General features: G+C 37.2%; 1 protein-coding gene, 1 long non-coding RNA gene and 1 pseudogene across 2 annotated transcripts; 1 reads left to right on the top strand and 2 right to left on the bottom strand.

Annotated features, from left to right (window-relative positions):
- Positions 1–35,188: 35,188 nt before the first annotated feature.
- Positions 35,189–42,100, bottom strand: Ing2 (inhibitor of growth family member 2). Its single transcript, XM_005329233.5, has 2 exons — positions 41,742–42,100; positions 35,189–37,191 (listed from the first exon to the last, which is right to left on the bottom strand). Exons 1-2 carry the CDS (start codon positions 41,911–41,913, stop codon positions 36,521–36,523), a joined length of 843 nt encoding a protein of 280 aa, XP_005329290.1. The 5' UTR covers positions 41,914–42,100; the 3' UTR covers positions 35,189–36,520.
- A 273-nt stretch (positions 42,101–42,373) lies between these two features.
- Positions 42,374–54,846, top strand: LOC144370329 (uncharacterized). Its single transcript, XR_013430307.1, has 3 exons — positions 42,374–42,978; positions 47,007–50,609; positions 51,944–54,846. It is a non-coding gene; the product is annotated as an uncharacterized LOC144370329 (long non-coding RNA).
- Positions 54,847–71,482: 16,636 nt separating this feature from the next.
- Positions 71,483–72,089, bottom strand: part of LOC101960013 (aspartate aminotransferase, mitochondrial pseudogene) — a 2,434-nt pseudogene continuing 1,827 nt past the window's right edge.

Raw genomic sequence — 72,089 nt, 5'->3', positions numbered from 1 at the left:
ATAAAGCCCAGAATGCCTAAGAAATACACAGCTCATAAGTGGCAGACCTGGCTGTCTGGCTACAGGTCCATTGTTTTTCTACTCTGTCTCTAAATTGAGAGTTAAGAGATCTGCCAGGAACTCGAAGAGCAGATGTATGATTGAAAACTGATGAATGCTATAAACATACCCCAAGAAAAGGTCAGTGAGGAGTAGGACTGTTCCACAGTGGATCACAGAAAAAGGGAGTTCTAGGAAGCAGAAATGGGCATGGATTTAATCCAGGCGGCAGAAAGATCAATGGCTCTGACTGACACACATAGTCAAGCAGCTTCCGTTAATCACACTTGGTGCCCCAGCTTTACAAGACTGAGATGCTGTTTCCTTATCCTACCACATTTACCCAGAGATTTGATCATCAGCTTCCCAGAGACCTTGTTAGAGTGGAGTACATACTTGCAATACTAGACAGGAACTGGAAAGGAGATTGTACCTCATTAGTTAAAACACTGATGATGTTATTTATACCAGACCCCTTTTGAATGGTATTTACGTAAGACATTTACCCCATGTAAATGTCTAATCAATCTGTCACATTATGGAGAGGAAGTTTCTGGATGTGCACAATAAAGCAAGACTATCATAAAGAAAGTACTTCCATGAACCCATGAGACGGCTAGCCAGATAATCTCTTTCTGGTGGCACTACTATTTAAAAAATTCAACAAAGTCCATATTACTTAGTAGTTTAGGATCCCTCACTGTGTCCCCAGGTTCACTTTTTGCTCAAATTGTCCTTATTAAAATTCTGCCTAAGAGCTGTGGCTGTGGCTCAGTGATAGAGCGCTCGCCTAGCATGTGTGAAGCACTGGGTTCGATCCTCAGCACCACATAAAAATAAAATAAAGGTATTGTGTCCTCCTACAACAAAATATATATATAGTCTGCCTAGAAGTGGCATGTATCTATCTATTCCATTTACATTTTACTTGTCAAAGCAAGTCACATGCAATATTTGATATAAATGATGTACAATAATTCTCTTATAGAGGGGCAGCAAATAATTGGGAGTACAATCTCTACGTGACGTATATTTGCTTACTTATTTAATGGAATATTCTATTTCTTCCAAAGTCAAAGAGAATATTTTTCTCTCTTAAATAAATTCCCTGTTACTTTTACCAGAATTTGGCTTAAGGTCTCATATTGAAGAATATTTTTTTCAAAGTAAAAACTTTGATTAACTTCTGTATGTAGTTTGCCTTGCTATAATAACAATAACTACAACAATACACAACCCACAAACCTCCAAAATATCTCAGTTGTTCACAGCTGGAAATATTTTTCATGCCTGCTCATGTTATATGCAGGTCTACAGAAAGCATCAAGCTAAGAGTCTGCTCTCAGGTTATGGATCTGTTTTCAGGCTGTGGGTTCGAGGCAAGTATGAGCTGGTATCTTCACAATCTGGGACCTTGGCTAAAGGAACAACCCTGATCCATGATATTCTATGGAAAAGAGCAGAGCAAGAGTCCAAGCTGAAGCAGGTGAACTAATCAGGGTTCTTCAGAGAAACAGAACTAATAGGATATATTAAGATATATGCAAGGTTAACTATAGGAATTGGCTAACAGTTACAGAAGCTGAGAAGTTCATGATCTGCCATCTATCTGCAACCTGGAGAATCAAGAAATCCAGTGATGTAATTTCATCTGATTCGAAGGGTCTGGGAATTGAGAGCAGGAAAAGGAGTTCAATAGTGTAAGTTGCTGAGTCTGAAAGTCTGAGATCTAGACTTCCCTGTTCAATGGACAAGGGCAGAAGGTGGATGTCCCAGCTCAGTCAGACAGAATGAATTCCTACTTCTTCCTCCCTTTTGTTCTGTGAGCACGCTCAACAGATTAGATGATGCTTACCTGTATGAGTTGAGAGCACATCTTTACTTCAACTGCTAATCTCTTCTGGAAACACCCTCACAAACACACCAAGAAAGATAGTTAACCAGCTATCTAGGCATTCCTTAATCCAGTCACCTCAAATTAACACCTAAAATTAAAATTTCACATCAAAAATTAAGCATTACAACAGGCAATCACATTCAGAGTTTCTGCTTGATCAGGAGATAAGTCACATCTGCCCACATTCCACTGGCCCAACCGGATCACAGGTATGGAAATGCACTTTGCTCCTGCTTATGGGGAGTTGCCATGAAGTCCCCTGTGATGAATGAGGATGCCTAATTCTCTTTGTTTTCTTTTTTAATATTTTTGAATTATAGATGGACACAATGTCTTTATTTTGTTTATTTATTTTTATGTGGTGCTGAGAATCAAACCCAGTGCCTCACATGTGCAAGGCAAGCGCTCTGCCACTGAGCTACAACCCCAGCCCCTAATTCTCTTTTATTGAAAGGACTGGTAAACAATTGCAAACAATAAGACTCTACCATAAAATTTTTCAAGAGTTTTCTACTGAATTTTGCCAGCAATTTGAAAGACTGCTGACATGACTTAATACACTACTTCTGTCTATGTATTACATAGATTTTCAAACTATTTCCAACCTGAGTATTACGCACAGCCTCAATTTCAATAATATTATGTCCTAGGACCAAGAGACAAACAACAAATACCAGGTTGGATTATCTTCTGCAGTTAAGAACATACATTCTTAATATGAAATGTGGTTATTTTGTTGAGTTATTTGTTTTTCTTCTCCTGTTTTTTGCAAAATTGATTTGATACAAGAACTGTGCACTCTGTAATTTTTAAATTTCCCTCTCTCCCTTGTCATTTTTCTTTCTCTTGTTCTTCTCCTTTTTCTTTCTTGTCAACTTTCCAGTGACTAGGGGAAAAGACAAAAAGCTAAACATTATTTATTTAGCAGTTATTGAATGGCTATTATCAGTGCATGGAAAGCACTGTGGATATAATAACTAAGAGAATAAGTTATTATAAGCATCTATGAATAAGCATCTATGTGGTGGAAGAAACTAATATGAGCACACACACACTCATACACAATCAAATGTGAGTATATTATAAGAATGTTTATAAAAATAGAAGGCTGTATACTACAAAAATCTAGCAAGTCATTTTCAGGAGGAAATGTCATATATTAAATACAGAAGAAAATAGTGGGTCATCAAAGGTCTCTCTAAAGAAGAATAATTTAGTTCCATTTGTTTTTACAATGATAACTTTGGTGACAGCAGAATGGACAAGATGGGAGGGTTAGAAAATCAGCTAATAGTTGTAAGCATCCAAGTAACAGGGTAGGGCCTGGCCTGGTCCAGGATGTGGCAGTGAGAGCAGGAAGAAGAAGGCTACTTGAAAACAGAAATTTTTAAAACTTGGCAATTATTTATATGTGAGGAATGAAGGTGAAATCATTCCCTGGAATACCCTCTGGGCAAGGTAGAAAGAGCTGACCTTTAATACATATGCAAATAAGAGATCTGAAGCTCTCCATCTCTGTGTGCAGTGTCTCTTACTTACAGAAGTGAGGATTCACTGAAAGACCCACCTCTAACTCTCCCTACTTAGGTGAAGTTGAACAACTCAGACGCCAGCTGGGCAACTTGGTCTAGTGGACTAAGAATTCTTTCTTCTATAACAAGCCCTGATCCTCAGCGCTGGAGCAGGCTGGGTTCCCGATTCAAGAGCAGCCAATCGGAGTGCGGGCTTCTCTGCCCAGCTATGTGATTGGTCCAAGGAGTAGTCACATGACCAAAAGCAAGCTGAGCTCTTCCCTGTGATGTTTTCAAACTGGAAACAGGATCCCTTTCCTTTCTGGTTGCTGGTGCCAGAGCTGAAAAGGGGTGGGATCAGAGCTGCCAGGATAATGGTTCCTAAGTCAAGGGTAAAACATTCAGAGAAGGAAGAAAGCCACAGAGTCTTTGTGTTGTTCAAGTCTCTGATTCCAGTAGGCCTCAAGGCCTGTTTCACTCTTATCCTTGCTGAAGACTGGCTTTTGAGTCAAGAAATGACCTTTTTCCTCCCAAGCAAGTTTGTATCACAGTGTTTCCCCTTACCCATGGAGGATACAAGACCCCCAGCGGATGCCTGAAACCTCAGATAGTACTAAGCCTCGTGTATTCTGTTTTTTCCTGTGCCTACATACTTATGATAAATTTTAATTTATAAATGAGGCCCAGGCTGGAGATGTGGCTCAAGCGGTAGTGTGCTCGCCTGCCACGCGCAGAGCGCTGGGTTCGATCCTCAACAGCACATAAAAATAAAGATATTTTATCCACCTAAAACTAAAAAAAAAAATAAATATTTTTAAAAAGAATTCAACAACAATAACTAATAATAAAATAGAACAATTATAAAAATAAACTGTAATAAAAGATATGTGAATGTGGTCTTCGTCTCTATTGAAATACCATACTGTACTATACTCGTCCTTCTTCTTTTGGATTGTGGTTGACCACAGGTAACTGAAACTGAGGAAAATGAAACTACAGAGAAGTGGGGCGGGGGGGGGGTGGGGGGGGGTGGCTACAGTACTTGGCACCAGAGTCCTAACTAATATATTCAGTTCAGTTCTCTCTTCTCTTAAAGGGGGATAAGTGTGCATACTGGAGGATTATTATAAGGGTTAGAGTTAATTTATACAAAGCACTGACTAGGGTACTATGTCAGATACCTCTTACTGCCTTCAGGTCTCTTGGCTCCCTTGTCTTCAGGGTCTCAGATTTGGCTTATGGTGGCATGAGCTCTGCATGGGTTCCTGCCAACTTCCCACCAGCACAAACTCAGTAGGTAAATAGCCCCCTCCTTTAATGGTGTCCCAAGAAGCTATTCTTTGCTTGACATCTCAGAAGTTGGTCCTTTCTGTGGTCACTACATAGTAACCAGGTGGTAACTCACCTTAATAATGATTGTCCCCCCACCCCCCACTTCTCTGAACCACTCTCTAATCTCTCAGCTCCCTAGGATTGTGCTCCTGATACACTAATACTGGATTGTGCTCCTGATATACTAATACATTAATACATAAGCTAAAACAGGTATCTAGTATACAGTAAACATTTGGTAATTTCAATGTTATTTCTTCTTTATATTTCAGGTTTCACCTCCATCCATTCCTCTTGAGTGCCTCCAACTCTGAAGTAGCCAACACTTCTGGTTTTCATTTTTAATCTCCTCCTCCAACTCTCTCCCTCCACTCTCTCTTTCTCCTGCTTTCTGTCTTTCTGTTACTGTGTTGCCTGATATTTTGCACTTTTTAACTGAATCTTTTCTTATTTATGAAGTCTTCAACATTATGGGTCAAGCAGGGACCCAGTAGGAGAAAAGAAGATGCACTCAAGTTAGGGTAAGTTGAGGGTTACATGAAGAAGATGTTTACAAAGTATGGCTAAGACATAAGGAAAGAGTCACTGCAGCACAATTTTGGGACTTATTAGTCAAGTAGAAGAGCATTTTCCAGAACTGAAAGGAGTGGGCTATATGAAGAGAGTTACTTTGACTTGGGACTAAAGGATGAAGAGACCAGGGTGGGATGGTGCACAACACCTTTCTTTTCCAGTCCACCCATCACCAAATCACTAACACCATTACTTCAATATATAATAAAGTATAAATTGCGTTTTTTATAATTTTCAGAAATTACCAACTTATAACCTTATGAAAAGAAATATGTGACGAAGACTTCACCTTTATGATATATTCACCCAGAACACAAAAATAAGGTACTTGGAAGCCTTTCCATCAGAAAACAGGAAGACATTTCAGCTCTGAGCCCTCTAATCAAGACAGTTAACAAAGGCAAAATTTCCTACTAGGGAATCCCCTCTCTTCACTTCTCTTTGCTTATGAATTTTGATGAGAAGATCTAGCTCTGGAGACTAGTTCTGATAAGGCTGTTTATTCCACGAGACAAATATGATATTACTAACAACAAAGCAAATTGAATAAGCCATAATCCATTTGAATCCATTTTCAAGCTTTCTGAAAATGACCCATCATAATAATCTCATAAAAATTCACAAAAATAACATTCAAATTGAATAAAGTGATTCATGGTTTTGAGTAAAACTTATATGACTATTGTTATGGTTTGGATATGAGGTGTTCCCCATATGAAATGATTAGCTTAGGAAAGCTGTAACCTAACTTGAATGGGCTGCCTGGGTGGTAACCATAATTAGGTAGGATGTGGCTGAAAAAGGGGATCCCTAAGGGCATGTCCTGAAGAGTTTATTTTTCCTGCTGCTCCTTCGCTCTCCCTGTTTCCTGGCCACCATGAACAGAGCAGCTTCCCTCTACCAAGTACTTCTGCCATGATGTCTGTCTCACCTAGGGCCCAGAGCAATGGAGTAGACCAACCATAGAATAATCTCTGAAACCATGAGCCAAGATAAACTTTTCCTCCTCTAAGTTGTTCTTGTATGGTATTTTGGCCACAAAAAAATGACTAACACACTGTTTTTTTTTAAATTTATATATGAGAATGGAATGCATTATAATTCTTATTACACAAATAGAGCACAATTTTTTATATCTCTGGTTGTATACAAAATATGTTCACACCAATTCATGTCTTCATACATGTTCTTTGGATAATAATGATCATCACATTCCACCATCATTTATAACCCGATGCCTCCTCCCTTCCCCTCCCACTCCTCTGCCATATCTAGAGTTGTCTATTCCTCCCATGCTCCCTCTCCCTATCCCACTATGATTCAGCCTCCTTATATCAGATAAAACATTTAGTGTTTGTTTTTTTGGGATTGGCTAACTTCACTCAGCATTATCTTCTCTAATTCCATTCATTTACTAGCAAATGCCATGATTTTATTCTCTTTTAATGCTGAGTAATATTCCATTGTGTATATATGCAACATTTTTTTTATCCATTCATCTATTGAAGGGCATCTAGGTTGGTTCCATAGTTTAGCTATTGTGAATTGTGCTGCTATAAACATTGATGTGGCTGTGTCCCTGTTGTATGTGGTTTTTAAGTCCTCTGGGTATAGACCAAGGAGAAGGATAGCTGGGTCAAATGGTGGTTCCATTCCCAGATTTCTAAGGAATCTCCATACTGCTTTCCATATTGGCTGCACCAATTTGCAGTTCCACCAGCAATGTATGAGTGTACCTTTTCTCCCACATCTTTGCCAACACTTATTGTGGTTTGTCTTCATAATAACTGCCCTTCTGACTAGAGAAACACACTGTTTCGTTGGATGTTTACACATAAATAATGCTTAAATGTGGTAACTGATAAACTCAAGTTTGGTATAATTATAGTTTTATTTAATTATGATTTATGATAATAAATTGAGAAAATGTCTTTATTGTTGATTGATAGCTTAAATTTTCTGATTTAAAAGTAGTGTAACCCAAGAAACAAATTTGTCCCTTTTTAGCACAAGTATACTTATAAAAATCCTTAAAGGCTACACTCAAGGAGTGGAAAACATCCATCTGATAAGGAGTAAATATAGAATATACATGAGAAACTCAACTCAGTAGCAAGAAAATAAATACCAATTATAGCAGGGCAAAGGAGCTGAATAGACATTTCTCTGAAGAAAATCTATAAATGACCAGTGGGTATATTCACTGATCATCAAGCAAGTGCAAATCAAACACTTGCACTCTGTATGAGTGCACTCTGTGATGTGCGCACAATCACCTAATGATGCCTCTCCCAGAACATATGCCTGTTACTAAGTAACACATGACTGTATACCCAAAGGAAAGGAAATCACTATGTTGAAGAAATATCTACACACCCATGTTCATCACAGCATTATTCACAATGACCAAGGTATGGAATCAACCTAAGTGTCTGTGGATGGATGAATTGGTGAAGAAAATGTGGTACATATGTGAAAAGAAAGTCTATGATTTGTGACAACGTGGATGAAAATGAAGGTCATTGTGTTCAGTGAAATAAGTCAGGCACAGAAAAACAAATTCTGTATGATCTCACTACTATGTAGAGATTTTAAAAGTTGAACTAGCCAGGAGTGGTGGCATATGGTGTTAATTCCAGCAATTCAGGAGTCTGCGGCTGGAGGATCACAAGTTCAAGGCCAGCTTGGACAACTTACTGTGACCCTGTTCAAAAATTTTCTAAAAAATAATAAAAGGGGCTGTGGATATGTCTCAGCAGTAAGGCACTTGCTTAGCAAGCATGAGGCCCTGGGTTCAATCCCCCAGTACCAAATAAATAAATATTGAGCTGACCAAAGTATAGAATGATGGTTACCTGGAATGAGGTGAGAATATGGAGAGAAGTTGATTGACGAGTATAAAATTAGTTAAGATGAATAAGTTCTAGAGATCTGTTGTACAACAGGGCAGTTATAGTCAATAATAATGTATTGCATACCTGAAAATTGTCAAAAGAGTAGATCACCCACAAAACAATAAGTACATGAGGTGACATACGTGTTAGTTAGCTTGATTTGATCCATTTCACAATGCTTACCTACATCAAAACATCTCATTGTGTACTTTAAATGTATTTACTTTTCATTTGTCAGTTAAGAATGAATTAATTTTTTAAAAGAGAACAAAAGACTGATACTCATTTTACAGATAAGAAAAGTGAGGTGTGCCAGTCACTTGCCAGGTTTATCCTCTATCATCTAGAACATAGACTTCGTGTTCTGCTCATATCTGTATGTGAAAGAAAAGCTAACTAATAGGTGAGAGAGAGTTCTTGGCAAATCATTGTGTTTTTCCATGTCTGGATTTAAAGAGCTCTTAAAATTGGGGGTAATAAAAAAAAAAGGAATTCATAAGCCTTGAAAAACAATAAAATATCTCCTTCCGCTGGAATTAACAAACTCTGTTGGAAATTGTTCAGCCCCCAAGAGCCATATTCTTTTTGAAAGCTTTCTTGACCAGAGATCATTATGATTGTTTCAACTTTTATACAGAAATGTTAACAATAAATACTATTTGTTGCATCTCTAATTATGAGCCCTTTATTAGCCTCTAATGCTTCCAGCATTCCATTTAATAATCTATTGTGGAAGGCTCAGGAAGGTCAAGGATATTTCCCAAATTTATATTGCTAATTAACAATGCAAATGATTAACTTAGATTGGAATTGTGATGTGTCGATTTTCCTGCCAACCATGGAGTGCATTTTATACAATGGAGCTATTTATTCTAGTATCCTTGGTCTTTCTTCCTTTGTTATGAGCAAGCAAGACTTGATATATTCTATTTTATTTTAGCAAGTAGAGATTGCATTAGTAAGTCAGATAGGTTGAAAAAATCTGTAATTGGTCAATTCTTTCAACTTTCCACCTACTAAGCTATTTTATGAAGAAAGGCTGCAAGTTTTATTGGATTTAGATCTCTCTTTTAAAAAAAATATTTACTTATTTTTAGTTGTAGTTGGACACAACACCTTTATTTATTTATTTTTATATGATGCTGAGGATTGAACCTAGGGCCTCGCACGTGCCAGGTAAGCACTCCACCCCTGAGTCACAACCCCAGCCCCCTGGATTAGATCTCTTTATTGTTCCTGTTGAGATTTTACCAAATTTTATAATAAACCAAATTCACCCACAGGGGAAACTAGAAGATGCAAAGTCTTTGTGCAACCCACACATTAATCACTCAACTCACATGGGTTTGAAAGAGGCATTTATGCAGCTGAAGTCTGTATGCGCTAGAAAGAAATGCTTATCTATTTCTGAAAACTGGAATGTTTACAATGAATAAAAATTTTTAAAATGCTGTAAATAAATTATTCAAAATTTTTAAAAAAAGAAAAAGAATGTACAATCTAACTGAAAAACATTGTTCAAATGCCTTCTTGAATCTCGCAGCAGAATAAAAGAGAGCCGAACTCCATTTATCCCTCCATTCAGCAAAGTGTGTATTGAGTGTCTACCACAGGCCAACTCTGCTCAGGAATTTTGAGGATACTGTCAGGAACAACATAATGTTTTCTGACCCCAGAAAGTTTTCTTTCTAGATGAGAAGGAAATTCTCTATGGAAATACTCTATGGAAAAAAGTAAACATGAAAAAATATATAGATACACACTCTGCTCATAGCATTATTCATAATAGAAAAAAAAGGTTGAAGCGACACAAGTGTCCATTACCAAATTAGTAGATAAGCAAAATGTGATTTATACACACACCAGAATATGATTCTGCCTTGAAAAGAGATTCTGGCACAGGCTACAATGTGGAAGAACCTTCAGAATGTTATGCTAAGTGAAATAAAATCACAAAAGGACAGATACTATGCTATTCTACTTATGTGAAGTAGACAGATTAGTCAAATTCGGTGGTTACATCCTCCCCACAAAGGACAGAATCCTCTGTCACCCGGAGCAGGAGAAGAAAATCCCAGGTCAACACAAGGAATCTGAGAAGAGGTCATTTTGTTCCAATTCAAAATGAAGACCTCTCCCTGCTGCTTTTCCTGAGTTCTCCATTTGCTTAAGTTAGAAACTAAAAAACACTCTGGATTCCTGTCTCTCCTTCTCCCCACATCCCAATAGTCACTAGTTCTTCTGTGACTCAACTTTCTGAGTAGTTCTCAGGTTAGTCCATTTCTCTCCCTCCACAATTCCACTACCTCATTTCCTTCCTTTATAACCTCTAAGCCAAAGTATAACAGCAGCTGTCAAGGTAGTCTTTCGGTCTCCAGTATCTCCTTCCAGTCCACCATCAATGCCATCCATAGTGAGATCCCCAAATTCAAATCTATTCACATCAATTCCCCAGTCAAAAATGTTCCCTGGAGCAGGACATGGTGTTGCATGCTTGTAATCCCAGCAGCTAAGGAGGCTGAGGCAGGAAGATCGAAAGTTCAAGGCAAGCCTCAGCAGAAAGCAACTTAGTGAGACCTTGTCTCCAAAAATAAATAAATAAATAAATAAAATAAAAAGTAAAAATAAAAAGAGCTGAGGTTGTAGCTCTGTGGTTAACAGCCCCTGGGTTCAGTCTTGGTACCAAAAAAATGATGAACGTTGATGCAAAAATTCTCAATAAAATTCTGGAAAATTGTATACAAAAACATATTAAAAAAAAATAGTGCACCATGATCAAGTGGGGTTCTTTCCAGGGATGCAAGGTTGGTTCAACATACAAAAATCAATAAATATAATTAATCACATCAATAGACTTAAAGAGAAGAATCATGATTATATCTATTGATGCGGAAAAAGCATTTGACAAAATACAACACCATTTCATGTTCAAAACACTAGAAAAACTAGGAACAGTAGGAACTTGCCTCAACATTGTAAATGCTATCTATGCTAAACCCAAGTCCAACATTATTCTAAATGGCAAAAGACTGGAAGCATTCCCTCTAAAAACTGGAACAAGACAGGGATGCCCTCTTGTACCACCTCTATTCAACATAGTCCTTGAAACTCTAGCCAGAGCAATTAAACAGATGAAAGAAAGGGATATAACTAGGAAAATATAACTCAAACTATCATTACTTGCTAACAACTGATTCTATACTTAGAAAATAAAAAAAAACTCCACTAGAAAACTTCTAGAATTAATAAATTCAGCAAAGTAACAGGATATAATATAAATACCCATAAATCAAATGCATTTCAATACATCAGTGATGAATCCTCTGAAAGAGAAATTAGGAAAACTATCCATTCACAATGGTCTTTAAAAAAAAAAAATACCTGGGAATCAACTTAACAAAAAAAGGAAAAAAACCTCTACAATGAAAACTACAGAACACTAAAGAAAAAAATTGAAGAAGATCTTCTAAAGATGGAAAAATCTCCGATGCTCTTGGATAGGCAAAATTAATATTGTCAAAATGGCCATACTAACCAAAGTACTATACAGATTCAATGTGATTCCAATTAAAATCCCAATGTCATTCCTTATAGAAATAGAAAAAGTAATCATGAAATTTACTTGGAAAAATAAGAGACCAAAAATAGCCAAAGCAATCTTTAACAAGAAGAGTAGACAGTAGGCATCACAATTCCAGACCTTAAACTACACTACAAAGCTATAATAACAAAAACGGCATAATATTGGCACCAAAATAGACATGTAGACCAATCGTACAGAATGAAGACACAGAGACAGACCTACATAAATACAGTTTATCTCATACTAGACAAAGGTACCAAAAACATACATTGGAGAAAAGATAGCCCCTTCAATAAATGGTGCTGGGAGAACTGGAAATCCATTTGCAGCAAAATGAAAATAAACCCTATTTCTCACCATGCACAAAACTCAACTCAAAGTGGATCAAGGACCTAGGAACTAGTCCAGAGACCCTAAGCCTAACATAGGAAAGAGTAGACCCAAATCTTCATCATATCAGATTAGGTCCTAACTTCCTTAACAAGACTCTTAGTAGCAAGAAATAAAATCAAGAATTAATAAATGGGATGGTCTCAAAGTAAAAAGCTCCTCTTAGCAAAAGAAACAATCAATGAGATGAATAGAGAACCTACATTTTGAGAGCAAATTTTTGCCAAACACGTCAGATAGAGCACTAATCTCCAGGATATATAAAGAACTCAAAAATCTAAACACCAGAAAAACAAACAACCCAATCAATAAATGGGCTAAGGAGCTGAACAGACACTTCTCAGAAGAAGATATATATTTGATCAACAAATATATGAAAAATGTTCAATATCTCTAGTAATTAGAGAAATGCAAATCAAAACTAAGATTTCATCTCACACCAGTCAGAAAGACAGTTATCAAGAATACAGACAACAATAAATGTTGGAGAGGATGGGGGTAGGGGTAAAGGCACACTGATACATTGCTGGTAGGACTGCAAAATTGTGCACCAATCTGGAAAGCAGTATGGAGATTCCTTAGGAAACTTGGAATGTTACCACCATTTGACCCAGCTATCCTACTCCTCAGTCTATACCCAGAGGACTTAAAATCAGCATACTATAGTAATGCAGCCACATCAAGTTTATAGGCGCTCAATTCACAATAGCTAAACTGTGGAAGCAACCTAGATGCCTTTCAATAGATGAATGAACAAAGAAATCTTGGTATATATACACAATGGAATATTACTCAACATTAAAAGAGAATAAAATCATGGCATTTGCAGGTAAATGGATGGAGTTGAGAATATCATACTAAGTGAAGTGAGCCAATGCCCCAAACCCAAAGGCCGAATGTTCTCTCTGATAAGTGGATGCTGATCCAAAACGAGGAGGAGGAGGCATGGGAAAAATAAAAGAACTTTGATTGGGCAAAGGGGAGGTACGGTGAGGAGGGTGCATGGGGGCAGGAAAGATGGTGGAATGAGATGAACATTATTACTCTAGATACATGTAAGACTGCACACAGGGTGAGGCGCTACACTGTGTACGGCCAGAGAAATGAGTCTGTGCTGCAATTGTGTACAATGAATCAAAAGCCATTTTGCTGTCATGTACAACTAATTAAAATAAAGTTTTTTAAAAAGAAAGGAAAAGAAAAGAAAAATCCCTGGAACCTACTGCCCAGAACAGCATAGGTCCCCAGAAAACAGACTTTCACAGCTCTCAGAATGTGTCCCAATTGTTCCTCTGCCCAGAATGCCTGCATGCTTCTTTCTCACAAATTCTATGTTCCTTCAAAAACCATCAAGTGCTTTTGTGTGTTTTTAAATGTAAAATTTCCCTACCTCCCCTGGATAGTTAGAAGGTTCCTTCTTTGATCCCAAATCATACAGAAAGGAATTCTAATGTCTTCTTTTGGGCTGGGGGTGGTGTGGATCAATGGTAGAGCATTTGCCCTAGCATATGCAAGAACTTGGGTTCTAACCCCAGTACTGGGGGAAGGTGGGGAGAAATTATTTGGTTCCAATTCGGCCATTTCTCTTCTTCCCCAGATTATAAGCTTCTGAAGGGAGAAGACTGTCTTTATATCTTCATTTCTTAGCAGAAGACGTAATCATAGCCAATGTTCAAGAAATCATTTGTTAACTTGTCAAGTAAGGAGTCATTTAGTGTTTGCTGCTTGCAAATCGTGAGCTGGGTGCTGGAGTATCACAGTGAAAGAGAGAATCTCTGCCCTCTGGGGATTTCAATGGTGAATGAATTTACTAAATATCTTTCACCATTCTTCTTAAACTTATTTCAGCTTTGCCCAAAGAATGAGAGTTAATTGTGACACTTGTGCTATGATCTCTTTCTTAAACACTGCCAGTAACAGTGTTAATTAGGACAAGTAACTGTTACTGCATTGGGAGTTCAAAGAAATTTAAGTCCAGTCTCTGCCTTCCAAAGGCATATATAGTCTGGATAGAGAGTAAAAACCAACACATGGAACAATTAGGAAACATAATTAAGCGCTCATTGTTTGGGAAAGACTGCATATTTTCAGAAGGGGGATAATGAAGCCTGCCATATAATTAGTACATAATTTATAATGCATGCTGTGAATTTAGCACCATCAATGAATTTAGCACAACAGAAAAATAACTCTTGATACAGAAAACAAGGCTTTGCTCTCCAGCCTGATATAAGACTCAGGTCTATGGAAAAACTGACTTGTTTATCTGCTTGAAAGAAAAAAAGGGGCTGTTCTCAGTGATGTATGCAAAAAGAAAACAAAATCCCACTCAGTTCTCCAGATTTCTGGAGTCCCCAGGGATGGGAAGAATTGGAGCTGGGCCTGGTAGTGCACACCTGTAACCATAGCTACTCAGGAGGATGATGTGGATTGCAATGAGGATTGCAAGTTCAAAGCCAACTTCAAGATTTTAGTTAGACCTTATCTCAAAATAAAAAAATAAAAAAAGGCTGGGGCTATAGCTCAGTGGTAGAGCACCCCTGGATTGTTGTTATTTGCAAGGAGAGGGATTGGAGAATAGTTAGGAGGACAAGGTCATTCAGAGTCCCAATGTCCTCATTGTTCCCAAGAAGTTCTTGTCTAGGGCAGTAAGAAAGCACCAGCTATCATCTAGGTATTTGTGCTCATAGGAATATATATTATGTCCTATGAATATACCTCTCCCAGACACCCTTACTCTCTACCCCAATTCCTCATAAGCCAAATGCCTCATCTACGACTTTGACAAGACCAAGCACAGCTTTGAGCTACTCTCTCTGTGCCCACCCTCCCCAAGGGGCCATCTTGGTTCTTCTGTTGGCACTGGGGCTACAGGCCATGCAGGACCACTGTAGCTAATCCAGTTTCTTGGAAATCCTTTAAACTGGGATATCTCAGCTGCGATAGCCATATCTACAGCTAGAATAAGTCCTCTCTGCCCTTTCCCTTCATATCAAACTTCCCACTCAGAAAGTCTCAGTCGGACAAACTGCCCCTGCATAGCAAAGAAAAACATGAGATGAGTCTTTGCCTAGATAAATTATTCTACTTGCAACAAGCAACAGAAAAATTAGAAATGATCTTATATGCATAAAGATTCTACACCATCCCAGCGACTTGGGAGGCTGAGGCAGGAGGACCCCCAAGTTCAAGGCCAGCTTCACAACTTAGCAAGGTCCTAATCAGCTTGGCAAGACCCTGCCTCAAAATAAGAAATAAAAAGGGCTGGAGGTGGTTAAACACCCCTGGGTTCAATCTCCAGTACCAAAAAAAGATTCTATACTAAATGCCTTTAAAAGTCTCTGGACAGACACCCCTCTTACCACAAACTCACTCACCCTCCCATCCCCTCCACATTCCTGTAATACACTTAAGAACAAATGAGAGGACCTGAAGATGGAAGGAGGCTACAGTGACCATGAGAGCTGCCCTTCTTGGTTTTAGAGAGTTTGTGTTTACATTTCTAATTTGATTTAGCCTTAGCAGGGTTGGTCTGGAAAGTTCTGGAAGGGTCAGAGGGGAACAGTCCAAGACTCTGTTCTGGTCCAGCAGGCTCTGCAGGGATGAAAGGACACACCGATAGCACTAAACTGGAAGTTCTTCAGTCTGTTTCAAGGAGATAGCGCGCTCCATTTGTCAGAACCAACAGCTTAGAGCTGTCAAAGGAACAAGGCTGCCTTGACTTTTATTCTTTCCTTAAATAAACACTAATTTTTTTTCTTTACTTTTAATAACACGACTCTATGCGACACTTGAAAATATGGGTTCCCCCCCCTTTTATAGCACAGTACCTAGAATCTTCTTTAAAAATCTGTTTCCAAAAAAAAAAAATCATTTGAAGGAAGCATTAATATTTTCCATATGTGTGGCTCCTGAGGGTGGAATTAATATTCAGATTCAGATTCAACCCATGTGGATTAGCAAGTGTAGGCCTGTAGCTCACGGGCAAGCTGCGGAAGTGTGAGTCCTAGCTGCTCAGCAAATCCATCAACCTCAGGGTGTGAAAGCCTGGCAGTGCTCAATGGGCTGGGCTCTAAAATGAAGCATACAGCCTGTCCTTGAGAGGCAATTTCATGGGATATATATATATATATATATCGAAATGTCCTCTCTGACATAAAGTTTGAACGATATTCTTTCACTTTGCAAAATGAATGGGAACAGATGTTTGTGGGATATTCGAGCTGAAAGGGGCTACACAGATCGCCCTGTGTGATCCCACATTTGACCAATGAAAGAAATGGAACCACAGCAGTGTCAGGATCTGCCCAAGTCTGGACAGCTCCAAGAACACTGAGGAGTGAGGATGTGCCAAATGGGAATATTGATTACCTCAAGCTGAAATCACTTGAGCAACTATAACTTCAGAGAGGGCCATTTGGCCTGACTTCTCTTTATATTCTACTAGCTTCTGCACCCCACCCCCATAAGTAACATCCCTAAAATATACTACCCTAGCCCAGATATTCATTTATTCTCTCATTCCTTTACAATTTGTTCTTTGTCCAAAAAGCCTAAAAGCACCATGCTTTGGTTATTTCTTTAGATTTCACTCTCATACGATGTTATGCAAAGTTTATGAAAATACCACCCCATTTTATAAAATGGACTAGAGCGTCTGAGGATTTTGGTATTTGTGGGAGGGCTGTATCAAATCCCTGTGGGCACCAAAGGATGTGACTGTACTTTTTTCCAGGAATGTTCCACCTGGCAGACTCCAGCTCACAGACCAAAAGAAAAACCAGCAACAAACCAAAAAGCTTCTGGAAAAAGAAAAATAATAATAATAATAATAATGGAAAGGAGGAAACCACAAGTTGTAAATGGAACTTAGAACTATTTTTTAACTGGAATCAGGTGAGTGAACTAAAATAGCAGCCGCCACAGGAAGGGAGAGATGTGACTGACACCAAAGTATTGGATTCAAAGAAATTAGGAGCATGACCCCAGTCCTCCCTACTTGAGGCAAGTTGCTCCTTGACTCCTACTCATCTCTTGCTCCTCGTATTCTATAACAATACCATATCAGTTGTCTCTTCAGGAAACATTTGGGGAGGACAGCATGGTATAAGAATTACACTGTAAGCAGAAAACACTAATTAGCTCTCTTCTATGGCTGATAGCCTGCTTTCCCCGGAGTTATTGTCAAGTCTCTAGTGGTTGCAGCCTATTTGAAGCAGAGCCAAACAAGGCAAACACAAATCAGAAGCTTTCTGTGACATTCTCCTTCTTATCACTCCCATCCTCTGGGGGTGGCGGGGGTGGGGTGGGATGGGGTGCTGTTACTGACACTAGAGGCAAAAACTCATCTGCCTTCAGAGAAAAGTATCTTCTACAAGGATTAGGACATCTGGCTTTTTTTTTTTTTCCCCTAACTGAATGAATAATCACTAGCCTTTCTGATTCCAGAGAGTTCCTTTATTGAGTACCGCTGCAAAGGATTCCTGGTTTCCGGGAGTATTAGGATCAGCATCTACGGAATCCAAACAGAGTCCATGGAGTAAGTTCTCTAGGCCCAGCCAAGGAGAATACCACATGTCCAAAACCAGATTCCTCCTTGTAATCAAAAGGGTAAGCTTTTGTCCTGGCTGAAGCGATCACCTGGTAATTTCAAGTATCTTCTCCTTACCTTCACAAAGCAAGAGTCTTCTGAGCCAGAAAACTGAAACAAAGATTTGCAAATGGTAAGTTGGATTCCAGAATGGAGATTGTTTCAGTCCTCATAATAATGCAATAATACATCACTATTTTGAAAGGTTTGAAACTACCTTTCAACATCTCCAAAAGTGATGAACTCACCAATCACATTTCTATATAACAAAGAGCATTACATAGATCATAACTATATCCTAGTTCTTATTACCCCTGCCTTACTTGAGAGAACTCCTTTGGTCCCATAGAATGAATATATTGGCACAGAAAGTTCTCAGAATCCTCTCATTGTTGTGTGCACAGTACTAGGCACACTGTGGGCCCTTAGTGCCTGTGGTCCACCATAGATAAGATCTCACACACAAACAGATTTTCAAGATTTGACTATGCTGTGAGAGTAAAAAGTAGTATCTTTCTGGAAGTTCATCCCAGCCAAATGAAGGCATCTTTTTGGTTTTATTTGTAAACTTTTCCTCTCCATTCTTAAAATATTTTGTATGTATATTTCATACATACGAAATTGGAAGAATAATCTAATGAATATCTTCTAAAATGATCTCTACATAGACCTAATAATGGTCATATTTTGTTTGGATGTGTATATTTGATTTATTTTTGTTACTACTGTTTTTGAACTTATTTGTAATTAAGTCACAGATAAGATGTCTGCTCTTAAGAACGCCAACATGGGTTTCCCAAGTGTGAGGACATTCTCCTGTGTAATCACAGTGCCATTAACACATTTAAGAACATTAACAACAAATTCATGATATCATTTAATATTCAGCCATGGTCAAATTTTCCCCATCTGTTCCAAATATATACACATATATATGGATAATATATATATATATATATATATGTATATAGGAGGATATACATGTGTATTATCTTTTTATTTTGCAATGCCAGAGATTGAACTGAAAACTAAAGACCTCTCATGTATAAGCACTCTACCACTGTTCACCTCCTGTCCTCCCAAATATCTTTGTGTGTTTGTGTGTGTGTGTGTGTGTGTATGTGTGTGTGTGTATGTGTGTATGTGTTGCTAGGGATTGAACCAAGGCTTTGTGCATGCAAGGCAAGCACTCTACCAACTAAGTTATATTCCCAGCCCCCAAAATACATTTTATAGCTCTTTTTGTTCAAGCCAGAATGCAATCAGTTTGTAATTGCATTTAGATTTATCTTTTCATTTTTATTATTCATTCATTCATTCATTCATTCATTCATTCATTCATTACCAGGGGTTGACCCAGGGTTGCTTAACCACTGAGCCACATCCCCAACCCTTTTTTATATTTTATTTAGAGACAGGGTCTCACTAAGTTATTACGGGCCTTGCTCAGTTGCTGAGGCTGGCTTTGAACTCACGATCCTCCAGCCTCAGCCTCCCTAGCTTCTGGGATTATAGTTGTGTGCCACCATGCCCAGCTGAATATGTCTTTTTAAATTCATAATTACCCCTATCTTCCTCTTTTCCCCCCAAACATTGATTTTTGAAAGTCTATACCAGTGACTCCATGTTCTGGATTTTTCTGATTATTTCCTTGTTGTATTTAATGTGTTCTATCCCTTTTAGATGTTGGATCTAGAGAAGTTTGATAAGTGTAACATTTTTGGTGAAATATTCATACATAATGTAGGATACTTCAGATTGCATCATCACACAAGGTACATAACAATAAGCTATCTCTCCCTATTAGTAATGATTGGTTTGGTTCATGCTGACAGAGAAATCACTCTACTGACCTGGTACATTTTATCTTTGAAGTAAGTCAATAATGTCTGAAGTGATACTTTGGCACCATGTAAATAACTAAAATTCCCAAATCCTCTGGGAATTCCTTTCATCAGGTAGGTAAACATTCCAAACCCTTTTCTGTCATTGAGTAGAGATCCACAGAAAGCCAGGGTCCTATTATTGAAGGTCCTAATATGTGTTCTTGATGCAATTGATAGCATTTTAGAGATAAAGGCATTAGAATCAGAGTTTCTGTATCAATACCTGTGGTCTGCTGTGGACCTGGTTCTAGAAACTCAGGACTTAGTGGAGAGGCCTCTTGGAATAGATGGCCCTCTTTAAAGTCATTCTCTTTCACCTCCCTTGAGTCCTCTGTATAGTTTAAATATTTTTGGAGTCCTTGAGATAAAAAAAAAATTGAAAAAAGATAGGAAATGATCTAAAATAGAAACCAGAGGGTTGGGAATGTAGCCTACTGACAGAGTGCTTGCCTAACATGCGTGAGGCCCTGAGTTCGATCCCCAGCAACAAAATGGGAAATTTTAAATAACTACTCAGCAAAAGATTGGTGTTTATTGTTCTCTCCTTAGAATAGATGAGAAGGCGAGGAACATTTTTTCAAAAACGAAATCGGATTTTGAAAGGTGGTTCGTGAATGGATGGTAGCTATCCTGAGTCATTTTCAGCTCGATGAGGTAAAATACTCTAACTGAATTAGGCCAAGAACATTGTTGCGTTCCTTAAGGAAAGCACTACCCTACTTTATCTCACCCTTCTAGAGCCCCTGACTTCTGGGACCAGGATGTATAGGGGAAATCTGGTGAGCAAGCCAACTTGCTTCTCCCTACCAGAGCCCATTTCAGCCAGGCTCTAGCCTGCCAATGGCTTTTAGAACTGCATCATAAATGGGCCCTATCCCCAGTCAAGCCAGATGTGATGAGGCTAGGTGAATTTACACAATGGAAAGGTTCTTTAGTTGCCCAACAACTATTTGTTGAAGACTAATTATTAACTTAAGTGTGGAAGTTTTAAGGGGTGAATAAATAACATTTATTTCCCCACCCAAGCTTGAGCCAATAGAGAAATAAGAAGCAGGATATAAGTAAATGCAGATCAAGATACCTGCTTTATTATTTTTAAGCTGAGGGAGAGCGTGACTTCATATATATGTAGCCAAGTGACCCTGCTACTTGAACTGGACTTTTTACCTACCCAGTCCAGGCAGTTCTGCAGGTCAGGTCCCCATCCTGAGGTAGAGGGCAAAGAAGAAGGCACCCTCCCTGCTGGTAGTTGGGACTGACCAGAGAAGCTAGAAGGAGCTGAGCCACACATGAGCCATTCCTTTTTCAAATCCTAACTATTCAACTATTTCTCACCTTCCAGCAACTTTCTCTCCATCCACTCTATAGCACTACCACTACTGCATAGCTACCCACTATGATCTGCAGAGTATGCTCCAGATGGTCCTAACTAAGTTCCTTTGGCCCAATCAAAACTCCTTCTTTCCATATTCATAGGTTAGACTATTAAGCCTTGCTAATCATGTGAGATTAATTCGAATGGATCTCAAAGTTTATTGAACTCTTTTGTAACAAAGAGAAGATTCAAATAGAAAAGTAGAAAAGGCACATCAAAAAGAAGAAAAATAAATAGTTTGGGACAAGGTGATCAGCACACGGGTGTGATGTTCTACTTTGGAGCCTGCTGAAGAGACTGTCCTCTGTTACCGTAGTTTCCTATCCATAGCTTCTCCCCTTCTTTTAGTAGAAAATCCATTTTTTCTAGAACTCTAAGCACACAAGATGATGATGACGATTAACTCCTTGGAACTGGCAGCACAGCTTGTAGAGGGTAAGGAAGTGAAAATGATGTAGGACCAGTTTCACTGGCATGAAAATTGGGAGGGAACTGGGCCAGTCAGAGAGAAGAGGCATTGATGTGAGCTGAGACTGGGCCATCCAAATGGAATGAGCTAGTGCAAGTTGAATTGAGAACTTGGACATCTAAGGACTGATGATGTGGTTGAAGTTCTAAAGATTGAGATTTCCAAAGAGTGTATGGAGAGCAATAGATGGCCATGGCTGAACATCAGGTGACACTCCCAGGAAAGAAGCCAGAGAAGAAAGAGAGACTAATGCAAACAAGGGAACAGAGAAATAAAAGCCAAATGAAGAAAGTGTGGTTCCAATGAAGGTAGTATCAAACAGTTTAGAGCAATGACAACACTGTCAAGTATAACAAAATCAAGGGGAATGGGAGGCATGTTAGTAGTTAACGGAAAAGCAAAACTTATTAAGAATGACTTACCACTACAACCAGAAGGTCTTAAGTATACCAATCCTTTTTTTAAAAGTGTTTTTATTAGTTCATTGCAGCTATACATAATAATGGGGTTCATTTTGACATAATCATACATGCATTATTTGGTGAATTTCATTCTGCTGTTCTTCCCTTTCCCACTCCTCTCTACCCAAACCACCTTCTCCATTCCACTGAGCTCCCTTTCATTTTCATTAAGAATACCAACTCTTAAAGAGAGTAAAATAATGACTAGAGATAACTCATGTATTTCCCTCCCATTGTAATTTGTCGTTTGTGAGTCCATGTTATATGTTTAACATGGCATCTTATCCAGAAGTGCTGGTCTCCATTTTCCAATTCAAGGTAGCCCCCAAATTTTAAGGTACTTCATTAATATCAAGAAAGGAAAAAAAATCCAGCTTTGGAATCCAGCAAGGAGAAAGGTAAATTCTCTTTTTGTAAATCCTATTTAACCCATTCTGTGATGAGTAGACCAATTATAACTTGATTTATGTTTTGCAAAATTATCTTCATAGAATATGAAGATATAGGTATTCTTTCTGATTATCAGAAAGAAGAATCCCTGCCTAAAGTTCCATTAGAACTTCAATAGTAAATGGGTTTGATCTTAAATGTTAATGCCAATCAATTGATAATGGTGTCTTAAATCATGTACTAAGAACTTTTGAGGCCACTGAAGTTCAGAAGTGAAGAATTAGGTATGTTTGGCATGAGTATCTAACTAGCAGTATTTTTGTCAGATATTTGTTGTTCTTATACTTTTCTTTCCTGAATCATGCAAGACTATAGCAAATCAATGGGATGTAGCATTTTGAGAATTTCTTTTTTACCTTCCTGGGACCTTGCACATTTTCCATTTGTCTTCAGTTCTTTTGGTGAAAAAAACACTTTGGATGAGGAAGAATTTGTACACTGACAGAGGCAGCCCCTGGAAAAGATCCTCTCTCTTTAATGTAGTACAGTTTAAATGTCTGGATTACAGGGAATAGTTGTCTACAATTTGTCACTGAACATCAAGAGTAACAATCTGACCCTTGGTCCTTTCCCCTGTATAAGTGACAACCTCTAGGCAGATGAATTGGCCATTACCAAATCTGACAAATTTGTTTCTGAGGTCATAGCAGGGTTCAAGCAAAACTTCAGAAAGCCCCACATTCCTTTATTCAGACCACACTGCCCAATACAGAATTAGGGTTTTGTGATGATTGTCTATTTAAGCCTCTGTGACAGGTTTGTGCTATGCACTATTTCCTTGAAAAATCAAGCATTACTAAAATTCATTTCTCAACTATGATTGGGCAAAAGGGAGGAAGTATGGGGGCAGGAAAGATGGCAGAATGAGATGACATCATTACCTTAGGTACATGTGTGACTACACATATGGTACAACACTACATCTGTACACCAGAGAAATGAAAAGTTGTGCTGCAATTGTGTACAATGAATCAAAATGCATTCTGCTGTCATATGTACCTAATTATAATAAATAAATTTTTAAATAAATAATTTGTAATATTATACATAAAAAGTTAATTTCTTATTTTCCTCACTTAACGCCAAACTTCAGTTCTTGCTTTGGAATAAAGAGGTTTGAGTTTTTCTTTTTTTCTTGAACTGAATGATCAACTTTTAAAGCACTATGGCTAAATTCTCCCATGATATCCTGACATGTAGATCCCCTATCAGAATTATCAGTAATATGTACAAGAATTTAGAACACTTAATATCATTATTCTAAGAAAATAGACCTAGTGAGACCAAAAGACCAAAGACAAGTAGACTGTGAATTTTAAAAATACTATATTCATTTTATTAAGAATACATTGTGTGTCAGCACTGTTCTAGTTACTGAAAATACAGCTGTGAAAAACACATATAGTTCCTGCCCTCAAGGAGCTTACATTTTAGTGAAAGGAGACAAATACTCAGAAGCTATGAAAAACAAACAAACAAAAAAAAAGGTAGAAGAATAGATAACATGTCATTGGAACACTTCATCTGGGCTCTTGCTTTCCTATTTATGTCTTTGTATACTAGCTTAAATTTTTTTCAAGATTTGTTTGGATTAATATCATGTTAGCTAGCTAGCAATATTGAAATTCTCAGAGAAGGTTAAGCTCATATAACCATCCTTTGGTTTGAGTTTCATAGATTATGGTCTTCCTTTCAACCTAGACAAAAGTAAATAAGAGTTTTGGTGGTGAGGGGAAGACCTGGCATTCTAGTACATAAAATAAGTGTTTGTAGAATAGCTACACAATAGAGGGGGTGAGTGAAATGGAAATTTAAGAGAGGAGAGTGGCAAGAAGAGTGTAAAGGCCCTTGGCTGGAGAGCGCTTGGTATGCTCAGGAACAGCGAAGTGGCCAGTGTGGCTGGAACAGAGTGAGCAAGGACAGTAGAGCCTGATTACATGGCATCTTTTAGGCCATTGTAAGGCCTTTGGGTATTCCTGTGAGAAGTCATTATTCTGTCAGCATAGGAAAGACTGATTTACCCTGAATATCCTTAACCAATTTGTTGGCAATAAACATAAAGGGCAAAAATGGATGCAGGAAGATTGATTAGGAGGCTATTACAATCATCCTGGCAGAGGCATGGTGGTCTAGAAGGCAAGGAAAAGCAGAGGTAGACTGCTGAATGTATCTTGAAGGCCAAACTGACAGAACTTACAAATTAGTTTGGGAGTGTAAGAGTAAAAAGGAGTCAAAGATCACTTCAAGATTCTTAGCCTGAGAAACTAATAGATGGAATTACCATCTACCATGAAAAAGAAGACAGACAGGAGGGAGCCCAAGAATCAGGAGCTAACACGTTAGGTGTAAGATGTGCATTAGCCATGAGGGAAATGTTGAGGGCAGTGGAGGGTGTGTCAGCATGTGAGGGCTGGGGTGCTGACCGACCTAAGTCATCAGAGTACAAAAGGTGTTTAAAGACACCAAGACAGGGTGATTCCCCAGGCAATGGCTTGTAGATGGCAAAGATTTCTGCAGTCTTAGCCTAGGACACTCAAGTATTTGGGAGACAGGGGGAAGGCAAGATTCAGCAAAGTAGAACAAGAAAAAAACAGTCTCAGAAATTGGGGTAGACTCTAGAGCAAGTATAATACTGTACCCTGGAGTCTAAATAAAAATGCATTTTTAGGAGTGATCAGTTATGTCAAATGTTAGCAAGAAAAGATAATGAAAGAGAGTTGGCAATCATATTAGAAAATGGGAAGGCAGTTCCTTTTTTTTGAGTGGGGAGGCAGTTCATTGAATGCTGAAGACAAAGCTATTCTGGAAAGAATGGAAGAAAAGTAGAGACAAGGACAATGCTTTTGAGGAGTTTCTCCATAAAGGTGAACACATACATAAAAATAGACACTGGTTAGCAGGGATGGTGGGGTTATTATCATTCTTTTTTTCTTGTTTTAAGATTGGAGATATAACATTACTTACCAACAGAAAAGACCAGTGGAAGGGGAAACCTGGGTTATTTAGAGAGAGGGGATAATTGCAGGGAAGAAGTCCCTGCGCATAAGTGGAGAGGTTGGCTCTAAGAGCAGATAAGAGGGGATGGAAGGCTGGTGAGGTAGTACTGGTTAAGAAAAAAAAAAAGCAGGTGGAGAACTCTGATGAACTTTGTTTTTGCCTCAGTGAAACAGAATTGAGTTAATCACCTTGTGAATGTGGAGGAAGGAGCAGCACTGGAGGTTTGAGGGGAAAAAATATATATATACATATATAAATATATATGAGTGTGTGTGTGTGTGTGTATAGATAGATATAGATATAGACAGTGGCCTTAGAGAGTAGATTAAGTTGATGAGAAAATGTAGTAGGACTGTGAGGCAATTTTAAGGGCCTGCTTAAAGTTTGTCATGAACTGAAGAATAGTCAGTCATTTGTGTATTACTTTAGTCACTTTGTAGCTACCTAGCTGCAGCTGCTGAGGAGGCTGAGAGTTGAATTTAAACAGGGTTGAAGGAGGGGAAGGAGTAAGAGAGTTGAGAATGTGTGCAATTAGCATGCTGGGCCATGGAGTCTCACAGAGACAAAGATAACCTGAAGCTAGTTGCAGGGGGCACTCTCATAATTCCAACTTCTTGGAGGCTGAAGGAGGAGGATCTCAAATTTTTAAGACCAGACTGGGCAACTTTGTGAGACCCTGCCTCAATATAAAAATACAAAATGTTGGGAGTATTGCTTAGAGGTAGAGCACTTGCCTGGCAGGCAAGAGGCCCTGAGTTCAATCCCCAGTACTAAAGAAAGAAAAAATGTCAACCTGAGAAGGTGAAAGTGAGGTAAAGTTTGATGGAAATATTTTGGAGGTCTTGATGGTGTTAGAGAACTGTTCAAAGTGGAGGAGGGAATGAGCTAGAACAATAGGAGGGGTTGTAAGAGGGAGAGATGCTTAAAATTGAGAATTTATTTTTTATGGTAGGTAAAGATTTTGGTAGTTGTAAAGTCTAAGGTAACATCATAGAAGTAGATGGCTGAGGTAGGATAGATCATTCAAGGTGGGAGGGTTGGGGGAATAGATCAGTGTAGAGCACTTGCCTAGCATGTGTAAGGTTCTGGGTTTAATCCCCAGTACCTGAAAAAGAGAGAGAGGGAGGGAGGGAGGGAGGGAGGGGGGAAGAAAAAGAGAGAAAGAGTGTGCAGGAAGGGTGAGGAAGTAAAGGCCAGAGAATTGAATAAATTATTCTATCAATGATTTCTAATGTTTTGCTCTCACGTCTCCTAACACTTTTTCAAAAAACTACATACTTCTCACACACATAAATTGACCTCAAAGTTTCATTATAAGCTTCCATGATTGCACAAAAATAGAATTTCTGGCATATTATCCATACTGTCTTTTTTAAATAAAGCAAAACATTTAAAACTTACATCACTCAAATATATCCAACAAAAATACAGATACCATATCATGCATTTTTAGAAGTACCTACAAATGAAAGTTTAATATGGTTTTCCCCTGAAATTGTATTTCCTTTTCACTTCTACTACAAAATAGAACCCTAATGATGTCATTTGATTCTTTAGTCATTTGATTATCCAAACTATGTATAAGTTAAACATTCCTATGATTTGAATTAATATTAAAATCATTAGTTTGCAACTGATTAAACATTATAAATATTTATAATTATTAAAAATAAATAAAACTTATTTGTCAAAACCATGATCTAGATTTGGGGTGAGTTTTATGATGCTTTGAAGAAAAGGTTTCTAGTATCATAATTTTGAATGTTCCCAGAGCTTTCAAAAGAGAGGTAGGTGGGGCTGAGGATGTAGCTCAGTGTTAGAGCACTTGCCCAGTATGTGTGAAGCCCTGGGTTCAATCCCCAGCACCACACACACAAAAGTGGAGGAGGTGCTGGTGGTATAGCTCAGTGGTAGAGTGCATGCTTAGCATGCATGAATTTGTGAAGCCCTGGGTTCAGTCCTCAGCAGTCCCTAATAAACCCTCAAGCAACTAAATGGGTTGCTTTCTAATTGAAAATGGTGTTTGAGACTATAATGAAGCAATGAGATTTAAAAAGCTGGCTTATAGAATTTATAGTACTTTATCAGTATGCAAAACTTGAGGCAATGCATCACAATAAGATGGTCCTTTTTAAAAACAAATAAACACTTTTGCCCCTTTTTTTTAATTGGTAAAATGAAAGGATTATAGAAAAAGGAAATTCTCCTTTTGTACATCATCTGCATGAGGACTTGATACTTTATTTTCTTCATAATAAATACTATTCTCAAAATGGCTTTAACATACAAATATGTAAAGATGGATAGGAAGCCTGAAACCTCTCAGTATATAGATACCAGTAAATCAAATATTGCTTAACTTAAAGTTCTAGGAATAATTTAATTATCTTATCCTTTGTACCTAACTTATCTTCCTGACCACCCCAACTACTTAAGAGGTAAAACTAACTAAAGGACAAATTTTCACTTTTCTCACTAACCTGTGTTAGAAATGGCAAATTTGGAACCCTGTCACCCAGTGACTGTATCTGAAATTATAATTGATGGGCAATCAGCTACTCTTTGTGCCTCATACACAATTCAGGTTTTAGTTCTACTAGAATACATTATATTTCCCTACCTTTTCATAGAAATTGTTGACTGTGACATTGGCTTAGCAAATCTGACTTTCCATTAAATGCATTTTACAGAAACATTTAATTACTCTAAACTAACAATGAGAATCTTGAAGGAAAACAGTTTAGTTGATCTTTATAGCTTCTAAAGCCAAAGGAACATCATGACATTTAATTGTAATGAACCTCAGAGCTCTCTGGGAACACAAGATTGTTGCCTAGAGGTCACTTCTCAGCATCTACTTGACCCATATGGTAATAATAAAATGTGGCTAGACTTAAGATCCTCATTACCACTTGCCTTTGTAGTCCATGTTTTTCCAGAAATGGGCATAAGATGAACAGTGGTCCATCTGGAGTTTTCTTGAATAAGATATGAAGGCTAAATCATCTATGTATGTCTATGAAATCTAGGCCACTTCTACCAATCAAGAAGCTGAACAGGTTAAATTATTTTCAAAGTTGAGGTAGTAGTACACACAGTTCTTAAACAGTATTGTCATTTTCCACATCAGATTTGTTTAGGAAGGCTTTAAAGATGTACACTTCCTTTAAACATAAACACCCAATTGAGCATCACCTACAAAGAGAAACAAGATACAAGATCCCTATCTCTGACTAAAATCTTTCAATACAGTACAAATGGCATAGAAACCACAGTAATGTGGATATAGCAAAGTGAGGAAGCTAGGGTATACAGTATGATAACCCAATGTTTTTGAGTATGACCAATGGAGTCTTCTCAAACTGTTTAAAAGGACCCTACTTCCTTGAAATTTATTATTTGCAGTGCTAGAACTCAAACCTCAGAATTTTAATAGAAGTGGCAACGTTTCTCAGAACCCCTAATATGTATGTAGCATCTGAATCCCTGAGAAGAGGGATTATAATATGCAAAGTATCCCAGCTTTCTTAGGCAGATCAGGACTGCAGGATTCATGGAATACTTTGGGAAACTCTGTTTAGGAGCACATCTCACCCCAAGCCAAAGGATGTTTCCTAATTGCAACAGGTACATTCTTCTAGTTCTACATGACATGCTTTCACAAACTGGTTCTTTCACATTTTACTTAAATTAGCTTTGAATTTTCATATCAATGTCAAAAGTCAGGATGAAGCAAGTCAATGTGGGAAAATACATCAAGAAAACAAATAACACCCAGTTTACATCTGGGGATTATTTGCAAATGATGTGTACGGCAAATTCTCTTTCATAGCATAAAATTTCCTTCTCCTGTCCCCTTGGTAGGGCAGACCTCAGTGGAGCATCAAATAAAATAAAGATGCAAGTATCTGGTAAAACAGTAAATCATCTAGCTTAATTCTAGATGTAAACTAGTATGAAAAATCTACATTTAGCTTCTATTTTAAATTCACTGGCTTAACCACTTGTTGAGATACTTAAGCAGGTACTGCAAGCTCATCCACACAAAACCCCTCCCACTTTTTAAAACAAAACCTTAGCTCTAAACCCATGCTTGTTAAAAGGATGAAATCTTGTTTGGAAACCTTCAACATGAAAGTGACATTAAAAATTTTTAAGCCCTCAATTCCAGTTAGTTAGGCATTTAATACTACTGAAAAGAAAATGTTTAAATTAAAGATAAATTTTAATACAGTGAGACTTAGAAAGAAAATACTTAGGTCCCTCTATTTTTTTTCCTCTCTCTTAACTAGCCATGGGAAAGTCTCCTTATTTTTCACTGTGCAATTAGGAGAGTACTGGATTGTCAATTTCATTTCATTGCACCTTTAAATTTAGTCAGAATTTTTCCAAGGTAACATTAATGTATAAGATACTCTGTGCAATACTCAAATAAACCAAAGGAAAAACTATTACAAGTTTTTGTTGTCAAAACTGAAGACCTTTTCCATTACTATGTTGCTATAGTGCTTCATAATTAACTTTTCTTAATCTGTGAAAATTTACTTTCTTTCAAATTGATTGGAAATAAATCTCTGTAACTAAAAAGCAAAATGTGCTCTTAAGGTCCTAGAAGAAAATTTCCAATATTTGGGGATGTTATCAAGTCTCAGGCACAAAACAAAGCAATAAAATCCATCTAAAAGTCTTGGACATGCTATGTACTACAGCTTTTCATTTTTGGTAAAGCAAGTTCTTTTGGAACCAAAATCATTACTTTTCATTGAGAGTATGAGTCCACATTGCTAATCTAAAACCTGAACACCTGGAGAGAAAACCAGCCAATAGTTCTAGCACTTGGGTTTTTATGTGGAAAGTTTCTAAGATCAGTGTACTATATAAAGAAAGTCTCTGGTCAAAGTAATTAGATCTTGCTGTTCAAAATAAGCATACAGCTAAATACTGCTCTCTGAACACAGTCAAGAACAGGATAGACAAATACCCACATTTTGAAAAGCCCAAAGTCATACATCAAAACTCAAGCACCAGATCCTCTCTCTTATAATTTATTCTTAAGCTACTTACAAGTTTGAACCAATGTTTTCCTAATACACAGTAAACTAGAAGAGGGATGCAAACTATTAGGCAGTTTTAGAATGAAAAATATTAAAAGCAGCCAAATTTATTTTGCCTGCAGCAAATAGAGGCAAATGGTCCTCTGACTAGAGGAAGATTTAAAGATATTACTGAAGAATAACATAGTGCTGAGTCACAAGCATGAAGACATCAAATATTTGTATATGCCCTCCTATATGCTAAAAAGGATTTAAGAACCTATTTAAGTCAGGACAACTTTTATCCAACACGCTTCAATTCTGAGACACTTTAGTGCTTATAGATGCACAATCCAAAATATATGCTATACTTAAGATCTCATTCCTTCAGTGTTTATGGCAAATATGGACATTTTCAATTAATTTATATGGAAACTGGAAACTTTGCTTTTATGATTAAGACTGCAAAATCAAGAATCCACTAGTAAGTGGGTAACTGAGGAAGTTATCTGGATAACTCTCAGGATTTTTTTCAGGTCTGGAATGCTGGGCCCAAAAGTGATGGTATGACAAGACTGACCAGGAAATCTCTTTGAACTCTCAAACAGAGGCATTGGAAGAACTATTTTTTTCATTCTCAGATCAAAAAACAGATAATTCCTGTAAGGTCAGAATAATGTCAACTACTGTAATTGATAATGCTGGTCAGTAACTTATGGAAATTCCAAAATAACATACCTTACTTAAAAACCTCAAGAGGCAACATCCATCTGCATGTAGTTAAATATGCCTTTAAATAAATATTAATATTTTTACTTTATACAAATAGTCAAGAAATTTCAGTGATTAACCTTCTGTTGCTTATAGTGTTTATTCTAGAGTAGGATGGTAGGTAAGATAATTTTCAAGAAAATTCTCTTTAAATCTTTTTGATTACTTTAGTGTCTATGCCTTTTACTCTCACCTAATATTATTAATTAAGCCTAATAAAGGGCAGAGTTTGGACTTGGTTTTCACAGGCAATACTACCTAGCTAGAATTTATTAGCTCTACATGGTTTTCATTATATTTTAAGAAAATCTTCTATTCACAGAAAGTGATATTACTTTTCCACTTAAAAGTGATATGCTCCCTTTTGAAATAAAATTACATCAAAAAATGAGTCAATTTAAAAAAGCATAAAGTAGTGTATCTAAATGTAAGATTAAAATGACATGGGGAAATGGCCATATTCCCTGAGATCTTTGTATAGTGCCTGAACTTTAGAAAATTCTGCTTTGAAGTCTGGTTGCCACATACATAAATTGAAGCTATTGCTTTATAAACTATTAAAGTAGTAAGTTTGTGACCAGGAGAACTCTTTCTTCAGACTAATATGCAGGCATAAGTAGCCATTTTTAGGATGACCATATCTTAAATCACTCATTTTCCCGCTGAAAAAATTGCAGGCCAAGGAGGACAGTATGCTAAGCTAGTGGATAAGATCTCTGGAATGCTGGTTCAGAGCACTTCCCTCACATTGAAAAAGGAGATAAAAAACTATGGTTTTTCTGACATACAGAGTTTAAGCAATCACAGTGAAGGAAATTCCAAAATAACATACCTTACTTAAAATACATCTTTAATTACATCTAAGTCTAAATGCATGGATCAGAAAGAGCAGAACTCTCTAGCTTGTGTCTGCCAATTGCTCCTCTCTGTTCCATGTAGGGGTAATAAGGACAGAGCCCTCAGAAGCCACCCACTGGGCATATAAAGAGGACTAGGGATGTTTCTGGCTTACTGTAGGGATTTTGAAATTTCAAGTTATTTTTTTCTCTTTTCTCACACCTGCATGCTGGCAATACAATTGAGTTATCAACCAATTTGAAGTTATGACCCAACACCTCCTGCTAACCCATGGTTCCCACTGGTGTTCCTTGACCACTTTCCTACTTTTCTAAGTGGTACCTCACACATACCTCCAATTCCTAGACTTCCAACATCCCTTTCCTCCTCAGCTCTTCACCAAGAAAGAAGGTATGAGAAGAGTACAATGCCATTTTCTGATACAAAATTTAGCAGTCCAGATTCTAAGCACTTCTTAAATTTTTGTCTTTAGTCATTGCTTATCCCCATTACCTAAGACAATGCCTTGCAAATAGGTACAAAATAACCATTTGAATAAGTGAATAAAAACATCATTACAACCTTTTACAAAAATTAGCTGTCTACACAGTAGTTGCTCTCGCTACTTTATCCTTTCCTGCTCACAACCTTCTCCAAGCAGGCCTTCATCCCCATAATTTGCAGCTTATTAAACTCAACAATTTAGTGGTTAATTCTCAGTGCTTATCTTATTGGAAAAAGTTCTTGATTCCCTTCCTGAAAAACTTTTTTCTCTGTTTCTGATATACCATTTTCTGGTTTATCTCACTGGGAGCTCTCAGAAGGCTCCTTTACAGGTTCCTCCCTAATTCATATGCTGGAGCACTTTAGGGCTGACTCTTCCCTCATCTGCATCTACTTGGCTACACAAAATCTGATTCCTTAACAGCAGCATTAGTGTCGCGGAGGAGCTTGATAGAAATGCACAATCTCAGGCCTCACACCAGACTACTGAATAGGAAGCCATATTTTAACATGTTGAGGCAACTCAGACATACAAAAATTGGAGAAGCATCATCAGTTACATGACTTCAAACTCCATTCATAGACTAAATCCCCAAATGTTAATTTCCTGTCACTTTCCCCAACTTGTCACATACAGGACTCTGTACTGGATTCCCCTAGAAATCTAAAAGCCCTCTGACCCTAAGTACAAAACAAATTTTAACATTTTCCCTCTGGCCAAAAACCCAAGAGTCACTCCTGTCATCACTTTGCTTTCTCATTCCTGGATTTAAGTCCTTTTGTTTGTGCCTACAAAAGAGAGAATGGAGGGGCTGGAGTTGTAGCTCAGTGGTAGAGCATTTGCCTAGCATGCATGAGGCACTGGGTTCGATCCTCAGCACCACACAAAACAAAACAAAAAAAACAAAATAAAACACAGACTGGCATCTACCACTAGCACCATTTCCACGGCTAACCACCCTGGTGAGCCACTAACATTTTTGGTGCAAAGACTTGAGTCTCCTCAATTTCTCTATATACCACCTACAACAAATTCTGTACATAGTATCCAGTGATCTTAAAATATAAATCAGACCCAGGCTTGTCCTACATTTTCTAGCCCCTTTCACACTGCTCTATTGCTCTGCTTTAATCAAATCAACAAGCTTGCTTTGCTCCTCCCTTTCTGCCTCCCTTCCTTATTTCTATTCTCAGCTCTGGTTACTTCCTTAGAAACCTTTAATCACCACAATTAATACTCACCACCCCCTTTCCTTTTACTCTGATTTACTTTAACACTTTAAAAACAGTTCCTGACATTAACTACATCTGACTCTTCCACTAGAATGTATCATCCATGAGCAAGGGCTTTTTCTTTTTATATCACAACTGTGTAATAAAGAACTCCTGGTACACATAAAGAAGCACTGAAATACTGAGTATTTAGGTACTGGTGGTGGAACTGTTGGGAGCAGGGGATAAACTCTTCAAGAGTTGCATAAATCTGGATGTTGAGAATTCATCATTAGTTTTCATCAATAGGCTGAAATTTTCAAAATGGGGCACTGGTTCCAAAACTTTTCTGTAATTAGAATGGTAATCTTTCAAAAATTCTAATGCTTAAACCACATTCCAAATGCAACCCCACCAATTTAGATCACAATTGCTGGGGTTGGAACACAGAGATTAGTATTTTTGAAGCTCCTGAGGTAATTTCATGTGAGGTAAGTTTGGGCACCACTGGTTGTAAAGTCACTATGAATTCTAGACTATTAACAAAAGAAATCCCAAATATGTTAAGGAAACTTAAGTCTTCTACTTCCCACGTGGTACAGAAAACAAAATGAAATTCATGAACACTGTTTCAAATATTAGATCTTAAAAGAGATGACACCTTCCAAGATTTTCCAGGGTTGTTTTCCTATTAAAAGTCTAATCCAAACTTGGGCATTTTTATTAGGAAGGATTTTTTGTTTTGTTTTGTTTTGCTTATATATGCTGAGGCAAATTAATGTATGAAAAAATTGTGATTTTTTTTGGTGTGGAACTGGGAATTGAACCCAGGGCCTCATGAATGCTAGGCAAGCACTCTACTGCTGAGGTATATCCCTAGTCCTAAAAGTGGTGACTTCTATATAGAAGTTACATCTGAAGGCTTTTGGGAGACTTTCTCATACTGGTATTTAATTTAAAGAGTTCCACTCTGGTAATGAGGCCATAAAAATGCTGTATTCTACAGTAAAGGGTTTGTTTACAACTTGACAAAGTTACAATAAAAGAAATTCTTAATCATACTGTCTAATATTTCTTGCTTAGAAAGTAAGATAATCAACTGGTTCTAGTCATCAATTAAAATACCCTTAGTATAGAACCTAATCAAATATTTTGCATTTGTATATCTCTAAGCTCACCTTTAAACTCTTGTTTATAACTAAGAATGGAGAACATTAATGAAAGAGAAAAATAACTCATTTCATTATTTAAATCCTTCACTACTGTGCAAACACTATAGATTTCAAAAGAACCTTGGAGATATTTAAACTAACTCATTTTATAAGTGAATGACCTGACATTCAGATGAGGTGAAATGGCATGCCTAAAAGTCACACAGGAGAACTAGAAGAGAAAAAAATCAATTTTTTTTCCAAACAAGCAGACAGGATTTTTCACATGTTAATCAAAAAGAATCAAGATCATCAGATTGGGAAGAAATGAGGAATAAAAAGTATGTTACACAGATTTAAAGGACTAATCAATTTCCTGTCCCCCCCAACCAAAAATTGCTCCAAACACATGGACATATATCCATCAAGATGCTTACTCTTAAAATACTAGAATCTTGGAAAATTCAATTTACAAATACATTATTAATTGCATTGTTATAATGAAATTAGTTCATTAAACATGAAAACATCAAACAGCACCAATACCAGAAAGTTAAGAAGGTAAATACACTATTATTTAAAATAATGTATAATCACTAACTGGGACAGAAATGAACTATAGCCCCTAGCAAAACTATTTAAAACAACTGTTTGACAGAACGGCAATATTTAAAGACTGGTATATATGCCCTTTTCCCAGATAGGCCTGTGGCTAAGCATTCCAGTAGTGGGTAACACAGAAAATATTATAATGCATTTTTTAAATTGTTCAACCTTGAACCATGATACTACATTAACCCAAATTTTGCCAATATGAGCTGACAGCAGCATTTTTGGTACCCTGACTACTCTTACCTGTCCCAATAAAAACAAACAAAACATTAAACAACTTCCTTATTAAACACTAGGTTAAATGTATCTATTTTGAAGAAGCAGCAAGGCATTTACAAATGGGCTACTGACAGTGTATCAAAATGCTACTAAGGAAAATACAGCAGCAAATACTCTAATAAGAGCACATTATTCCACATGGAATCCCAAAATACTCTCATCTCTAGTTCCTTAAATTTCTGGAAGACTAGAGATTAATAAGTGTATGAACAAATGGGGCTGAAAAAGAAGCTCTCAATGGGATAGTGTTCATATTCTAAATTACCCAAGATAATTTGATGCTTACAGAGAAATCCAACTATATCTAAAAAATCTTTGAGCACATGGAACTAAAATACTAGCAAATCTTTTGTGTTTACCCAAAAAAGTAGCATTGGAATTTTAAGTGAAAATGAAATAGTCATGGTTTGTGAAGTTTTTATAATGCTCACACCACTCTCTCCCTGTTCCCTGCTCCTTTTATCAGGTGATCTGAAGACTACCTGGTTTAAAATATTTGGTAATTTAGTGCAGAAAATTAAGGTCACAGACAAAGTACAACAACTTTTAATACACCATTAATACTAATGATTAAAAATTATTGCATAGTCTTATGCATTTACCCTAAAACATTTTCTGAAAGTAAACGAATTATATAAAAGACAAATAACCCTTTAAAATATGGATGGCCTTTACTACCTCGATCTTCTCTCTTTTTTTGTCTTTTCAGTACTTTTGTCCATTGTTTTCTCATTATCTCCCCTGCACTTTGGGCAATACCATTTCCCCTTTGGTTTATAGGTAAGTGAAACACATGAAAAGTGAAACCATTCAATTGGACACTGTTCATTGTCACATCCTATCATTTCCCCATAAGACACTTGGTTACACAAACAGTATGTAGGTTCATTGGGATCTATTGCAAACTCAACAGGTGAGGCTTCCCTTTCCTGCTTGGCCTTTGAGCGTTTCTTTTTCTTGGCTGACTTCGATTTCTTTTCTTTAGGTGGCTGATCATCACAGTCTTCAATCCCATTTGTCATGTGACATAAATCACGGCTTTCACTGGTTCTCTGCCTGCGGGGTCTTCTTGAAGATCTTTCTGGCTGGCTAGAATCCATTTTTGCTTTATCTGATGCTCGTTCATTTTCAGCAGGATCTTGAAGACACTGTGAATGTAACTCCATTTGTCTTGCTCGATTTTCCACCAATTCGAGCATTTGTGTGACAATCTGAATTTTTTCATCTCCTAATTCTTGACTATTGATTAATGCTCTCTGGAGATGCTGCTGTAGGCGTTTTTTCTGGTTTGAATCATCTTCTTTCTTATATTTTTCATAGACATCATCAATTTCCTTTAATGTTTCTAAAAAGGGAAAAGAAAAAGGAGAATATTAGTGAACATTAACACATATAATACTTGAAAATTAGAACCTAAGGCATGAAATCCCACTCCTCTATAGTATGTACACATTAAAAAACATTATTCCCCATACAAGACCTTGTTATCCAATATGAAAGTATACTTAGAAGAAATCAAATCAGAACATAAAAATTTATTTATTAATCTACATCTAAAAGGATAAGAGATGTGTCTCTAGTAATCAAAAATGTTTTAAATAGATACGAGTACTGTATGACATTAGAATCTACATAGTACCTTATTGCCTACACTTCATTTGAACTTCAGAACACAATCCTATATAAAAATTTACTAGATCTAGCCATAAAACCTGAAATTACAGAAGTAGGTTACAGATTACAACTCAACTGAATTTACAGGGTTTATAATTCAATCAATGACTTGCTACATGACTCCAGAAAGACAGGGTACCTTCCTTTTCATATCATATCCTTGGATATTATTAAATAGAGAAGACATCGGAAATTTTTAGACTTTCATCTCTTTGTTTTAATGGCTTTTTAATTGAAGCATCACATAAAAAATTCTACAAATCAAAACTATTCCAGAGAAGGTCCACTGTTTCTGGCATCAACTGACCAAGCCACAACAAAATTACAGTAAGTCAGCACTAGATCACTCTGCCTTTGTAGATAACTCAGCAGTTGGTTCTAAGCTTTTAGAACTGCTGATTTAGTTGTATAGCAAGTGGGACACTTATTTAAATCAAATAAAATGGCTGAGTCACTAGAAGGTATGCAAAAACCTGTATAGTTTCAGAGGTCACCAAAAATTTACTTAGACTAGTTGTATTCAAATCTGTTCAATTTCTTATTGTAACAATATTAACCAGATATAACTGCTATCAGAAACAGTTCTATCCTAGCAGAAGTGGAGAAATAAACATTAATTTATCATACCACATGACATACCACTATTTTATAATCCAATTATTATTATTATCACTACATACCTACCATTGTTTTATATTCCAATATTAATCTAAAGAACAGAAATAGTAAATAAAATAAATACACTGGAACTGTCTATAAGTAAGATTACATAAAACAAATATTAAACAAAAAACTTATAAATTAGCTTCTCCCTGAAAACTTCAGCTAGTAATACTTGATGGACAATGTTTAACCCAGGACACGTAACAAAGTGTCACTAGAGTTGAGGGTACTCATTCCTGTATACCATATTTTTCAAAACAGTTCATAACTATTCCATTTGCTCAGTTAGTCATGCAAGTGAATTTCCTAAGAATGCAATTTCCCTACAGGAAAAATAAGAAAATTATTTTCCTGTCAGACAAAAGAAAAAAAGGTAAGCCTGGGGCTGGGGTTGTGGCTTAGTGGTAGAGCACTTGCCTAGCACATGCGGGGCACTGGGTTCGATCCTCAGCACCATATAAAAATAAAATAAAGGTATTTTGTCCAGCTACAATAAAACAATTTTTTTAAAAAAACAGTAAGCCTCATTGCCTCATTTCAAATATCTGTAACTAATAATTAGGAGCTAATTACATATCATACTTGCATAATGATATTGTACATGAGATAAAAATTCACATTTTAAAGACCTCTTACTTAAACAAGAAAGGAAATTAACACTGACTTAGCTTCTTTTGTGTCGTATTTACTTATTTAATCTCCACAACAAACCCACAAGGAGGTCATCACTTCTACCATGTGATAAATAAAATTCAAGAGGAAAGAACCCCAGACTTTGAACTTTGCCAGATCTGTGTGACCCAATAATTTAAGCACTTTCTACAGGCTGTACAAAAGGCACTTGAAATTAAATATTAAATTTTAGTTAAAAGGTTATTATTTACTTAAGAAATTATGAATGAGACTACTAGAACAATAATAAAGGTTCTCTAATAATCAAATCCCATAATAAATACTTCATTCAATTGTGAAAATGTTTTCTTATTTCTCAATTTGATGGGGCCTTTGGTAATTTTTGACAGTGTCTCAAATAGGTGGTGGAGAAATTCTATAAGTTACCTATAATTTACATAACTAAAAATTGCTGTATTATATTCTAAGCCAGAAAATACTTAAGAACTAACCAAAAATTAAAAAAAAAAAAATCAAACCTGAACCAATAACATTTGCCAAAGTATATAAACAAAACTTTGAAAGTTGAGCAACCATGTGTATCACTCTTTTAAAATTAATCTTGAAATTCATCACAATCTTAATAAAAATCCTCAGATTTTTGTCTCCCAATTTGAAAGCCCTACTATATTACTCATAAGAGCAACTTATGACAATCATACATGATCAGATAGCAGAGCTCCCTGTCAACAAATTTAAATAGTGTCCCTCCCCAACTGAAAATAGCATAACTTTTGTGAAGGGTAAACATGTGCTTAAAGAAATGTAAAAACATGCAAGCTTTACAAATATCAGTGCTACTATCCAAAAAACTAAAAATGTTCAATTTGAGGGTTTTTTTTGGGGGGGGACGTATTGGGGATTGAGCAAAAGGGTACCACATCCTAACCCATTTTATTTTTAAGAAATTTTTTAAAAAGAAATACAATTTATTTTTAATTTTTTGATACTGGGGATTGAACCCAGAGATGCTTTAACCACTGAGCTACATCCCTAGCCTTTTAAAATTTTCTTATGTTGAGAATAGGGTCTAAGTTGCTTAGGACCTCACTAAGTTGCTGAGGCTAGTCTTGAACTTGCAATCCTCCTCCCTCAGCCTCCCAAGTCGCTGAGATTGAAGGTGTGCACCACCACACCCAGTAAACTCTCCTTTTTAGGTTACCATTCTCGCTTGTCCTCCATAACTGTAGAAAATAGTATTGGACCGCTTTGATTTAAAAAAACAAAACAAAAAACAGTCCAAAAAGAAGGATGGGTTCTAGCCAGCTTTGGAAAAAAAATAATCTCGATCTGGTCACTTTGTAAATTTTAATTTATCTGTAAAATGAGTTTTACTTCGTAAGTTCTAGGCCTAGTGCAGCAACAGGCATACTATAAGCAATCAGTATTCCTCCAACAATCGCACGAATTCAGAAGACAAATTTACATATTGAGACACTTAAATGCTCCAACATGCTATAGACCAAAAAAAAAAAAAACAAAAAAAAACAACTGTCACCACAGAGGTGGATTCCTTAAGTCACAGGATTAGTGAAGTGTCCAGAAAAACAGAATGGGTCCACGAAGTTATCTTTAAGGTCCGTCTGGCTATTTCCACATTAGGTCTGAATACTCCTCGATTCGGGGTTACTAATGCAAAACATCTAGCACTTAAACGTCTCCCCGCTAGTTGCAGGCGAAGGACTGTTGACAGACACTATCTGTAAGAAAGGTTAATTCCCTGTACTAACTTTTTCGACCATAAACGATGGTTTTTGCCTCATCACTCAAAATCTGGCAGAGGAGGAACCCAGAAGTGAAGAGACGCCAAAGCGGTTGCCCAGCCAACCAACCCACTTCCTTCAGGGGCCCGGAAGTGACACCTGGCCCGGAACCTACGCGAAGCCAGGGTCAGCGATGGTCCCAGTAGCAGCGTCCCCGTCGATTCATGGGGTGGCAAAAAGAAAAACGAAACATCACAACAAACACATCGCCAGCCCCGCTAACTGTTAGGGCCCAACTAATGCCTCTCACGGCCCGGATCTCTCCTAAGCAGTCAGCATCGTCCACCCCTCTAGCCACCAGCCATGTTCGAGGCCAGCGGGAGCGCGCGCGTTCGCGCCCCTCCCAGGTCCTACGTCATGCCCACAGGCCCCGCCCACAGGCATCGGGGGCCCTCCCCGCCACACACACACCCCTCTCCACCTTTCCCTGCGGGGGACCTCTCCTCTTTAACCATTTGTCAGAAAGAGCTGGGTAAAGGCTGCGGCCTCGGACGGCCCGGAACTTTCCCCCGAGCGGGAGCGGAGAACTGAGTGCTCCACTCCAGAGCCCAGCCGCGAGCTGGAGCCGGGAGGGAGGGACCTCTCCGAGTACGCCTTCGCCGCCCTCTCTCGCCCCCTCCCCCCAGCACGTTCCAATGCATCTGCTCTCAGGGGGTGGGGGGCCGTAGGGGTAGGGAAAAGCCAGGCCCGGCTGATCAGCGGGAGCCCGGCCAGGGCCCGGCGCTCACTGCTCAGTCCCCGCCCGGCGGCCCCTCAGTCGCCGGAGTGAGAGGGTGTGCGGGACCGGGCCGGTGAGCGCCGGAACAAATGCTTGATTAAAATGGCTGATTCCCCTCCACAGCAGCTGCAGCCGCTGGGTCTGCAGCGGGTCTGACGAGCGGCCCCCACCCCCACCCGAGACCCCACAGAAGTCCTCGCCGACCGCAGCGGGAAAAGGGAGGGCCGCGAACCCCGTCTCCAGTCCCTTCTCCCCGTCCCACACAGCAGAACCCCTCTGTGCACTCGGGAGAACTGTCACGGTAGAGAAAGTGGCACTTCCCAAGACAGACTCCGGGCCACCGTGCCAGAGGCCAGCGGATCCGGGTGGGGGAGGACCCGCGCAGGCAGCCCCGCGGCCCCCTACCTTGATATTTGTTGTCCAGCTCTCGCAGCACAGACACGTTCCTCTGCATGTCGTGGGGCAGTGACTCTACACACTCAAGGTAGTCCTGCACGTAGCAGGTGAGGAGCCGGCTCCGCTCCCCGGTCAGGAGCGCGGCCGACGAGTACAGTTGCTGCTGCTGCTGCCCTAACATCCTGCCGCCGCTGCTGCTGCTCCTCGCCGCCGCCGCCGCCGCCGCCTCCGCATCCAGCAGCCACACATGCAACAGCCACGGCCGCCGCGGCTCTTTCGCTCCGCAGCCCGGCGCCGCAGGGACGCTGGCAGCCGCTCGAGAGGGCACAGCCGAATCCCCCGATCTCCACTCCCCCCCAAAGAAGCCCTCACTCCCCGCCCCCGCGGTAACAAGCCCAGGGGCGGGGCGAGATCAGGGCTCCCTCCTTCCCCCCTCCCTTCCCAGGTCTAGAGCAGCGGGGATACCCCCAGCCGAGCTGGCGTCGGGGTCCCGGGAGTTGACACTTCCTGCCCCTTTCCGAGTCCCCAGATGCTACCAATGCCGTCTAGTAGCTCGGATCCCCATGACAAGCCCCTCGCTGCCCACTCTACTCCCAATCACCCTCCGTGCCTGTCGGAGAGTCTCTCACTGGACTGCCCCCGCCCCTCCGCCTGCGGTCGCGTCTGCGCCTGCGCAGGACTCACTCCTAATAAGGCTAGGGGCCCGCCCCTACCGCCCTACCGAAGGGTTCGCATTCTCCCGCCTTCCCTCCGCCACCCGAGCGATTGGTCTGTCATCTCTCGGCTGGGGGGGAGGGTGCGGAGGGTGGCCAAACGGCAGGCTGCGCCCCGCCCCCCTTAAAGGGGAAGCACGGCTGGGCCTGCCTCTTCACCCCATGTCTGAATGGGACCTGAGAGGGAAGGTGGCCAGCTTCTTGTTTCTGCCCTTCCCACGCGGAGGCGGAACCTTGGGCTAGCTCACTTGGCCCGGTATTACCGATTTTTTTTCCCATTAGGCGGATCAAGCGCGGCCCCTTGCGAACCTTAAAAGGAGCAGCGGGCGGCTACTTTTCGCTACAACCCGGAGTGAGGCTTGCGGGAACTACTGGACCCAGCGTGCAGCGGGGCTCAGCTCCCGACATGCGCGGCGGCGAGTTCCCGCCGAGCCACAGCTCGCGGCCGGCGTCTCTGCGCTCCGCGGGGCTCGGTCCCTCCTCCCGCCGCCGCCTTCGGGCTAGCCGAGCACCGGGGGGGCCTGCTCGGGGAGGTAGGCGGCGCTCCCTTCGGCCCCCTGTGTTTTCTTTATCTTTTAAACGCCCGGCTTTCAGGTTCGCTGCGGGCCTCGGCGTGCTTCCGCCTTTTCCCTTCTCCGTGGTGGCTTACAGGGTTTGTCCACTTGTCCCCTTCTCAGACAAGTGAAGTCTCCCGTATGTGAAGAAGGGGTGCAGGACTGCGTCTGTCTTGCACACGTGTTTGTCCAACAGTACCCTTTTAAAAACTCTTAAGGGGTTGGAACGTTTAAGCATTAAACCTCGGTGAGGGCTCACTGGCAGAGGGGGAGGGGGGCACCACCATCCTTCCCTGTCTTTTTACTCATCTTTACCCTGGGACTAAGGATTGGAGGGGTTCGCGGGGTAAGGGAGACGAAAATAAATACCTCATCGGTAATCAGACCGTGGCCTTTCTTATCTATGTGAGCGACTATCACGGCTTAATTTCTGTGAAGTGTAAATGAAACGCCAGGCTGATATCAATTACGGACGGACTTTAAGTACATTCAATGTGTATTTTTGGGAAAAAAGAGTTTAAATAGAACGCATGCAAAGAGAATTTTAATGGCACGCTTATGTAAACAAACCGTATTGTGATCAGTATCTTGGAGTTAAAAAGAAAATATGCGTGGTGAGGGGCGATAAATTTGCATTTTTTATATGATTAGTTTGCAGTGGTGGTGCACCCGCAGAGTAGCCGTTGATGTGCAGCGAAATCTAGACCTTCACCTAGAGGAAATTTTTAAAATTTCAGGCTAAAATAAAGCACTCCAGGGAAATCGATGTCTTCTTGAACTACAGCAGTATTGCAGAGGACTGGGAGATCATCTAAGATCCCCGGACACTAAGAGGTTCTGACCACTTGAATCAAGCCAGGGAGCCGTGAATTCTGAGAACCATTTGGGAATGGTTTTGTTGTCATTCTTTAATTCTTTAGATTAAGCAGTTTAGTCTTGTCAAAAAAAAAAAATCAGTCATTGTTAAGAACTAAATGTTATTGATTTTTATGTAAACCTACTGCTTCCCCCCTCACAAATTTGAACTAGCTAGTCTTTATTGAAGGAATAAAATAATGAAAGATGCCTTGTTATTTGTTGATTGAGTTTAGACACTGAATCCGCTATTAATTTTACTCTACTTGAAGTGATCTGCAGGCAGATATGACACTTAGAAACTATAAATGAGAAAAATCAGTGATGCAGAATATCTATAGAGTACTTCTTCCAGGAACATAATGCAAGACAAAACAAAGCAAGGATCAGTATGAGATAGGAGACCTTTTATAGCATTATTTTCATCTTTCATAATCCTGTTGAACAGTCTGAAAGAAGCAAAGAAAAAAAAATCCAAACAATGGCATTTCAACTGGCACTAGTGTAAATCTATAAAACAGTCCAATGTGATAATACATGTGTGAATGAATTATTTTGGACATACTTCTATTGAGATATTTATAAAGGCTAATATAAGGCTTATTCTTGCCATGCTTTCATTTATTTATATTATATGAATATAAATATATATATCAATGCTTATTAAAGCAGCCTCTGAGAGGAGCACCCACATAGTTGGGGAAACACTCAGCTATATTACTAAACTCTATCTTGGTTATTTATCAGTGTCCTTTTCTTAATAATCACTTTATTGGAAATTGGGGGCCTTTTCATATGGGGCTTACTGATTATCCTAAATAAAAAATTTAGAAATCTCCAATTCTCTTCAACATTTGATGATATTCATCCTGTGACTAAACAAAAGGCATTTTATTTGTTCTTCAATATATTTTCTACTCTTACAGCAAACCTGAGATAATCTGGTATCCCCAAATAGTGTCTGGGATTACCTTTAATTTCTAAATCAATTACTTGAAGAGGTCCCAAATCTGTCCCTTGTATCTCTCATTTATATGATATGAAAGGAAGAGCAACAACTTCAAACCGATTAAAAACAAACTAGTAAGTAGTTTTGAAACATTCCTAAGAATACCTCCTGAGAAAATTCAGTGTCTGCAAGTTGGGGCAATTAAATTTTGAAATCCTTTTCTTTCTTCTACTGTTCAATGTTTTTTAGAAACTTTTCATGATAGAAATTTTCAAACAAAAAAGTATTATATACCATTCACCTAGCATTAACATTTCTACATATGGCTATATTATTTAATCTATAATCCTTCACTTTCCTTAACCCTTCTGTACTAAGTAATTCTGTACTATAATTATAATTTTACCTGTAAATACTTTAAATGTAAGCAGGATAAAATACAATAATTTTTTAAACATATGATGTCTTTATCCTACTCTCCTAATTTTCTTACTATCATTTAATATCCAGAACAATTCAAATTGTCAGATTTCCCTATTGTTTAACACAGCCCGGACAAGCCCAACACATTCATTTGGTTAGTAAGGCCTTTTCTAAACCAGGAAGAGGCAATTAATTCCCTGTTTAATCCAGTGAAGCAGATAGCAATGTTTTTTCTAAGGAAGCTATATGGGTAGTTGAAAGGCACTTATGAATATGGGAAGATGAAAAAAATTAACTTTAAATGAAATCCTCAAAAGGTCACAATTGATACCCCACTATAGATATTTAATTGTACCTAATATGAGTAAATACTTAATCCAGTAATTTGTTTGAGGTGTAATTTTTTCTAGAAGTTTAGTAAAGCATTTTAAATTATCCTGAAAAAGACTGAAAACTTTAAATCAATTCATTGTACAGAAAGCAACTAAAAAAAATACTAATTAATAGTATATATCTCTACTGAGTTCAGTTTTAAAGCATTTTAATCACATTATTACATAACTACAGGTAATACACACTAGTTAATTAAAGTAGACATTTAAAGAAGATAAATAAAAATTACCAAAACTCCAGATAACTTTTTAAATATCTAATTATACCTATAAGATATAATTCCATGTGGCAGTTTTTTGCTTTAGGGAATCACTTTGGCTATGACTAAAGATTAAAATATAGAAAATATCAGATTTTCTAGTGTAATATTAGAAATCTAAGCAATGTCAGCCTATATGTGTACTTTATGTGATAGCACAGGTTTTAAATTTTGTATATAATTTATGCTACTACTTTATGTTATGCACTGTTCAGCATTTAGAGTAACTACTAGCAGCAAGAGATGATCCTCAAACATTTAATGAAGGAACTGTGAGTGACTAGGACTGTTGCAAGGAGTAAATTCAGTGTAATAAAATATCGTACTTACATAGCCAGGGAAAAACCAAGCATATTATCTCCTTGGTTATCATGGAAAAAATAACACATATGGTATACTTTGCATAATGCTGACCAGAAAACATTCAATTTTCCCTAGATGGTTACCATAGTTACATGAGCCGTTTATAACATCAAGAGGGGGAACTAGGTCACAGTATTGAAGGAGTTTGAATTATGCAGTTATGTTTCCTAAAAGCAAAGGAAAGGTTTAAAATTTAGAGAAGAGAGATTTATACTATCTGTTCAAAATTGAAATTGTGGTCTCATTTTGCCTGGGAAACTTTAAAGTTTGTCCAAAAATAAATAATTGTTAATATAGATGCAAATTATTCAACCTATACCAACATTATAGTAGCTAGATTCATATATATATATATATATATATATATTTTTTTTTTTTTAAGATGTCAACACACTGTCCTTATAGATAACCCTCTATCCTTTTAGTGGGCTATTTTACATTAAATGTTTTTGCAAGTAGTCAGTAAACCCAACAATTGCCTACAATCTGAGTAGTCAAATAGATGTAAACTAAAGCTTTGACCTCTTCTTTGAAAGCTTGAAATACAGCTCAGCACAATGCCTGTGAGATGTTACTCATACTATGTTGTACAACAGTTTTCCTATTAATCTCATCAAATGGAAATGAAAGAAATAATGTATTGAAAGCCATAGTAGTGTAACTCATTTTTTCTTTATGATACTTTTTTTTTTTTCACAGAAAGATGGTTGGTTTTTGTTGTTGTTTGGTTGTTCTTTTGATGCTTATTTTTTATTGTTGTTTCAGAACACTGGTGTATAAGAGCTCTGCACAGTGCTCAATAAATAAGAGGTTCAAGAAAGAAAAAAATGCATCTAAGGGTTGCACAATTTCTGATGGTAATTCTTAATTTCATGATCACTGCAAGAGATTCACTGATGACTTTTTTACTGCCAAAAATCTAAGATAATGATTCCCCAAAGGAAGGGAGAGGAGAGCAGGCAACAGGCAGCCTCACTGAGTAGCTGGGTGAGCACCTGCTGATGCATAATGGTCATTATATAGAGATGGGGAGGAGGTTGAGGATCACTATCATAGATCACCTACAGACCAGCTTTTAACAGGATAATATTGGGGCCTAGAGAAGTAACTTGCTTAGCATCACATAATAATACATAAATTAGGAATCCACCTAAAAAATCAAACAGTAAAACAAAAATTAATCTTATTTTCTGGCTGGTAATCATTATTAAAAAGAAAAGTGCCCATAGAAAGAAAATTAAGAACTTGGGATATTATAAAATAAAATGATTTTTTTTTCTGTGAAGACTTGCAGCAAATTAAACAAAATTACTTCTAAAGGAAAATTAGAATTTCCTGAACAATAATGTTCAAAATAATCACAAAATAAAAAGTACTAGAAGTCACATATAATTTATACTATTTTTTTTAACCAGGGTTAATAACATCTTTTTAAAATGAAATTAATGCTATTGGCCAGGTGCTCCTTGCTTGATCTTTTGATCTTTTTTTTTTTTTTTGATACTAGGGATTGAACCAAAGGGTACCAACCACTGAGCTCCATCCCCAGCCCTTTTGATTTTTTAAGACAGGGTCTCTCTGAATTGCCCAGGCTGTCCTCAAATTTGGATCCACATGTTTTAGCCTTCCAAGTTGCAGGGATTACAGGTGTGTGACAATGCACCTGGTCTTTTGTTCCTTATAAATAATTCTAACTGGGGTACAGAGAGTGCAGCTTAGTAATTGACCATGTGCCTAGCATGTGTGAATCCTTGGGTTCAATCTTCAGCATGGGGAAAAAGAGGAATAATTAATTCTAATTGATTATTTAATGAGGCTTTATTGAAGCTATTGCTACATTAATTGCTCTTGGCATGGTTAATCTAGCATTTTGGTGAATATTGATTTATTTTTAATGGGTAACAGATTTTTTTAATTGCTGTCTAATTTATTTCCATAAATTGACATTCTCTGACTCTCTCCTATATATGAAACTAGTATCTCACTTTGCACAATATATCTGTTACTGGAAAACTGTGTTTACAACTTATTTTGCTACATTAAGTAGTTTTAAATGTGCCAGTTTTATAAGTAAGCAGACCCAAGTTTTGGAAATGGAAATATTCATTTAATACAAACATTTTATCCAACTTCTTTTTTCTCAGTTGTTACCTTCAGAAAACAGGTAGTATTCTTCATTGTTTAACTGCTGTCTAGGTGTAGTTTCTTTTACTTATTCTAACTATAGTGTATATTAGAGATACTTCAGCATGATATGTTTTAGTCACAGAAATGATGTCTTCAGAGAAAGGACTTTGAAGAAGTACCTAAAGTGACAATAGAGATGTTTTCTTCTGGTATCTGGCTAAAGTAAGTACTAGAATTAGATTTTTAAAAAAGAAAGAAAGATATAAAAATGTGAGGAGGAATTTTATTTGGAAAATTTTAGAAGCTAAACATCTTTATATTAGGGGGAAATACAGAATCAAATAAAGAAATGGCTGGGCACAGTGGTGCACACCTGTGTCCTAGCAGCTCCAGAGGCTGAGGCAGGAGGATGTTGAGTTCAAAGCCAGTCTCCACAAAAGTGAGGCGCTAAACAACTCAGTGAGACCCTTGTCTCTATAAACAAAATACAAAATAGGGCTGGAGATATGGCTCAGTGATCAAGTGCTCCTGGGTTCAATCCCTGGTACCCCCTCACCAAAAAAATAAAAAATAAAATAAAGAAAAGAAATGATCATTAATGGTGGTGGTAAAACATGATTATTAAAAATTTAGGGACAGAGATTTATAAAGTTTATTTTTGGAAACTACTTGTGATACATTTTTGCATAACAAAAAATATAGTTGTAATACAGGGTTAGACCAAGAGCCTATCTAACCCAAGTCTTTGGCTGAAAATTAGCATGTTGTTTCAGATATCAGAAAAACCTAATGACTACCATAGCAACTGAACAATTTGTCTCTCATGTATTCAATTGAAGAATCTATCTCTGGTTATTTGTACTAAAATATACTGAAACCAAAAATCAAAACATCATATTAGTATGCAGGAAATTGTTCTGATATATGCAGTAAAAGAGAATTGAAAGCATTATTTCCAAATTGATCACACCATTCACAAATTTGACCAGCAATGCAAAACAGGCAGCATAGTTTGTGCAGAACACATGCCAACAATGATGGTAGTATCTACAATACCAATAACCCATACTTCCCTCTCTGAAGTACAGCTGCATTGATACTTGATTCCATAGCTAAAATAGGACTTGTCATTTTGCAAGAAATGACCTGGACCACCAAGCTGCATTGGATGAAGGCCAAAATAATGTTTTCATACTTTGTGACAGAAATTGTAGATGTCAACTATTGAACAGATAGAAATTCCAGTAATAGCAGTAACTACTTTCTTGTGACTTCTACAAACTATACGAATATATAATGAAGCCACATTTTTAGAGAAATGTTGCCATTTTGTTGCGGGGGAAATGCCCTTCAAAGAAAGACTCATGTTGATTGGCAATTGTGGTGAATGCATTTCTGGGAATGCCAGCCATCTTTGCATTGGTTCCTATTATCCACCATAAGGTTTTGTACCATGAGGAGAATTCAGGAGCCAAGGTATGCTGATTGGATTAATGGGGCATGACCAGCTACTCTGGAGGCTAAGACAGGAAGATCATTTAAGCCCAGCATTTTGAGGCCACATGGGGCAACAAAACAAGACCCTGTCTCAGGAAGAAGAAAAAAAGTAAACAATAGCTAGTAGTCTTGAAGCATTGACAATAATAGGCTGTAGTGTATCTGGAAATAATGTTTATATATTAGGAGAGGTAAAATGAAAGTTTTCTCAAAACTAAAACCACTAAAAAAGTAAACTTGAATTTGACTTGCAGGAACAGATTGTTCAGTTGATCTTTTTTGGTGTCAGGGATTGAATCCAGGGGCACTTAACCACTTAGCCCTTTTTTTTTTTTTTTTTTTTGAGACAAGTTCTCCCTAAGTTGCTTAAGGCCTCACTAAGTTTCTGAGCCTAGCTTTGAACTTGCTATCCTTCTGCCTCAGCCTCCCAAATTGGCAGGGATTACAGACCTGTGTCACCTTGCCTGGCTATTCAGTTGATCTTAACTTCTTTACAGGATGTTATTAGTTCTTAAATAATGTTAATTTTGTATTCAGATAAAATATCTGTGGAAGAGTAGTCCAGTGATATCTAGATACTTGTTTTATCCTTTTTTTTTTGCACATTTGATTTTTTTGATATGTATTTTTTTAACGAAATTTAAACTTTGTTTTAAATATAAGAGAAGCAAAGAACTTTCTGCACATTCTGGAGTTACAAAATGCATGCATAAACTACCTACTAGGAAAGGAGTATAAAAGCAGGTAACTCAATATTTACATTCAATTTTTCTGTTCTATTGTTAATAAGGTTGTACTTTTCATGCCAGCATTCTAATTACACATGTAGTATACAAGATTAAAACCAAGAAATATCACAATTGGTGAATTAGAAACTTTTGAGGACTTCCCACTTTAGGAATTAATCTAGGCATTTTGGCCCTGGGAAACATTTTGGAGTTATTAAATAATTTGTACCTGCAGGTCAGATTCTGAAAATTTCCTCATTGATTCTTCAATTGAAGAATTTGTAATTGAATGTTACAAATGGTTCCTGAAGTTTTCTCAAGCTACCAACTCTTATGGTGGAGGGAGGTAGGAACCAATGCAAAGATAGCTGACTATTCCTGGAAATGCATCTTTGAAGGGATTTTTTTCCCCACAAAAATTCCAGTATTTCCCTGAAAATGTGGCTTCATCTTCTGTTGTATGGTTTATAGAAGTCACAAGGACAGTAGCTACTACTATTACTGGAAGTTCTATCTGTTCAATAGTTGACATCTACAATTTCTGTCACAAAGTATGAAAACATTACTTTGGCTTCCATCCAGTGCAGCTTGGCGGTCCAGGTCATTTCTTGCAAAATGACAAGTCCTATTTTAGCTATGGAATCAAGTATCAATGCAGCTGTACTTCAGAGAGGGAAGTATGGGTTATTGGTATTGTAGATACTACCATCATTGTTGGCATGTGTTCTGCACAAACTATGCTGCCTGTTTTGCATTGCTGGTCAAATTTGTGAATGGTGTGATCAATTTGGAAATAATGCTTTCAATTCTCTTGTACTGCATATATCAGAACAATTTCCTGCATACTAATATGATGTTTTGACTTTTGTTTTCAGTGTATTTTAGTATAAATATCCAGAGACAGATTCTTCAGTTCAATCCTTACATAAATTACACAATTGATTCCACATTTTTTAACAGTTTAAAAGGGGATAACTGAGTGCTTGCCTATCATGTGTGAAGCACTGGGTTCTATTCTCAGCACCACATAAAAAATGAATAAAGATATTGTGTCCATCTACAGCTAAAAATATTTAAAAAGACAAAAGAGGGTTCTCTTTAATCTTTTTCTCATTCAGTGTAGTTCTCAATTTGCTATTAAGAGGTTTTTTTGAACATGTGCAGGATCTCATTTGAATATATCAGGTTAAGGTGGAAATTTTTATCAATTCTCTGAATCAGATGTTTTAAAATTTATATTTAGATTGTTATATGTTAACCCCATCTCTAACTTCTGCCTACAGAAGGGATGTAGGATATAATTACCCAAGAAAGAGTTCTTTTCCTAAAGTCTTTTTTTTTTTTTTTTAGTTACGGTCTTCTATATAGGAATGAAAATTTAGCAGGAATATCTAATGAAGAATAATCTGAACATAGCAGTTAAGAAAGAAAAAAGACTGGGAGAGGACCCCAGATGTCATAACCCAAAGAGAAGTTGAGGCGCAGAAAGCAGCTATTATTATTTCAGTTTCATGGCTCAAAGAACTCCAAGAAATTAGTCTCACAGTACATCTTTTTCAATTTGGAATATAAATTAATTAATTTTCCAATAAAATCAATAGATACACAACACAAGAAAACAGTAAAAAAAATGGTTTAAGTTGTTATACTACCTCATTATGTAAGAGGTCTTTTTCAGAAAAATTATTCAGTACTTGGTGTGTTGCTCTCTAGGAAATTATGAAAATGACAACTCTACTGTAATGAATAATGGCTTGTGGAGTGGGGGAAGGAGAAGCAAGAAAGGAGCAATTAACAGGGATATGACTGTTGTAGGGACAGACAAGGCAGGACACCGATAGGAAAACAGGAAGCAGATTTCTTTGGTTGCAGCCAGGTACTGAGGACAATGCTTTCGCTGTAATCAATAATCCCCCTGATCCCTGAGTTCAGGCAGTTTCAGAACTTTATACCCAGTGTGTAGGGGGAGGGGCTCAGAAGTTTACACAAAAGCAGCTCTTTGACTATTCTGGGGAAGTTAACCCTTCAAGAACAGTGCCTGAGAAGGGGAAAGCTTCTTCTTCCCTTTCTTCTCTCCCACTACCAACTGTTACCTTGGAGCCCAATTTGTAACATCTTCTCTTCTCTTTGAAATGTAAACATATCTGTTAAATGTTAAAGAATCTGTTTTCCTTATCATACTTTGCATTTGCAAACACATTTCCTGCTTGAAAACTTTTACAAACTATTATTTATATATTGTTACTATACTAGATAGTTCATAAATGTTTGTGAAAAACTATTAAAGGGTGTTCAGCACCTGGCATATGATCTCTTTTGGGCCCATGGCCAAATTTAATTATTGTAAGATAGAGCAACAGAAAATAGGAAGCTTAACTACATTGAACTATTTTGCAGAGATCCTTTTGCTGATAGTCCTAAAATCAATTATGGTGAAGATTTCTGGAGACACTTAATTAAGATTATCTGTGGAGGAGGGGGTGCCACTACATGAGGACATGAAAAGGGGATAGATTCAGAAAATTTTGGGGGAGATAAAAAATTGGATTTTAGTGACTATTCAGAGGGTGGGGGACAAAAGATGTGGAATAGAAAATCTAAGAGGCAAAGCAGGTTTGTGGGTAAAATATACAAATTACACAAAGATGATAATTCTTGTAGTTTTTACAGCTTTGAGCACTACCCAGGTTAAGTCTCCTGTACCTTACAGCATAAAACTACTGCTTCTTATATGTATCCTGTTTTTGAAGAATAACCAGGTATAGAAATTGGAGGCAGCAAAATGTTGGGGAACATAGAGATTAGAGGAAATGATTTAGAAAAAAAGTGGTCTTAAAACTAACTCCTGGCGGTGCATACCTATAATCCCAGCAGCTTGGGAGGCTGAGGCAGGAAGATTGCAAGTTCAGAGGCAGCCTCAGCAACTTAGCAAAAAACCTGACTCAAAATTTAAAATAAAAATTAAAAAGGACTGGGGGTGTGGCTGGGTGATTAAGAGCCCCTGGGTTCAATCCCTGATACCAAAACCAACAACAACTAACTCCTCACAAGGCAAGACCTTAAATAGCTCTGTATTATCCCTGTCAGTAAGCCAAGAATTAATAATAGATGATAAGCAAGGATATATAGACCCTCATGAGAAAAAAGTTAATGCAGCAGGTCTGGCTGTTTACTCCTTACATGTCTTCAAAAGAACCATCTTTGACCCATTGTCCAACCCTGGAATATGGCCCTCAGAGTTCCAGTTCTTCATGTTAGTATGATGGTTTTATTATACACACCTGGAGCAGTGAACCATTCCATACTGGCTTAGCAGGTTGCTTTGCCCATGGCTGATTGCATAGTGGGATGTGCATACGTGAGTAGCCCCTACAGAACCATTGGACTCTTAACATCCAAATGTGTTTCCATATACAGAGATGTTCCACACAATTCTATAGTATGTTGAGATTTGCAGGATGGGGGAGAAAAGAAGAAAAGAGGGATTATTCCCTTATGGTTTTGGATAAAAGACATTGGAAGCTTATGTTGGTCCTTTGGACCCAACTAGGGCATCTTTGTCCTGTTGCTTTTACTTTGTATCCTTTAGTATAATAAATCTTAGCTATGTACATAGCCTGCAGGTTGTCTTTTGAATCCTTCTAGGATCACCAAAGGAAACAACCATATACATAGTACTGAAGATATTTCAATCTCACTTTGTCCATCTGAATCTTTATAGGATTAACTGAAGACAAGTAATCAACGTATTAAATACCTGCTGCATGTGGATTTAAACTTAGAGCTTTGGTTTGTGTCCAGGAGACATTTAAAGTTTATAGCAATATAAAACACATTAGGAAAATGCTTATGGGCACAAATATAAATAAAAGAAAATAAATACACATAGAAGAAAGCCAGAATTAAAGAGATTAAAATGGGTAGGAGTCAACCAAGGTAAATGAAAGATAGTGGTTATTTAAAAGAGATATATGACTACATTATCAAATAATAGCTTTTGTTTTTCCCCATGTATTTTAGCAGTGTGTAAAAAATGTAAAATTTTTTTTCTGGACTTTGTCTAATGTATTCTGATTGCAGTTCAATTTTGACCAATATATTTTTGTATGCCATCAAAAGTTGTACTTTGGGCTGGGGATGTGTCTCAAGCGTTAGCACGCTCGCCTAGCATGGGTGCCGCCTGGGTTCGATCCTCAGCACCACATACAAAGATGTTGTGTCCGCCGAAAACTAAAAAATAAATATTAAAATTCTCTCTGTCTCTCTCTCTCTTTAAAAAAAAAAAAAAAAGTTGTACTTTATCACTGGGTGTGGTGGTGCATGCCTATAATCCCAGCAATTCCAAGGCTGAAGCAGGAGAATCACGAGCTTAAGGCCAGCCTCAGCAATTTAGCAAGGCCCTACGAAACTTAGTGAGACCCTGTCTCAAAAAATAAGAGGTGGGGATTTAGATCATTGGTACTATACCTCTGGGTTTAATCCCCAGTACAAAAAAAATTTTTTTGAAGGTGTACTATATAAAAATATGCATATTTTATATGATTTTTTTATAAGTCCTCAAGCTATGAATTTCAGCTACGAGTTAATATCACATATAATCATTCCAGAGAGACCACAGCAATTTCCATTATATCAATCATACTTAGTAATTTCTTCAGTAATTTAAGTAAATTGCTTGCATCCAAAGCAGTTTACCTAAATGACATGTAGTTTTGACATGTGTGGGGTAGACTCCAAGCAGCCCAGATTAAGAATGAATTTTAGAAATTCTGCTTCTGGTAATAGTCAAATAGATCTTGTCAAATGGTGTTCCTCTACAGAGCAACTATAAATTCTGGACAAATATTAAAAACTTCCAAAAGGCTCTGAAGATCAAAAAAAAAAAAAAAAAAAAAGAAGGCAATTCTGGAAGAAGGAAATGGCAGTTCATGAACTTCCTATAAAAATGTCACTTAGCCTAAGGGTGGGCCTCACAGAGTATCATATGACTAACAAATAGAAATTTACAAACATGCTGACTTGAAGTGCCAGAGATTGAAATCCTCGGCAATCATGGGGTGGAATAATGGTAAAATCAAAAGGGTCTTGAATGGTCTTACTACAAGTTTCTGTCACCACTGTGTTTCTTATCTCAGGGACCAGGCACATTTCTTATCCCTGAGTAAAAAGTTTCAGTTCCTTGCCTACTTGTGGAATTTAACCAAACTAATCACAGCCTCTCTTGGGAACAAAGAGCTACCTCATCTTAGTACTGTAAAGCTGGCTTCCCATGGCCCCTGATTATCTAGCATTTCCAAATACAGCCTCAAGTGACCATGTGAGGTGTGGTGTCCTCCACTCCAGATAGTGAGATGATGTGACTAGTGACCTGCTGCCAATGTTTGCTGTCCAGTGTTGGGCATTATGAGGTAGGCTATTTCTATAGCCCTACCTTGGGCATCTGTCACCAAAGAAAGGATGTGTTGAAAATGCAGCAATGGAAATGGTAGAGATCCAAAAAGAAGTGATCCACAGACGAGGTGTCTCAGAATCTACATAGAAAGTTCTCAATTCTTTAGCCCCTAAAAAGACATATGTTCTAGCCCAGATAAGCTAAAAGAATTGAACTGCATTTCAGAGTTTGAATTCATCCAAGTGTTCAGGATAGAATTGAAAATAACTGGATAGATGGAGAAATAGGAAAATGTGACCGGAAAGAATTTACTGCAAATGAACCAGATGTTAGAATAAGAGACAAAGATTTTAAAGCAGCTGTCAGGAATGAGGGTGTAGCTCAGTGGTAGAGCTTGTGATGAGCATGCATTAGGATTCAATCTCCATCACCAAATTAAAAACGAACAAACAAAAAACAATGGTCAAAACCATGCTCCAGGACTTAGAGGAGACTATAATGAATAGAAATATAGGAAATCTCAGAAAAGAAAAATATAATAGAACCAAAAGATAATTTTAGAATTGAAAAGTACAATATAAAATTTTCACTAGATATACTTATCATCAGAGTGGAAATGAGAGGAAAGTGTGGATTTGAAAATAGTGAATTCAAAGATAGAGCAATAGAAATTATTTAATTTGAAAATCAGAGAAAAATAAAATGAGCAATGCCCCGTAATCTGTAGAACAATACCACATGCCTATAATCCCTATAATAAAATGAAATAAGAAGAAGAAAGAATGAATGGGGCAGAAAATATTTTTTAGAGATAATGGTCCTATTAAATTTTGTGCACATACTAATCTGTAACAACAAATCCCACCATTATGTACAACTCTAATGCACAAGTTTTTTTTTTTAAAGGTGGTGAATAAAATATGGCAATGCTTAAAAAAAAAAAAAGAATAAAAAAGAAAGAATGGGCCTTCCTGCTGGGCAATGTGGCTTATACCTATAATCCTTACAACTCCAGAGGCTAAGGCAGAAGGATTGAAAGTTCAAAACCAAACTCAGCAGATAGCAAGGCCCTGTCTAAAAAATTAAAGACTGGGGATGTAGCTCAGTGGTAAAGTGCTATGGGTTCAATCTCTAGTACCAAAAAAATAATAATGGGCCAAAAGGCATGGCTGCTCTCCCAGCTACCACCAGCACTGGGGTCCCCCTGTCCCAGACTAATTGCTCCCCAAAAGTGACAGAGAAGATAGGAAGAGTTAGATGAGACCCTGTCAGAGAGACTATGGGATCTAACAGAAATGCACCCAGAGAGGGCCTGGTCCATAGTGGAAGCAATTTTTATCTCACCCTCTTTGTCACTAAGAAGATGTGCTGGATTTCCAGAGCAGTCTTGTGGATTTGGACTAATTCTTTTGGAACCTGTTCTTCCTGCTGTTTTTGAGACTGAAAAGCTACAAATAGAGCAATAAGAACACAAACAAAACAGTTGATACTTTGAGAGTTCAACACATGGCTGTCAGGAGGAATTCCAGTTCTACCTTCACCTCTGGAAAGATTGTTAACAGCTGTATTTGAGCCACCTTGGTGGTAGACATTTGAAATTCAATAGTATTTAAACTGCTATTTATTTGGAACTTTTAAAAACTTTGAAACATCGAGCAACCTAAACCTTGTGGGGAGAATTCTTCCCACATTGTCTTATGAAACTACTCCCAAATTATAATTGTGCTCTCCTAAGCCTTTCCTGACTTATTTCTTCTGTTGTCAGTCATCAGCCAGATGCCATGGTGAAGCAATGCAGAGGCGACTCTCTCCCTTTCATTAAATTGCTCCTAACCAGTAGATCTCACTATTCCATTAGCGGGTGGAAACTGGTGGAGATGATGTACCCTTGACCACTGATGATTTTTTAAAGGATGGAAATGTTGAGGAAGGATGTACATACAATATGAAACAGACAAAATGTACTAGAGCAATCTTGTAAAGCAGCCATGTAAATTCCTACCTGTTGAAAAGGGGAAAGGCCTGAAGCAGCTTCCATCACAGGATGAAAACTGAAGGAAAAAACAGGAGTTCTTCATTTTTGGCTGTTAGACCTATGTTTATGTTTTCTTGTGTTACTTTCTTTTTTTACATGATTTGTGATATCATTTTTAAAAATCATTGTTACTTTTTGTATTTAAATATTAAATGTTTCCAACTGAAAAAAAAATGGCTGAAATTTCTCCCAATTTGGGGAAATACATGAATTACCAGTTTCAATAAGCTCACGCAGTAAAGCTGAGGCCAGATATAATGAAAAACACCTCCAGGAACAGCAGAATCAAACTGCTGAAAAGCAAAAGCAAAGATAAAGTTTTGAGGATAGCAGAGGGAAAAAATGACATTAAGTGAGAAATAAATGACAATAACGATATGATGGAAACAAATATTTGAAATACCACTAATTTCTCATCAGAATAAAATGAAATAATAACTTTGGAGTTCTGGGGTGGAGGAAGGGGGAAGAAATAAGAAGTGAATCAAGAATTCCCTATCTGGAAATAACCTTTGAGATGAAAGAAAATGAAAATACCTTGCAAGAATAAGAACAAATTAAAGACTTTCTCTCCTCCACACCACCCTCCTAAAAGAACACCAAGAGAATTTGTCACCAACAGAACTGCACTACAAAAATGCCAAATAAAGTTCTTTAGTCAGAGGGAAATAATGCCAAATGAACTTCGATATTCAGGAAGGAATGAAGAGCATGACGAAGGTAAATATGTCAGTAAATACAGAAGACCCCTATTTCTCATGATTTTTTAAAAATATAAATCTGTTCAAAGCAAAAAATTCTAACGTTCTATAATGGGATTTTTAACATAAATGTAATATACATGACATCTATAGCTTAAGTGGGATATAGAATTCTTGCACAATATTAACTTTAAAGGGGCTGGGGATGTGGCTCAAGCGGTAGCGCGCTCGCCTAGCATGCGTGCGGCCCGGGTTCGATCCTCAGCAACACCACATACCAACAAAGATGTTGTGTCCGCCAAGAACTAAGAAAAAATAAATAAATGTTAAAATTCTCTCTCTCTCTCTGTCCCCCTCTCTCTCTCACTCTCTCTTTAAAAAAAAAAAAAATATTAACTTTAAAAACATTGAAAATTTAAGGATGTTTACTATAATCTCTAAGCAACCATGAAAAACACCTCAAAGAGATATTACTAAAATCAATAAATTAAAATGGAATTCTAAAAATCATTCAATTAATTTCAAAGAAGCCAAGAGAGGAGTAACAAAAATGAGGGGGAAAAGGATGGTACAAGGAAAATAAATGATAAAATCTGACTTAAATCCACCCATGTCAATAATCACATTAAATGTAAATGGACTAAATTCTCTAATTAAAAGGCATGAATTGTCAGAAAACATTAAAAAGTAAGACTCAATTAAATACTGTCTATCAATGATACAGTTTAAATATCAAAGCATAGATAGATTGAAAGCAAATGGATTTTCAAAATTATATTAAAAAAAGTGTAAGCATAAGATGACCGAAATGGGTATACATCATAAGCAGATTTCTAAAAAGAATTATTAATTATAAAGAGTGGCATTTCAAAATAATAAAATTGCCAGTACATCAGAAAGAAAATTATGTGTATATTCAACTAATAACAGTTTCAGAATACATAAAGTAAAAATTGAATTAAACACCTCTTTCAGGAAATTACAGACCATGTAAAAATAAAATCAGTAGACAAAGATCAACCACCCTAACCTAAGTGACCAATCTGCGTCCAACAACTGTAAAAAAAAATACAAAAATGTAATTTGATAGTTAAAAGACATTTTTTATTTACATCAGATTTCCATTCCTCCCTTTGTCTGATTAAAATAAAATACCTTTTTAAAATTTCTACATTTGAACTACTTTGTAATGTGATAAGTAATACTTAATATCTATTCTTTTAGTATTCTTTCCTTCAGAAGAGAAATAATGAGTTTATACTAAAAGTATTTCTCTTCTGAAGGAAATAATGAGTTTATACTAAAAATCAACAATGGATGTTCATAGCCAACTATCCTTTCTATATTTAAGTTCTCCAGGATCTTTATTCATATACATACATACACACACACACACACACACACACACACACACACACACACATACACATACATTCTACCTTTTACCTTTCTTGAAAATAATTGCTTAGAAATAGATCTGTTTTTCTTCTATAGCATATTCTACTTTTATGTGTGAATTCAGTTTTCCATTTTAAAAAAAATCACAGGAGGAACTACTATTTCACATCAATAGAATTGTTTTAATTCTTAGATTTTTGTCTACCACACTTTTTATGTACAAAACATTTTCACATTTGTTCTTCACACTGAAGTACACAGCATTTCACAAATAAAGGAATAGTTTTAAGTATCTAGGCTAGATTTTAGCTTGGTCAAATAATTACTGAGTAGTGGAGCCAGGTATTTTGGTTTCTAATGAAAGTCTTCCTTTTTATTCTGCTATAAATTGTGTGTGTGGGTATAGGGAATTTAATCCAGGCCTTGCATTTGTTAGACAAACACTCTACCACTAAGCTACATCCTCAGCCCTTTTTGTTTTAAATTTAATTTTTGACAAGCTCTTGCTAAGTTGCCCAGGCTGGCCTTGAACTTGGGATTGTTCTTCCTCAGCCTCCCAAGTTACTGTGATTACAGGCTTGTCCCACTATCCCCACCTTAAAAAGAAATTATAATAATTTTAATAATAATTTAACACTGATGTATTACTCAGCTTTTTGGTTTTTTGAACAAGAACAAAATAGAGGAGGAAAAGTTTATTTTATTTATTTAGAGGTTTAGTCCACAATTGTCAAGTCCATTGTTCTGGGCCCAAAGTAAAGTAAAACATCATGGTGAAAGGGCATTCATGGCAACCAGGAAGAGAGGGAAGGGTAAGAGTCTTCAGAGAAGATACACCCTTTCAGGGCATACCCCCAGTGACCTTCCTCCTCTATCCACAAGCCATCTGTCTACAGTTACTACTGTCTGTCCTAGAATGGACTGTTGGGTTATAGCTCTCCTATTTGATCACTTCATTTCTGAACATTTAACACGGACGGGAGCTTTTGGGTGACACCTCATATCCAAATCAAAAACAATTGGTTATGGAAAAAAATTTCAAAATAGGCAACACTACAAAGAATATCAAAATTACACACTTGTAATTCACAATTGAAAATCTGAAGTATTTTTAGTATTGTTTTGTATTTCCTTCTAATCTTTTATCATCTATGTCCTTTCACTTTACATAATTGAATTGGTAATATATATATACTAATTTGTATTGTTTACATGGCTTAATAAAATTTCATCATTTGAAAAATACTACAAATTAATTACTTTCCAATTTTGGGTCATTCAGGTTGATTTTAATTTTTCCATATAAGGTTGAGATGACCATCTATATGCTCACTTATTTTTATGTATTTAGGATATTTTTCCCCCTCTGGTACTAGGGATTGAACCCAGAGACGCTTAACCACTGAGCCACATCCCAGCCCTTTTAAATATTTTATTTAAAGCAGAGTCTCACTAAATTACTTAGAACCTCACTAAGTGGCTGAGGCCATCTTTGAATTTACAATTCTCCTGCCTCAGTACCCTGAACCACTGGGATTAAAAAAAGAAAATCTCAAGATTTACATTTTATCCATCCTGCTCATCTCAGAAATCTTAGCTACAGTTAGACATCAAAATTGAAGAATTAAATGGAATTAAATGTTACCCAGGCTCTACTTTGTACTATTTTATATATTTTATCCCACATAACCTTCAAAATTGTTATGTTAAGTAGGTCTTTGTTTTATAGATATAGAAAGTTTGTTTTATAGATATAGAAACTGAGGCACAAAATTGAAATAATTTGTCCAAGATTCTGTATGAAATGATAGGGCCAAGAATTCTATCCAAGGTTTTTTAACTTATAAGTTCTTTCCACTAAGCCACTATCACTTCCTGGTTAAAATAAAACTATGAGCAAATGCCTAGTTGTTTCAGTCAACTTTTCTGCTGCTGTGATTGAAAGACTTGACCAGAACAGTTGCTGAGGAGGAAAAGTTTATTTGGGGGCTCCTGGTTGCAGAGATCTCATTCCATAAACAGCCAGTTCCATTCCCCTGGGCTTGAAGTGAGGCAGAACATCATGGTGGAAGAGTGTGGCAGAGGAAAGCAGCTCATATGATGATCAGAAAGCAAAGAGAGAGACTCTACTCACCAGAATCAAAATATATACCCCAAAGGCATGCCCCCATGACCCACTCCTCCAGATGTACCCTACCGACCTTCAGTTACCACTTAGTTAATCCCACTAGGAGATTAATTCACTGGTAGGTTAAGATTGTCATAAACCAATCATTTATCCTCTAAACCTTCTTGCATTGTCCCACACAGGAGCTTTTGGGGGATACCTCACATGTAAACCATAACAGTGGTGGATTAAGTTCTTAAATAATTTTGTAGGTGGGAAAAACTTTCCTCTACTTTCTTAGGTTTAATTACTGGAGCCTACAAATCAGACTGATAAAAGATAAATTAGCCAAAATAAAGGCATATAAATTTCATTTGATATTAGTACCTTAATTGTTTTTAATGTGCACAAAGGCCTTCATAGAAAGTAAAAAACCAAAGAAGCAGATAAACTGAGGGGTTTCCATGCTGTCTTAAAAGGGATGATAAATAGGGGAAACTAATGCAAGAGAAGGTATATTTGGTAAGGTTTACTTATGCAGACTTAACTTGGCATCATCCCCATCTTTTGTGTGAAGGGTGATTTTTTTCCCTTTCTAGCATGAAAGGAGAGGATACTTTCACCAAGGGAAACTTGTGGGTTGCTTTCAGGTAGAAAAGGAGAGAACTGAGCTTTTCCTGCATCTGTTCTTTTTCAGTTATCTTCAGCTCAAAACAATACTTATGATAAAATGACCTACTTTAGAGCAGTATATTCTCATCTCCTATAACATGCCTCTTATTTCATGTCACTATAGATGACTATAATCCAGCTTTGCCTGGTTTTGTTTGTTTGTTCTTGCTTTCCTCTATTTTATTTTCTTCATGTTCAGGACATTTACTCAGAGTTTTCTCTTTAGCTTTAACTCCATCATTTTTTTTTCTTGGTACTAGATTGAACCCAGGGGTGCTTTACATCTGAACTACACCCTCAGCCCCTATAATTTTTTGAGACAGGTCTCATTAAATTGCCCTGACTGGCTGAAAATTTGTAATCCTCCTGCTTCAACCTCCCCAGTAGCTGGGATCATAGGAGTGCCACCACACCCATTGAAATTTTAATTAGGGGACATAAAATAATTTTCTAAGAAGATCATTGTTAATTATTAAAAAGTATCACTGATTTTGGTGCTGTTTTTAATTTACAAAGATTCCAGCAAATTGTATTTGTGTTCTGCTGTAACAGTAAATATAATCTGATGCAAAAGAACTTACGAATTTTACCCAAATAGGTAGTTTTCTTACCCTTTTTCTTATCCTCAGTAGTATTGAATGCACGCTGTATCATAAATCATGCATGCTAATTTCATCCTGATTTACTGAGATTGTAACTCTTGGAAACCAGTAATGTAGTCAATATTTACAAAGACCATGAAAAGCTGATAATATTCATAAGTAAGGCAATAGAATAATATATATGATGTAAATCATTTCATGAAAAAAAAAATTTCACTGAAGAATTCAGAATTTCACTAAAAGGTAAAATGTTCAATAGCTATTTGGGATATTCACTCTAAACAGAGGTATTTAAGATGAGACCTAAAGGAGAGAATGAATCTTGAAAGGCATTCCAGATAAAGGATACAGTAAGTACAGAAGCCAGGAAGAAGGAAAGTATTTTTTTTATTTTTATGTGGTACTGAGGATTGAACCCAGCGTACTAAGTGAGCACTCTACTGCTAAGCCACAACCCAGCCCCAGAAGGAAAGTATTTTTTTTGTGTGTGTGAGGAAAATAAAGAGGCCAAGGTAGCTGAAGAAATAGACAGAAGACAGGGTTATTCATGGTCTGGAATCTTTTGGGTTGTGCAAGGAAAAAACGATGAGGAGGTAGATTAAAGGTATGCATACTTTTTCTGTAAAAGACCAGATGGTAAATAAACAAACAAACAAAAAAAAAAAAAATTTGGTTTTGGAGGCCAAGAGGGAAAACAGTTTCTCCAATGACATTGAGAAAAATCTGATATATCATCTGTAATGAAAAAGTGGCCAATTGTGAAAATTTTTTCCACTTAGAAACTGATCACAGCCTATCATCTTCCAAAAATGACAATAAAAAGAGGAATAGTGAAAAAGAAAAGAAAAATGCAATGCTTGTGGAAAGATTGAAAAGCTAAAATATTGATAAAAGTAGAAGCAGGCAACTTTGCCTTTGATAGAGGTTATCACCATTCACCCCCCATTAACTGTGTTTGGCACATAAGATGTCCAATACATCTTTGTTGGATGTTATCTTCTTTTTTCTTTTTGAACTTTATTGTCTAAGAAAGCAATGCCCTTAGCTGCCCCCTGGTGGTCAAAGAATCCCTACATTGTATACTCCTAAACCTAAACTTTCCTAGGCTGTACTGTGTTGCTAGGGAACCGATGTTCTGTTTACACAATCCCCTACCCTACAAAGAACATTAAAGGTGGTAAAGGATATCAGTAGTGTGGATATACAGATAAGTTCTGTCTTCTTTTAAATTTTATATTTGATTTTTTTTACCTTATCCATGTTGCGCTAAAAATGTTATTTCACATTTCTATAATGTGAAAGGATAATGAGGTATGTTATGTGGTATATAATAGGCATGTATGCAAGAATGGTACCCCCCCCCATTTAAAGCTAAAAATTACTTTTAGCCAATCTTTCTTTTTTTAAAATAGTTAAATTTAGCTGCCTTTTCTGGAAGTTAATCTTTCTTCCCTTTTTGTAAATCTATAAAACTCAGAAAAACATAATAAAATAAGTAAATAGCTTAAGAAAAACTTAAAATTGGATTTAAGTTTTTAAAAGGTCGTCTCAGTAGATTTAATTTAAATTAAAATCATAAATTGATTTTTATTACTGTTACTGACAATGTTAAATAATAAAGTTTATTAAAACCATAAGTCAAAGCAATATTACTAAAAATCGATTCTAAAATGCAATTATATGTGTTTGAAAAGCATTCTTATTGAACAACATGGTCAGATTCATATATCAGCACAACAGTTACAAAGTTACTGTTATTTGATCTTTATATAGGCCTATTTATGCATAAAATATTCTTTTTTTAATATATTTTTTAGTTGTAAGTGGACACAATACCTTTATTTTATTTTTATGTGGTACTAAGGATCAAACCCAGCACCTCATGTGTGCCAGGCAAGTGCTCTACCACTGAGCCACAACCCTAGCCCTAAAATATTATTATTGAAATTAAAAATAAAAAGAATTAAATTTCTTTCTTTAAAAGAATATTTGTATTTATTTTTGGTTGTATAAATTCTGTTTCTCAGGTTATGAAAAAAGCACCCACAGGTTTCATTTTCAACTATATGAGAATCTCATTGCTCTTGATACTTGTTAAAACTTGGTTGCTCATATAAGAAGATGAACTTTTGGCAAATAATTTCCTTCCTTGAACACGAATAGCAGGATATTCTTTCACAGAAATTCAGAACTGGTCTAAGAAAGGATGGGTGAATCTTATTTGTCTGAACCGTCTGACTGCAGTTCCCAGATCTCTTCTCTCAAAGTCAAGTTCTCAAGCTGAGCAGAAGGGTTCCTCACCCAGTCATGCAGTGGTGCTGAAAGGGAGAGGTAAACACATTCCTTTTTATTCTAAAGTTCTTCCAGGTGGTTTTCAATAACACTTGAGATTTCCTAATATCTTTCTTTACTCTTAGGGCCATGCAGCATTGGAAGTATGTCAGGATTTTCTTTTTCAACATGATTTTCCCAAACATTCAGATTCCTTTTAAAACCAAAAATCTTGTTACTTGGAGTCAAAATATTCTCTCCAGAGCTTCATAGACACTTGTCAACTAGTTTATGTGATGAAGTCTTTGCTATATAGGCTGGTTTCTGCTGACATTCTTAATCTTCAGTGCAATAAAAAAAAAATGTGGCTTATTATTTTTTGAAAAGTACTCCTGTAAGTCATGTTTCAGCTCAACACTGTGATGGAGAACTCTTTCTTTGCTAAACTACCTGATTTCTTTACACATCAGGGGATTTATGTATTTGTATCACAAATATCATAAATATTCATAAATCAGCCTTTGCCCAGGTTTTCAGGTTTTAAAACATTCTGAAGTGAACTGGACTTTTTTAAATGCAGTTTTATAAAATCTTTCAGAATTTGGTAATTTTATCCCCAAAGATTTTTCATTGTTGTTGTTTGTCTAACTTGAACACCTCTCTGTGAAGAAAGCAGTGTGTTGGGACATTGTCATTTATTTCCTTCCTTTCTTCCTTCCTTCCTCCCTCCCTCCCTCCCTCCCTCCCTTCCTTCCTTTCTTCCTTCCTTCCTTCCTTCCTTCCTTCCTTCCTTCCTTCCTTCCTTTCTTTTAACAAGAGGTGAAAATTCTTGTGGAGCCATTTATTCTTGGGACACATCATCACAGATTGTGGATATAATTCCTGTAAAACAGAATTTTGTTTCCAGATAGGAAGACAGACTATTAACTGTATCTTGACCTTTACTTGTGTAGGTAGATCTTAACAGCACAAAATTTTTTCTTGAGATTTATCATATTTACAAATCTTACCCATGCTACCCATTGATATTTATTAGTAAAATCTGTTGACATCAATCTGAATTGAAAATCTGTTATTTTTTCAGTTTATTACACAAAACTTTTCAGCATGTAGGAAAGGAATGAAAACCTTTTCCTCTACTCACTTAGGTTCAATGACTGAGGCTTGCAAGTTACTGACAAAAAAAATACAGATTAGTAGGAGAATAAACATACAAATTATATTTGATCTAAATTTTTATATAATGGGAGGGCTGTTGAAGAAAAAAAGTAAAGACTCAAAGAGCACATAGATTTAAAAACTTATATACTATCTTTAACAAAAAGCAATAAATTATGGAGTGTAACAAGACAAAGGAAAGAACTTTAAGCTTCTAGGGGCTGCTGCATATAGGAAGGCAAATTATATGGGGGGAACTAATGGAAAGTAAGTATTAATTTAGCAAGATTGGTTTGTGAAGATTCATCTTGATAGCCATAAAACTTCCTCAGGAATCAGGGGTGTTGGCACAAGCCTGAAATTCCAGTGGTTCAGGAGGCTGAGGCTAGAGGATTGCAAGTTCAAATTCAGTCTCAGCAACTTAGTGAGGCCCTAAGCAACTTAGTCTCAAAATAAAAAATAAATAAATAAATAAAGGGCTGGGGATGTAGCTCCGTTGTTAACATCCCTGGGTTTACTCCTCAGTACAAAATAAAACAACAACAACAAAAAAACTTTCCCAGGACAGGGAGGGGGGACATATGGCAGTCCTCCTATCTCAGAAGTTTCTATGTTTAGTCAGGTGAGGAAAACTCTGGGAAGGCTTTTTTTTTTTCCCCCTGCATCTACTGAATCTCAAATACCTTCAGCTCAGAAAAAGTTATTATGAAAAGTGGTGTATTCTGGATTAGTAAATTCTGATCCCCTTTGTGACATGTTATTACTGTGTTGACATATTCTGTTGAGAATAGAATCTTTTCAATTTCTCATACTTCATCTTATGTTGGCATTCATTCACTATAAATTTACATGCTGGCCTCATGAGATTTTCACTGTCAGAATTTTCCTTTTCTGAACAATTAGTTCAGCTATTAAATAAATAGATAAATTGCTATATTCCTTACAATGTGATTTATTTTCTTTTTGGGTACTGAGGGTTGAACCCAGGGACACTTTACCACTAAGTCATATCCCCATTTCTTTTGAAATATTTTTAAAATTTTGACAAAGGGTCTTTCTGAGTTGCTGAGGGCCTTGCAAAGCTGAGGGTGGCCTTGTACTTGCAATCCTCCTGTCTCAGCCTTCCAGATCACTGGGATTTTTTTATGTGATTTTTTTTCTTTACATAAGAGCTTTCTTCCCTCTGTTTTGAGTTTTCAATAGCCATTTAAAAGAATCAGCACATGGAACATTCAGAAGTGATGGAAATGCCAAATACCCTGATCTGATCATTATACATTGTATATGTTTTGAAATGTCCCACTGTATTCCATGGGTATGTACAATTACCCTGTGTAAATTAAAAACATATTTTAAAAAAATGAATCAGTACCTCTGCTATCAAATAACTTTAATTTGGAGCCATTGTTGTATTTTTAAGTTGTTTGACACATACACGTAGCAGAATATACACAACACATAGCTTAGGTTACCAACCCACCTAAAGCCCATTGACAGGTAACTTTATTTGTAATTTTTTAATGCATACTTCTACTATATTCATGCACTGAAATGACTCAGAAGGTTATAATTAGCCTCAATCAGAATTATTTATGGGTAGAGATCCAGAGTGTTATTCTTTTATCTCATATCTTCTTAAAAAAAAAAGCTGTATTTGACAATCAAACATTTTGGAAAAACTAAATATTAGCAAATGAAAAACAGAAGGCATAACATATATTAGGGAAAGAATCTCAAGTTCTCAAGTTAAAAATGAAAAAGGAACAATACAATTCACTTCTGTCTTGAACTATGCATGTTTTGCAATGTTTGCAACAGCAACACAGCAGGGATGGGCAGCTGAGTCACAGTGCATTGAAATTCCTTTTTTAGATTGAACATTTCACTCCAGTTTTCTTACTGGTAGAGCTGATTTGTTGCTATCAGTCAGCCACATATAAGAGGAAACAGGGGGAGTTGGGGTAATTTGGAATGGAGAAGGTCTCCTCTCTTTACCACCACTTCTGCAATAGCATGTACCAATTATCAAATTAGTATCAGATTTCCTTATATAGTGTCACAAACTAAGAATGGACTCAAGTAGAGCCAGCTGTGGTGGCACACATTTATAATCCCAGTGGCTCAAGAGGCTGAGACAGGAGGATTGTGAGTTCAAAGCCAGCCTCAGCAATTTAGCAAGGCCCTAAGCAACTCAGCAAGACCCTGTGTCTAAATATTTTTTGAAAGGATTGGGGATGTGACTTGGTCATTAAGCACCCTTAGGTTCAATCCCTGGCAAATAAATAAATAAATAAAGGACTTAAGTAAATGAACACATCTTATTGAACCCTGCCAGATCTTTTGACAGGGCCAAAAGACCTCTAATGAAATTGTTAATAGGCTTATTTGATCATTGTGTCTGCTAGCATTGCTTGACATACTAAGTTCAAATTGTTGTTTTAAATCACAGGTGCTTGTGATCACTAGGAACCCTTAGTGACATCCTGCAGAACTCCAGGGTTCCTGGAAACCCCACTTGAGACACTATTTAAAGATAGTGTGATGGAGAGGGAATTATGTTATTGAGGTGGTCAAGGAAGCCCTCTCCAAGAGGTACCATTTGAATTGAGACCTGAAAGATCTGAACCATTAAGTGTTTGATCAATCAGGATATCCAATATCAATCTTAGATGTTCCAGGTTCTTTTGAAGTCTGTTGTTTTGTGATAATAGAAAATATATAAGTGTAGAGCTAAAATGAATTTAAAACTGTTTTGGATACTACAAGTCTTCGTAACTCTGAATATTATTGGCTTTCTATTGAAAAGCATAGGAAGAAGTCTTCAGTATTTGAGGAAGGACCCAAAGAATCCCTGTGCTTGCTTTGTTTGGCTGTTCTTTTGTGTGTGGGGTTAGTGCATCATAACTGTTCTGATGGTGACATTCAAGGCTTTGACCATTTGGGGTGTGGATGTGGGACTGCTCCAGAATTGCTGCTAGACCAACAACTCTTCCTCTCTGTAGTATAAGGGGAAAAAATGAGGGGAGAGTTTGTATTTTGTTGTCCCTGTTAAGAACCATCGGAATTATTGGCAAAAATGTTCTTTTTTTATATAAATACATTTTACTTATCCAGAATAATGAGCTTATTGTAGCTTATTCCTACATGCAAATAACATATTTGAGTCCTTTTTAGGTAGGAAAACCCCTCAAAACTGTAAATGGAGCTATCGCTAGAAAACAAGCAGGAGGGTTTTCCCTGGAAACACCTGTCACCTACTAAATCTCTTTGAAGGAAATTGGACACCAGAAGAATGACCAGAGGTCACTTAAGTGGTTTTTAACCTATGCCCAGACAGGCATTTGGCTGTCATAAGGGAATGACCTTAATGACTTCTTTTCACTCATAGAAAATTAATTTAATTTCAAAATACATATAGTGTGGATGGCAAGAATGCAATAAGCTAGATGAAAATGAGATCAATTCCTGCCAGATTATAAGAAAATAATCTAAAACATTCTAGGACCTTATTACACCTAGGATACATGGATGTGGATCCAAAAGAAAAAAAAAGGCTGAAAAATATTTTTAAAGACCTTAGTTTTTTTGGGCAGGGGTGGGGGTTTGGGAATGTCTGACAAGCAATAACTATGACAGAGCAATAAAAATCAAATAAGTTTTAACTTACCCCCCTTCAAAAAAAAAAAGAGAGACTACTTTGCCAAACAAAACTAAAACTAAAAATCCTTGTTCTAAAAATCAAAGATGAACAAATTATACACAATGAAATATGTTAAATTTCCATCTGGTTCTCTGATGAAAAACAATGGCAGAAAACTAAATTCATATCAGATAGTTTTTATCTTTCATTTCACATAATTAAGAATCATGGTCTTGCTGGACATGGTGGTGCATGCCTGTAATCTCAGCAATTTGGGAAGCTGAGGCAGGAGGACTGCAAGTTCAAGGCCAGCCTTGCAATTTAGGGAGACCTTAAGCATTAGCAAGACCCTGCCTCAAAACAAAAAATAAAAAGGACTGGGAACTTAACTCAGTGGTAAAGCACCGTTGGGTTCAATTCCCAACATGAAAGAAAAAAGGGAAGGAAGAAAGGAAGGGGAGGGAGGGAAGAAGGGAAGGGGGGAGAGATATGAAAGAAAGAGAAAGAGAAGATAAGATCACTTCCTTGTGGTTCAACCAATCTCCAGTGTCAGGAACAGCATCAGCATCACAAGGATTAACCCACAGACCGCTTCCTATCTGTGGGTCCTGTGATGTGGGAGCAGAGAGTGTCCAAAAGGACTTCTTCCTCAGAAGAACCAGCTGCTAGCACAGGTCCTCTTCCAACAATGGTCTGGGTAGAAAGACCTTGGAGCCCTCTGTTCGGTCGATTATCATAAGCATGTGAGTTACCATCATAGGCCACTTAACAAATAAGAAAACTTGTCTCTCTGGTTAAACAAACAATGGTTTTACCTCCATTTGTTCCAGGCTTGATATTAATTAAGCAAACAAGGTTTATTAAATTTATTTCTTTATTTGGCTTTTTAGGTTGACTTGAGGTCTATTAGACATTTTTTTTTTTTTTGGATCTACAGTAATTTTATTGTAACAGGGAAACCAAGCTGCAGTAAGTCTACATGATTAGAGCAGATGGTGGTTATCGTTCCAAGGGTGAAGCCTAAGCCTGGCTGGCAGCACACAAACCCCAGACTATCTCTTTTCTTATCCTAACCTGTGTTGCCTGACTCATGATGTGAGGTTAGTGGCTGCACAACCACAAGGAATGAAAGTAGAGGTCCAGCGGGCAGAGGCAGCACCCCAGGAGGAGACAATTACACAGTCAATGATAAGGATGCTGGCATAAAGTGCGGTCACCTACCCTCGACTATTCTTTGCCAAGAAACAAGAGGGTATGGCATGAGCAGAAAATTATGTTCTCCAATCTTAAATAGATCCTGATATGATGGGGTTCATGGTTAATCAAGCAATAGAATGGGATGGAAATCTAGGCTAGTTATAGGTCTTTGTGTTAAAGAAAGAAAAGAACAGCAATGGTAAGAAGAGACAGACATTTTCCTTATTTTCTTAAATAAGACAGGAAACAGCATCTATTATTTTCCTTGCTGCAGTGGCAACAGACCCATTGGTTTTTGTAAAGCACAATTTGTGCAATATGGT

The sequence above is a fragment of the Ictidomys tridecemlineatus genome, chromosome 14 (assembly GCF_052094955.1).
Source record: "Ictidomys tridecemlineatus isolate mIctTri1 chromosome 14, mIctTri1.hap1, whole genome shotgun sequence".
Taxonomy (NCBI): domain Eukaryota; kingdom Metazoa; phylum Chordata; class Mammalia; order Rodentia; family Sciuridae; genus Ictidomys; species Ictidomys tridecemlineatus.
This window is presented reverse-complemented; position numbering and strand designations above follow the sequence as displayed.

Coding starts and splice junctions, on each gene's coding strand:
- Ing2 (XM_005329233.5), bottom strand. CDS start 41,913: ATGTTAGGGCAGCAGCAGCAGCAACTGTACTCGTCGGCCGCGCTCCTG. Junction 37,192..41,741: donor GCTGGACAACAAATATCAAG/GTAGGGGGCCGC, acceptor TTCCCTTTTTAG/AAACATTAAAGGAAATTGAT.